The sequence below is a fragment of the Staurois parvus genome, unplaced genomic scaffold (assembly GCF_062004578.1).
Source record: "Staurois parvus isolate SC_StPar_1 unplaced genomic scaffold, SC_StPar_1.0 ptg002795l, whole genome shotgun sequence".
Lineage (NCBI taxonomy): Eukaryota > Metazoa > Chordata > Amphibia > Anura > Ranidae > Staurois > Staurois parvus.
In genome coordinates, this window is record NW_028320591.1 from 3,699 (window position 1) to 75,787 (window position 72,089).

The following is a 72,089-nucleotide window of genomic DNA, read 5'->3' on the forward strand; positions in this document are numbered from 1 at the left end:
ACTGTGAGAGCTGTGATTGGTCACAGCTTGTCACATGGTACAAGGCTGTTGTGAATAGCCCTGTACCATGTGACCTCTGTGATCATTCACAGATTTCACACGTAGTAAGCAATGATGTCAGAAGTGACATCTTGCTTACTACTCCGCATGTGATCACCGATTGGCCAATCAGTGATCACATGATCGGAACCTCGCACAGAGGTCCCGTCCAACGATCGGTGTACCACTGTGTCCGGAGGACACAGCGGGCACCGGATTGCGGTGCTGCACGCTCCCAGGGACCCTGCACTGCCACCGTCCGGCCGTTTATATACAACAGCCGGACGGGAGGTGGTTAAAGGCTGTAAAAGCAATCATTTCTCCTTCTCTCTGGCTGCATTCCTGCAGCCATTGAGAAATACTGTGTGAGCTGTGATTGGTCACAGCTTGTCACATGGTACAAGGCTGTTGTGAATAGCCCTGTACCATGTGATCTCTGTGATCATTCACAGATTTCACACGTAGTAAGCAATGATGTCAGAAGTGACATCATTGCTTACTACTCTTCATGTGATCACTGATTGACCAATCAGTGATCACATTATCGGGACCTCAAACATAGGGTCCAGTACAGCGATCGGTGTTCCAGATTGTGGTGCTCCCAGGGAGCGCGCACATGCAGGGAAGCGGGGAGGACGTTTATAAACATCCATCTGCTCCTGCACTGCTCCCGTCTGGCTGTTTATATACATGGGCCGGACAGGAAGTGGTTAAAATAAAAGCATCTGTGCGGAATGTCCACAAATCGGGACCGTTGTACCGACCTGTAACTCCCGCACTACCCGCTTGATGAGGAAGTTGCCGAGTTCCACGCCCTGCAGGCCTTGCTGGGTTGAGCTGATGGAGTAGAATATAGCAGACTTGACCTTGTTTCCATCTTCAGGTTCTGACGGGGGAGTCTCTTTCACTATCGCCTGCAAAAAAGAGGATAAAACGGCACTGAGATAAGTAAATGTGGACCAATTCCTCTACAAAGATCTCTACAAAGGAAGTCTATTCAGAAACGTTTGGCACCCTCCTTTGTGCAGTTGTTGCAAATCTGTGATTTTGTCTTTTTTTTTTTCTTTGATTCAGGAAAAAAAAACTCCTTTTTATTAAAAAGATGAAGTGTACCGACACCCCTTGGAGCATCATAGTATGCAACAATCCCCATCAATCACCCAAAGTACACCTGTGCATTTACCAAGCTGCCGGCATCGATTTGTATTCCCACAAAAGGTAAAGTTATTATATATACCGTATTTGTCGTTCCAAAAGAGCACCTAAGTTTTAGAGCAGTAAAACAAGAAAAAAAATGTTCTGAACCAATGGACTGCGGACACAGTACAGGAGATGACCAGAGACTGCGGACAGTACAGGAGATGACCAGAGACTGCAGACACAGTACAGGAGATGACCAGAGACTGCGGACAGTACAGGAGATGACCAGAGACTGCGGACACAGTACAGGAGATGACCAGAGACTGCGGACACAGTACAGGAGATGACCAGAGACTGCGGACACAGTACAGGAGATGACCAGAGACTGCGGACACAGTACAGGAGATGACCAGAGACTGCGGACACAGTACAGGGGATGACCAGAGACTGCGGATATAGTACAGGAGATGACCAGAGACTGCGGACACAGTACAGGAGATGACCAGAGACTGCGGACACAGTACAGGAGATGACCAGAGACTGCGGACACAGTACAGGAGATGACCAGAGACTGCGGACACAGTACAGGAGATGACCAGAGACTGCGGACATAGTACAGGAGATGACCAGAGACTGCGGACACAGTACAGGAGATGACCAGAGACTGCGGACACAGTACAGGAGATGACCAGAGACTGCGGACACAGTACAGGAGATGACCAGAGACTGCGGACACAGTACAGGAGATGACCAGAGACTGCGGACACAGTACAGGGGATGACCAGAGTCTGCGGACACAGTACAGGGGATGACCAGAGTCTGCGGACACAGTACAGGAGATGACCGGAGACTGCAGACATACTACAGGAGATGACCAGAGACTGCGGACACAGTACAGGAGATGACCAGAGACTGCAGACATACTACAGGAGATGACCAGAGACTGCGGACACAGTACAGGAGATGACCAGAGACTGCGGACACAGTACAGGAGATGACCGGAGACTGCAGACAGTACAGGAGATGACCAGAGACTGCAGACAGTACAGGAGATGACCAGAGACTGCAGACAGTACAGGAGATGACCAGAGACTGTGGACATCGTACAGGAGATGACCAGAGACTGCGGACACAGTACAGGAGATGACCAGAGACTGCAGACAGTACAGGAGATGACCAGAGACTGTGGACATCGTACAGGAGATGACCAGAGACTGCAGACACAGTACAGGAGATAACCAGAGACTGCAGACATAGTACAGGAGATGACCAGAGACTGCGAACCTTTGGGGAGGGAGGGGGAGTGGGTACCTGAATTTGACAGGTATCCGCTCCCACTTCCGCGGAGTTGTCCTCCCTTTAGTGTGGCACCCGGCTGACAGCCGGGTGCCCAGTGCGCATGCGCAAGAAGCGCAACTGTTTGTGAATAGCCCGGCATCTTCTGAGACCTGTCATGTGTCCCAGAAGACGCCGGACCATTAACAAAGTGCAGCGCTTCTCGCGCATGCGCAGTGGGCACCTGGCTGTCACAGCCGAGAGCCCACACTAAAGATGCCGGCGCGGGAAGACTGCAAAGCACTGGACCGAGGAACAGGTAAAGCCCCGCTGCAGAGAAGAGCTGAGCGGCCGGCCCGGTATTCTGACACGGTGGCAGAAATATTGGACCGGCCGCTCCATATGACGCACTGACATTTTCCCCCCTTTTTGGGAGGAAAAAAGTGCATCTTATGGAGCGAAAAATACTGTGTGTATATATATATAATCTATCTATTATCTATCTATTATCTATCTGTTATCTATCTATCTGTTATCTATCTATCTATCTATTATCTATCTATTATCTATCTATCTATCTATCTGTTATCTATCTATCTGTTATCTATCTATCTATCTATTATCTATCTATTATCTATCTATTATCTATCTGTTATCTATCTATCTGTTATCTATCTATCTATCTATTATCTATCTATTATCTATCTATTATCTATCTGTTATCTATCTATCTGTTATCTATCTATCTATCTATTATCTATCTATTATCTATCTATCTATCTATCTGTTATCTATCTATCTATTATCTATCTGTTATCTATCTATCTGTTATCTATCTATCTATCTATCTATTATCTATCTATCTATCTATCTATTTATCTATCTATCTATTATCTATCTATCTATTATCTATCTATCTATCTATCTATTATCTATCTATTATCTATCTATTATCTATTTATCTATCTATCTATTATCTATCTATCTATTATCTATCTATCTATCTATCTATCTATCTATCTATTATCTATCTATCTATTATCTATTTATCTATCTATCTATTATCTATCTATTATCTATCTATCTATCTATTATCTATTTATCTATCTATCTATTATCTATCTATTATCTATCTATCTATCTATTATCTATCTATTATCTATCTATCTATTATCTATCTATTATCTATCTATTATCTATCTATCTATTATCTATCTATCTATCTATTATCTATCTATTATCTATTATCTATCTATTATCTATTATCTATCTATTATCTATTATCTATCTATCTATTATCTATCTATCTATTATCTATCTATCTATTATCTATCTATCTATCTATCTATCTATCTATTATCTATCTATCCATCCATCTATCTATTATCTATCTATCATCTATCTATCTATCTATCTATTATCTATCTATTATCTATCTATTATCTATCTATTATCTATCTATTATCTATCTATTATCTATCTATTATCTATCTATCTATCTATTATCTATTATCTATCTATCTATTATCTATCTATTATCTATCTATCTATTATCTATTAATCTATTATCTAATAATCTATTATCTATCGATCTATCTATCTATTATCTATCTATTATCTATCTATTATCTATCTATTATCTATCTATCTATTATCTATTATCTATCTATCTATTATCTATCTATCTATTATCTATCTATTATCTATCTATTATCTATCTATTATCTATCTATTATCTATCTATTATCTATCTATCCATCCATCTATCTATTATCTATCTATCTATCTATCTATTATCTATCTATTATCTATCTATCTATTATCTATTAATCTATTATCTAATAATCTATTATCTATCGATCTATCTATCTATTATCTATCTATTATCTATCTATTATCTATCTATTATCTATCTATCTATTATCTATTATCTATCTATCTATTATCTATCTATCTATTATCTATCTATTATCTATCTATTATCTATCTATTATCTATCTATTATCTATCTATCCATCCATCTATCTATTATCTATCTATCTATCTATCTATCTATTATCTATCTATCTATCTATCTATCTATCTATCTATCTATCTATTATCTATCTATCTATCTATCTATCTATCTATCTATCTATCTATTATCTATCTATCTATTATCTATCTATCTATTATCTATCTATCTATCTATCTATTATCTATCTATCTATCTATCTATCTATCTATTATCTATCTATCTATCATCTATTATCTATCTATCATCTATTATCTATCTATCATCTATTATCTATCTATCTATCTATCTATCTATCTATCTATCTATCTATTATCTATCTATTATCTATCTATTATCTATCTATCTATTATCTATTATCTATCTATTTATTATCTATCTATCTATCTATCTATCTATTATCTATCTATTATCTATCTATTATCTATCTATTATCTATCTATCTATTATCTATCTATCTATTATCTATTATCTATCTATTTATTATCTATCTATCTATCTATCTATTATCTATCTATTATCTATCTATTATCTATCTATTATCTATCTATCTATTATCTATCTATCTATTATCTATTATCTATCTATCTATTATCTATCTATCTATTATCTATCTATTATCTATCTATTATCTATCTATTATCTATCTATTATCTATCTATTATCTATCTATCTATTATCTATTATCTATCTATCTATTTATTATCTATCTATCTATCTATTATCTATCTATTATCTATTATCTATCTATCTATTATCTATTATCTATCTATCTATTATCTATCTATCTATTTATCTATCTATCTACACACATTATATATATATATAGACACTGCATTTGAAAAAAGGTCACAACTTCCACTCTAATGGGACGCATGAGTCATTGGGCGGCTCGTTGGGGTCCAATCTGCACAGCGAGGGGCCGCGCAGTAACACTAGGGCTGACGTGCTCCAACTTCCAGGGTGTCGAAGGCTTTAGCTCAATGAATCAGCTGCCTTTTTCTCATTATTTCCATCGAATCCTTTATAAAATCAGAGGCTGGAGTGGCATTTGCTATCCATGGGTGTCCTGCTGCTATAATTGCTGTGTGAGCCGACGATTCATTTTTAGACAATTAAACCCCTTTTGTTAGATGAGGTAACTGTTTTTGATGGAGAAGAGGAAAAGAAAAAAAAAAAAAAAAAGCTTTGAAAGAAAAAAATCCAATCAATATTTCAGTGGAGTGAAATTAACAGATTTGTGACTTCCAGACAGTTGTGATAACAAGGATTATATGTGGAAACTATACCGAGACAGACGAGTGATCCTCATTGGATGGTGACTTGTCATTTCCTTCAATGCCACAGGCTAAAGCTGAACTCCCTTAACCACTTGACCTCTAGAAGGTTTTACCCCCGTCATGTTTTTGTTCACTATTCAGCGCTGCGCCACTTTAAGTGGCACTTGCACGGTCATGCAACATTGAACCCGAATGAAATTTATATCGTTTTTTTCACACAAATACAGCTTTCTTTTGGTGGTATTTGATCACAACTGGGTTTTTTATTTTCTATTAAATAAACAAAAAAAGGACAAACATTTTGAAAAGAAAAACAATATTTTGGGGGTAAAACCTTCAGGTGCTGGTTAAAGGAGAAGTACAGCCAAAACTCATTTGGCTGTACATCTCCTGTGGATCACAGGAATGAAGTTCATTCTGCACTCCTGTGACCCGTTTTCAGCTGACAGCGGTGCTGAAGCTCGCGGTCGGCTGAAGTCACTCAGCCGGTGCAGGCTGGGGAAAGATCCCGACTTTAAAGTCAGGATCCACCCCAGAGTCTGGAGCGGCAACTGAGCCATCTGCTCCCTTCCCTTCCACACCCCAGTCCTCCTGTTTTTTTCTTTTTTTTTTTTTTTTCAAGCATATAGAACTTTCTTTTGGTGGTATTTGATCACCACTGGGGTTTGTAAAAAATTGTATTAATTAATTAATTAATTAATTAATTAATTAATTAATTAAATAAATAAATAAATAAAACAGACAATTTTGAAAAGAAAAACATTTTTTACAAAAGCAATAAAATAAAAATTCTTTAAAAAATTAGTTCTGCTACATGTCTTTAGTTTAAAAAAAAAACACACACAATAAGTGCATATTAATTGGTTTGTTTGAAAGTTATATAGTCCACAAACTATGGGATATACACGGCTCAAAAGAAAAATGAAAGGAAGACTTTGAAAACCCATCAGATCTCAATGGGGAGGAATCTCCTGCTGGATCTCTATACTGACATGGACGGGGGATGGGTGAGGAACGTAAGGACGCCCCATTGTTTGATGGAAATGATGGACCTACAGAGGACTGAATTCAAAGACACCCCGAAAAACGAAGTGAAGGAATGATGCAGCCGGCGAGTCCATGTTGGTGAAATGTCATTGCAGCAACTCAGAATGGTCCTCAGTAGTCTGTGTGGCCCCCACGTGCTTGTATGCATGCCTGACAACGTCGGGGGAGGGTCCTAATGAGACCACGGATGGTGTCCTGGGGGATTTCCTCCCAGATCTGGACCAGGACATCACTGAGCTCCTGGACAGTCTGAGGTGTAACCTGGGGGCGTCGGATGGACCGAAACATGACATCCCAGAGGGGTTCTATTGGATTTAGGTCAGGCGAGTGTGGGGGCCATTCAACGGTATCAATTCCCTCATCCTCCAGGAACTGTCTGCATCTCCCCACATGAGGCCGGGCATTGGCATGCACCAGGAGGAACCCAGGGTCCACCGCGCCAGGAGGAACCCAAGACCCCCTGCGCCAGGAGGAACCCAGGACCCCCTGCGCCAGGAGAAACCCAGGACCCCCTGCGCCAGGAGAAACCCAGGACCCCCTGCGCCAGGAGAAACCCAGGACCCCCTGCGCCAGGAGAAACCCAGGACCCCCTGCGCAAGGAGAAACCCAGGACCCCCTGCGCAGGAGGAACCCAGGACCCCCTGCGCAAGGAGGAACCCAGGACCCCCTGCACCAGGAGGAACCCAGGACCCCCTGCACCAGGAGGAACCCAGGACCCCCTGCACCAGGAGGAACCCAGGACCCCCTGCACCAGGAGGAACCCAGGACCCACTGCACCAGGAGGAACCCAGGACCCACTGCACCAGGAGGAACCCAGGACCCACTGCACCAGGAGGAACCCAGGACCCACTGCACCAGGAGGAACCCAGGACCCACTGCACCAGGAGGAACCCAGGACCCACTGCACCAGGAGGAACCCAGGACCCACTGCACCAGGAGGAACCCAGGACCCACTGCACCAGCGTAGGGTCTGACAATGGGTCCTAGGATTTCATCCTGATACCTAATAGCAGTCAGGGTGTCATTGTCTAGCCTGTAGAGGTCTGTGTGTCCCTCCATGGAGATGCCTCCCCAGACCATCACTGATCCACCACCAGAACGGTCATACTGAACCATGTTACAGGCAGCAGAACGTTCTCCACGGCTTCTCCAGACCCTTTCATGTCTGTCACATGTGCTCAGGGGGAACCTGCTCTCATCTGTGAAAAGCAGTCGACAATGTGACTGAACGAGACTTGATAAAGCGCATGCGTGCGAAACTCGAGGTTGTGGTTAGCAGCCAAGCTTGCAACTCACTCCCAGGTCTCTAGTTCCGCCCCCGTCCCGGTTGCAGTGACGTCACTTCTGTCAGAGTAGTTTAGTGTCACCATACTAACACTCTACTACTCTGGGGGGGTGATTAGGGAATTTTTCTTTTGTTTTTCTTTTTTCTTTTTTGTTTCAAACTGTCATGATATAGGTTCATTCAAAACAGCTGTGATTACTACACCGCGTTCCGGATTATTATGCAAATTCTATTTAAGTGTCACAAAAATGAAATACTTTGATTTTCAGTGTAACTTATGGATGGCATTGTGTGTCAGGGCTCTTTTGATCACTGAAAACAATCTCGGACACCTGTGATAATTAGATTGGCCGGTGAGCCCAATTGAAGGGAAAACTACTAAAGGAGGGCGTTCCCCATTATTAACCATTAGCCGCCCGGCCAATGGCCGTTTGGCGGCTTCAGAAGTGCTGCGGCATTCCGGGTGCAGAGCCTCGCAGCGGCGCGATCTGTCACCCGCCGTGTACCTCGGACACGGCCGATGACAGATCTGAGTACCGGCCCCCGTTGCCGGTACCATGTGACCTGCTTTGACCAATCATAGCAGGTCACATGACAGTTGTATACAATGGATGGCTTCATTCATGCCATCCATTGTATACTAGTGTCTAGCTGTGAATGGTCACAGCTAATCACATGCACATGTCATGTGATTAGCTGTGACCAAATCACAGCTAAGCACAAAAAAAAAAAAACCTGAATGAATCGATGTCATTCAGGTAAATGCTTGCTTATAGCAAAGTAATTCTTTGCTATAAGCAAATTGTGTAAAAAAAAAAAAAAATACTGATCACTTCCCCAAAGTAGTACAATATGAAAAAAAACTTAAAAAAATGTAATAAAAAATTAAAAATAATAAAAAAAAAAAAAATACATATTTTTTTTTTTTTCATACTGTCACCAGTCAGTATCCCTGATCACCGCCATGCCAGTTATATGATGACGCTGTACTGCACTGGTGACAGTATGTAAAAAAAAAAACAGTGAAAATAATTTTTTTAATTTTTTTATTTTCCAAAAAATGACGACAAAAAAAATACAACTTCAAAAAACTCGCCATTCCTCTTATAAAGTACGTCGGACTGTCTACTCTGCAAAAAGGGGTCATTTGGGGGATATCTGTACTGTCCTGACATTTGGGGGATATCTGTCCTGACATTTGGGGGATATCTGTACCGTCCTGACATTTGGGGGATATCTGTACCGTCCTGACATTTGGGGGATATCTGTACCGTCCTGACATTTGGGGGATATCTGTACTGTCCTGACATTTGGGGGATATCTGTCCTGACATTTGGGGGATATCTGTCCTGACATTTGGGGGATATCTGTACTGTCCTGACATTTGGGGGAGATCTGTCCTGTCCTGACATTTGGGGGAGATCTGTCCTGTCCTGACATTTGGGGGATATCTGTACTGTTCTGACATTCTTGAACCTCAAGAAATTAGATTGGCTGTCAGTACTTCAGGATTGATCAATATTCAGATCTATACCATAGTTTGTAAACTCTATAACTTTCCTACAAACTAAATAATACATCCTAATTTGGGTTATTTTCACCAAAGACATGTAGCAGAATACATCTCGGCCTAAATTTATGAAGAACAATTATTTATTTGTAAACTTTTATAACAGAAACAAAGAAAAACTTTTTTTTTTCAAAATTTTTGGTCTTTTTTTATTAATTTAGCAAAAAATAAAAACCCCGGCGGTGATTAAATACCACCAAAAGAAAGCTCTAGTTGTGTGAAGAAAATTATAAAATTTTAGTTTGGGTACAATGTTGTATGACCGCGCAATTGTCATTCAAAGTGTGAGAGCGCTGAAACGTGAAAAATGGCCTGGGGGGGAAGGGGGTACAATTGCTCCGGTATTGAAATGGTTAAGCAGAAAACCGTTTTCAAGCAATTTGAGGAAGAAAAAGGATCTCTCTGCTGCCGAAAAGAGTGGAATAGTTCGATGCCTTGGACAAGGGATGAAAACATTCGATATTTCAGGAAAACGTAAGCGTGATCATCGCACTATGAAGAGATTTGTGGCTGATTCAGAGCACAGACGGGTTGGTGCAGATAAAGGCACATTGAGGAAGATCTCTGCCAGATCCAGGCATCGGATCAAGAGAGCAGCTGCTAAAATCCCATTACATAGCAGCAAACAGATATTTGAAGCTGCTGGTGCCTCTGGAGTCCCGCGGACATCAAGGTGTAGAGTCCTCCAGAGTCCTGCAACTGTGCAGAAACCTTCTATTCGGCCACCACTAACCAATGCTCACAAGCAGAAACGGCTGCATTGGGCAGAAAAATACATGAAGACTCATTTTCAAGCAGTCCTGTTCACTGATGAGTGCCGTGCAACCCTGGATGGAGTAGTGGATGGAGTAGTGGATGGTTGGTGGACGGCCACCCTGTTCCAACAAGGCTGCGACGTCAGCAAGGCGGTGGTGGAGTCATGTTTTGGGCCGGAATCATGGGAACAAAGCTGGTCAGCCCCTTTAGGGGCCCCGAAGGTGTAAAGATGACCTCTGCAAAGTATGTGGAGTTTATGACTGACCACTTTCTTCCCTGGTACAGAAGGAAGAACTATGCTTTCTGTAATAAAATCATCTTCATGCATGACAATGCACCATCTCATGCTGCAAAGAATACTTCTGCATCAATGGCTGCTATGGGGATAAAAGGAGAGAAAGTCACGGTGTGGCCTCCATCCTCCCCTGACCTCAATCCTATTGAGAACCTTTGGAGCATCCTCAAGCAAAAGATCTATGAGGGTGGGAGGCAGTTTACATCCAAACAGCAGCTCTGGGAGGCGATTCTGACATCTTGCAAACAAATTCCAGCAGAAACTGTCCAAAAACTCCCAAGTTTAATGGATGCCAGACTTGTGATCTGCTATCAGATAAGGGCTCCTATGTTACAATGTAACGTGACCGCTTCAAATGTTTACAAAGTTACAATGTTGGGAAAAGTTTGATTGAAAAGCTTTTGATTTCAGTAAATTTGCTGCAAACACAACAAATGACAATTTTCAGTTCTTTACAACCTAGAAAGTGTTTGGAAACTTCCTGTGCGGAATAATCCGGAACACAAATCCTGTTATCATTAGGAGGTTTGTTCAATAAAATGTGAATTGTCTTCTTCTAGTTGTCACCTGAGAATTCTGCTGACTGATATTTACATCAATTATTGAGGGAAATGAGAAAAATATCATTTGCATAATAATTTGGAACACGGTGTATGGTGTGCTGTGATTGGTCCGCAGCATCACATTAGGAATCACAGCTCTTATGAACGAACCCATTCATAACAGGTGTGTTTACATGGCGACCACGTGATATCCTGGGCCGCTCACACCGGACAGTTCCCAGGATCCGCGGTGTCCGGAGCCCAGGGAGGCTTGGCCTGTAGCTGCCGCCAGCTCACAGAATGATTACTGTTGGGGGGGCAGCAAGTGGTTAAAAATAACTGTGCAAGAGTCAAATGCGTGCTTTTGCCGAGGACTGGGGTCTCCAAACTTCCCTGACAAAGGGCCAGTTTAATGTCCTTCAGAACTTACAGGGGCCAAACTGCAGCTAGTGGGAGTAGAAATGCCCCAGTGTCAGTGGGTGTATGCACTTTATTAGATGACATACTGGGTCTCTGTACTTCTCTATTCCATGCAGACAGACCATGGTTGGGAGGGGCTATACATTCCTTCCCAAAAACAGTAGCCTGTCACTGGGTAATACTCACATGTGATGCTGAGCCTCCAATGAATGAAAGCGGAGGGCCGGAGGTCTGGCTGGGGAGGACAGGGCTATAGAATGCTGGACGTCCTCCAGCCAGGAAATGAGGCGGAGCTCTGTCTGATTGGCTGCAGCTTCTAATGCTCATTGTGAGAAGACCACAGTGTGCAGTGAATTCAGAGGAAGCCATTTCAGTCCAGGGGAGGAGCCGATACACCTGTACAAGACAGGAGGGGAGGAGCCGATACACCTGTACAAGACAGGAGGGGAGGAGCCGGTACACCTGTACAAGACAGGAGGGGAGGAGCCGGTACACCTGTACAAGTCAGGAGGGGAGGAGCCGGTACACCTGTACAAGACAGGAGGGGAGGAGCCGGTGCACCTGTACAAGACAGGAGGGGAGGAGCCGGTACACCTGTACAAGACAGGAGGGGAGGAGCCGGTACACCTGTACAAGACAGGAGGGGAGGAGCCGGTACACCTGTACAAGACAGGAGGGGAGGAGCCGGTACACCTGTACAAGACAGGAGGGGAGGAGCCGGTACACCTGTGCAAGACAGGAGGGGAGGAGCCGGTACACCTGTGCAAGACAGGAGGGGAGGAGCCGGTACACCTGTGCAAGACAGGAGGGGACGGGCCGGAACACCTGTGCAAGACAGGAGGGGACGGGCCGGAACACCTGTGCAAGACTGAAGGGGAGGGGCCGGTACACCTGTACAAGACTGAAGGGGAGGGGCCGGTACACCTGTACAAGACTGAAGGGGAGGGGCCGGTACACCTGTACAAGACTGAAGGGGAGGGGCCGGTACACCTGTACAAGACTGAAGGGGAGGAGCCGGTACACCTGAACAAGACTGAAGGGGAGGAGCCGTAACACCTGCACAAGACTGAAGGGGAGGAGCCGGTACACCTGTACAAGACTGAAGGGGAGGAGCCGGTACACCTGTACAAGACTGAAGGGGAGGGGCCGCTACACCTATACAAGACTGAAGGGGAGGGGCCGCTACACCTGTACAAGACTGAAGGGGAGGAGTCGGTACACCTGTACAAGACTGAAGGGGAGGAGCCGGTACACCTGTACAAGACTGAAGGGGAGGAGCCGGTACACCTGTACAAGACTGAAGGGGAGGATCCGGTACACCTGTACAAGACTGAAGGGGAGGAGCCGGTACACCTGTACAAGACTGAAGGGGAGGGGCCGGTACACCTGTACAAGACTGAAAGGGAGGGGCCGGTACACCTGTACAAGATGAAGGGGAGGGGCCAGTACACCTATACAAGACTGAAAAGGAGGGGCCGGTACACCTGTACAAGACTGAAAAGGAGGGGCCGGTACACCTGTACAAGACTGAAGGGGAGGGGCTGGTACACCTGTACAAGACTGAAGGGGAGGAGCCGGTGCACTTGTTCCACACTGAAGGGGAGGAGCCAGTACACCTGTGCCAGACTGAATGGAATGCTGGAGGGAGGATTTAAAGCGAAACTTCACCCCTAAAGAGAAGTTCCGCATTCCTGTCTCCCCCCTTTAATGTTTGGTGGGGGGGAGGGGGGAGGGAGTGGGTAACACGGTTTGGACAGGCACCCGCTCCCACTTCCACACAGATCGCCTAGGTGACCTGAACGGAAGCTTGCCTCGCCGCATGGACTCACCTGGATGTTACCTGTAATAAGTTGCATCAGAGCTACATGTAGCACAATGAGAGGCTCTCCAGGCATTGCACTGTGGGTAAAGGTGAAGCACCTTCTGTACGCTCCCACTCTGCGCTTCATATCCGTCCAGTTCCTGACCGGATGCACCGCCTCATACCTGCAAGGACAGTCACATGACAGGGAATTAGAGGCAACTTCCTGTTCTGTCTGAAAACTAGGAAGTGAAGAGAAATCTCCAAATTGGGGATACAGACAGCAATGAGAGGCTTACAGAGGCCCCAACCTTCCCCCATTGTATCCGAAATCCATTGCTGAAGGGTTGGGATTCGATGGATTTCCCCTCACTTCCTGTCCTGCTGACAACGCCATTGACAAGACAGGAAATGAGGGCAAATCTTCAATAAGCATCACAGACAGGAATACAAGGCCTTTTCTATTAGAGTTTTGGGCTAAATCAGATCTTTATTTCTGTGTCCTAGTTGGAGATTTTCCCTCACTTCCTGTCTGGTAAGAATTGTTTGTCAGCAGGACAGGAAGTGAGGTGAAATCTCATCAACAGAGTCCCAGATATACATTTTTTCCATTCTTTCTTCAAAAAAAACAAAAAACAAACATACACTTGAAAGCTAAATTACACCCTTACCTTCAGCCTTGCACACATTTCTGCCTTATTTTCTGGCTGGAGGACATCCAGCATCATCTAGCCTTTTCCTCCCCATCCTGACTGTTCCTGGACCCGCCCCCATCATTCATTGGATTTCAGTTCTTTCAATCACGAAGGCTCAGCAACACATGTGGGTTAAAGGATCTTTATGCCGAGCGGGGCAGGAAAGATCAGCCGATTACATGACCACTGTGATTGGCTGTTGCAGTGGTCACATGATCAGGAGCTGGTCATTAGACACCAGCGAGCATACTGTCAGCACAGAAAGCTCTGCCGCCCTTGGAAGTAATGTGCGGCGTTTGCGCGTCAAAGCCCGCCCTCTTATGCGGTATGCGGGTGACGTGTTGAAAATGTTGAGGAGGGGAGGAACCAGGCTAAAGAAACCAATCAGATTTACTTCAGCATTAACCCCTCCCCCTCCACAGGATTTCCCTCCCCCCCTTCCTGACCAGGCCATTTTTTGCACTGCGTTACTTTAACTGACAATTGCGCAGTCATGCAACGCTGCACCCAAATGACAATTACATCCCTTTTTTCCCACAAATAGAGCTTTCTTTCGGTGGTATTCGATCGCCTGCGCGGTTATTTTTTGCGCTATAAACAAAAAAAGATCAACAATTTTGAAAAAAAAAGAAAATTATATATATACATACATACATACACACACACACATATTTATTTTTTTTATTTTTTTTTTTACTTATTTGACTTTTTGCTATAAAACATGTCCAATAAAAAAATGTAAAAATCAAATTTTCTCATAAATTTAGGCCAAAATGTATTCTGCTCCGTGTCTTTGCTAAAAAAAAAAAAAAAAAAAAAAAACAAATCCCCAATCCGTGTAAATTAATCGGTGTACGTGAATGTTATAGCATCTACAAATGGCGGTATAGATACTGGGAGTTTTATTTTTTTTATACTAGTAATAGCGGCGATCAGCGACTTATAGCGGGACTGTGGCGGGCATTCTGACAATGGGGGGGGGGGGGGGACTGACCTGGTGTCACTGACATCCCCAGTGACACAATACAGTGATCAGTGCTAATAAGAAGCACTGACACTGTACTAATGGCACTGGGCAGGAAGGGGTTAACATCTGGGGCGATCAAAGGGTTACCTGTGTGCGGTGTTACTAGGGAGACATGCTGTGCAAAGATACACAGCAGCATGTCCTTGCTGGCAGGAGAGACCCGTGTTGTTTACACACTTCTCTCCCCAGTCAGTTCTACATGGTGATTGCTGGCGGGGAATCTCCGGCCCGGACCCGGTGATTGATATCCCTAGCTGCCAACAGCAGGCGCAGTTAGGACGGCACGTGCACCTCCCACCCGGAAATGTGAATCATATATATATATATATATATATATATATATATATATATATATAAATAAAATGTGATTTTGCACAGCTCTGCCGCCCTGTAGCAGTACTTCTACTATAGGGTGGCGGGCAATTGGTTAAATGAAAAAAAAACTTTTTTTTTTTTTTAAAAGAGTGTGGGGGGATAAGAACTTCTGTTTCTATTGTATAACCACGCCCCCCACAACCCCAACCCCCCCCCCCCCCTTCCCATGCCGTGTCCCGTTAGAAATGCAGCCCCCCCCCCCCCGCCGTGGTCCCCCTGTACGTAGTAACGTGGCCCCCCCCGCCTTGGTCCCACTGTATGTAGGAATGTAGCCCCCCTGCCCTGGTCCCCCTGTATGTAGGAACGAAGCCTCCCCGACTTGATCCCCCTGTATGTAGGAATGTAGCCCCCCTGCCTTGCTTCCCCTGTATGTAGGATCGTAGCCCCCCTGCCTTGGTCCCTCTGTATGTAGGATCGTAGCCCCCCTGCCTTGGTCCCTCTGTATGTAGGATCGTAGCCCCCCTAGCTTGGTCCCCCCTGTATGTAGGATCATAGCCCCCCTGTCTTGGTCCCTCTGTATGTAGGATCATAGCCCCCTTAGCTTGGTCCCCCTGTATGTAGGAACGTAGCCACTCTGCCTTGGTCCCCCTGTATGTAGGAACATAACCCCCCCGCCTTGGTCCCCCTGCATGTATAACCACGCCCCCCACAACCCCCCCCCCTTCCCCGCCGGGGAGATTTGCTCCCATACCCTGTCCCGTTGCCCAAACAGGAAGAAGGAAAATCTCTCCAATCTCTCCTGGAAATCTCTCCAATGTGATATACATGACGGACTCTGATCTTTCTTCACTATCTGCTACTAAAAAAAAAAAAAAAAAAACAAACAAAAGAAAAAAACATTATTAATGATGGGAAAGCAATTATCTGCAGGAATTGCACTTACTCGCTGATCTTCTGCAGAACCTCACAAGGGGACTGCCATGTAATTCTCTCCAGATGGAGGAATCCTACGGAGAACCACTCTGACAGCATGCTCCTCAGCACTCCGTTCATCTCCTGCAGACACAGAAAAGCTGAAATGTAAAATCTAAAAATGTCATCCCAAACAGCAAGCAAAAAAAAAAAAAAAACAGCACAAAGCCAACTTTTCACCACAAAACTACAGAATGCGTTTTACACACATTAAAGGCGACACCAAACAAAATGGTTCAATTCCATTCACTACCCATAAAAGTCCCTTCTACTGCAGTCTCAGTCTCCTCCAAGTTCCTTTGTTCTTGCTGATGTGATCTGACGTCCGAGGGTAGAGGGTGGCTACGTTTGTCCTCCATGATCCCCCTGTATGTAGGAACAGAGGCACCTGTCTTGGTCCCCTGTATGTCAGAAAGTAGCCCCCCTGCCTTGATCCAACTGTAGGAATGTTGCCACCCTGCCCTTGTCCCCCTGTATGTAGGAACGGAGCCACCTGCCTTGGTCCCCTGTATGTCAGAAAGTAGCCCCCCTGCCTTGGTCCCACTGTATGTAGGAACGTAGCCACCCTGCCTTGGTCCCACTGTATGTAGGAACGTAGCCTCCCCGCCTTGCTCCCCCTGTATGTAGGAACGTAGCCCCCCCCGCCTTGGTCCCACTGTATGTAGGAACCAGGGCTGTGGAGTCGGTAGATAAATGTTCCGACTCCTCAGTTTTTGTACTTCGGAGCATTGTTTGCCGACTCCGACTCCAGGTACCCTAAATTTCCTCCGACTCCACGACTCCGACTCCACAGCCCTGGTAGGAACGGAGCCCCCCCGCCTTGGTCCCCCTGTATGTAGGAACAGAGCCCCCTCGCCTTGGTCCCCCTGTATGTAGGAACAGAGCCCCCTCGCCTTGGTCCCCCTGTATGTAGGAACAGAGCCCCCCTGCCCTGGTCCCCCTGTACGTAGGAACGTAGCCCCCCCGCCTTGGTCCCTCTGTATGTAGGAACATAGCCCCCCCGCCTTGGTCCCCCTGCATGTAGGAATGTAGCCCCCCTGCCTTGGTCCCCCTGTATGTAGGAACGTAGCCCCCCCGCCTTGGTCCCCCTGTATGTAGGAACGTAGCCCCCCCGCCTTGGTCCCCCTGTAGGAACGTAGCCCCCTGCATGTAGGAACATAGCTCCCCTCTTGGTCCCCATTTACATAGGATCGTAGCCCCCTCGCCTTGGTCCCCTTGTATATAGGAACAAAGCCCCCCCGCCTTGGTCCCCCTGTATGTAGGAACATAGCCCCCCCTCCTTGGTCCCCCTGTATGTAGGAACATAGCCCCCCCGCCTTGGTCCCCCTGTAAGTAGGAACAGAGCCCCCCTGCCCTGGTCCCCCTGTACGTAGGAACGTAGCCCCCCCGCCTTGGTCCCCCTGTATGTAGGAACATAGCCCCCCCGCCTTGGTCCCCCTGCATGTAGGAACGTAGCCCCCATGCCTTGGTCCCACAGTATGTAGGAACATAGCCCCCCTGCCTTGGTCCCCCTGTATGTAGAAACGTAGCCCCCCTGCCTTGGTCCCCCTGTATGTAGGAACATAGCCCCCCTGCCTTGGTCCACCTGTAGGAACGTAGCCCCCTGCCTTGGTCCCCCTGTATGTAGGAACATAGCCCCCCTGCCTTGGTCCCCCTGTATGTAGGAATGTAGCCCCCCTGCCTTGGTCCCCCCGTATGTAGGAATGTAGCCCCCCTGCCTTGGTCCCCCTGTATGTAGGAATGTAGCCCCCTTCTTCACCAGCATACATGTCACACATATCAGGAGGCTACGCGGCACATGTGCAAAAAAGAAAACAAAAGCCACAGGACTGGCAGCGAACAGGTTATGTTCCCCAGGAAAAAAAACAAATCAGACAGCAAAAAGTTTGGCACAAATAATTCAAGGCCGAAAAAAAAAAAAGCGTCCAATTATTGTGAGTCGTTGTTGCTTCGCTCTCCTTTGTTCACATTTCATTCAGCCACTCGGCAGCGAGAATAACTCCCCGCGACAAGCCGGGCGCATTCACAGCAAAACAAGCTTTATGTACAAAAAAACAAACTATTTTTGGATCTTTTTTTCAGCTCAGAAAATAAAAATTCGAACAATTCCATGTTTTCTTTAAAAAAAAAAAAAGTCTTTATTCTCCTTCCCGCCGCGTTCCCTCCTCTGAATTCTGACGGACGCGCGGTTTCTCGAGAAAGTCTGAAAAATGTTTCACGTGAGATTGGGGGGCAAAAAGTTCTTAAAGGGGAACAACAGTCCTTATCGCTTTATTTTTTTATTATGCATGCGACAGCGTGCGGCTTCGTGAATGGGTCAGGTACTGCACAGCACACAGGAAGGGACTAGTAACCCCCGGCTCTGCTGATCCCCCGCTCAGAGTAACCCCCAGCTCTGCTGATCCCCCGCTCAGAGTAACCCTCGACTCTGCTGATCCCCCGCTCAGAGTAACCCTCGACTCTGCTGATCCCCCGCTCAGAGTAACCCTCGGCTCTGCTGATCCCCCGCTCAGAGTAACCCCCAGCTCTGCTGATCCCCCGCTCACTAGTAACCCCCGGCTCTGCTGACCCCCCCGCTCACTAGTAACCCCCGGCTCTGCTGATCCCCCGCTCAGAGTAACCCTCGACTCTGCTGATCCCCCGCTCACTAGTAACCCCCGGCTCTGCTGATCCCCCGCTCACTAGTAACCCCCGGCTCTGCTGACCCCCCCGCTCACTAGTAACTCCCGGCTCTGCTGACCCCCCCGCTCACTAGTAACCCCCGGCTCTGCTGATCCCCCCCGCTCACTAGTAACCCCCGGCTCTGCTGATCCCCCGCTCACTAGTAACCCCCGGCTCTGCTGACCCCCCCGCTCACTAGTAACCCCCGGCTCTGCTGACCCCCCCGCTCACTAGTAACCCCCGGCTCTGCTGATCCCCCCGCTCACTAGTAACCCCCGGCTCTGCTGATCCCCCCGCTCACTAGTAACCCCCGGCTCTGCTGATCCCCCGCTCAGTAGTAACCCCCGGCTCTGCTGATCCCCCGCTCAGTAGTAACCCCCGGCTCTGCTGATCCCCCGCTCAGAGTAACCCCCGGCTCTGCTGATCCCCCGCTCAGAGTAACCCCCGGCTCTGCTGATCCCCCGCTCAGAAGTAACCCCCAGCTCTGCTGATCCCCCGCTCTGTAGTAACCCCCAGCTCTGCTGATCCCCCGCTCTGTAGTAACCCCCAGCTCTGCTGATCCCCCGCTCTGTAGTAACCCCCAGCTCTGCTGATCCCCCGCTCTGTAGTAACCCCCAGCTCTGCTGATCCCCCGCTCTGTAGTAACCCCCAGCTCTGCTGATCCCCCGCTCTGTAGTAACCCCCAGCTCTGCTGATCCCCCGCTCTGTAGTAACCCCCAGCTCTGCTGATCCCCCGCTCTGTAGTAACCCCCAGCTCTGCTGATCCCCCACTCTGTAGTAACCCCCAGCTCTGCTGATCCCCCACTCTGTAGTAACCCCCAGCTCTGCTGATCCCCCACTCTGTAGTAACCCCCAGCTCTGCTGATCCCCCACTCTGTAGTAACCCCCAGCTCTGCTGATCCCCCACTCTGTAGTAACCCCCAGCTCTGCTGATCCCCCACTCTGTAGTAACCCCCAGCTCTGCTGATCCCCCACTCTGTAGTAACCCCCAGCTCTGCTGATCCCCCACTCTGTAGTAACCCCCAGCTCTGCTGATCCCCCACTCAGTAGTAACCCCCAGCTCTGCTGATCCCCCGCTCAGTAGTAACCCCCAGTTCTGCAGATCCCCCGCTCAGTAGTAACCCCCAGATCTGCAGATCCCCCACTCAGTAGTAACCCCCAGATCTGCAGATCCCCCACTCAGTAGTAACCCCAGCTCTGCTGACCTTCTGCTCTGTCCTCTTTCTCCGGTCCCCAATCACCTTGCAATATAGAATCCCCATGTTGCACACCACATGTACTGTCTGCTAGTTGCTCTGCTCTAGTCTGGACCCCGCTCACCTTCCTGCTGCTCCCCTCTGTACCAGACACTCACAGAATATATACACATGAACCAGAAGTGACTGCTGATGACGTCTTTCCGGTTCGCTTGTTGGTTTCCCAGTGCATCCTGGGATATCTCACACCTGCAATGTCTCCAAAGCAAAGCTAAAGCTGAATAAATGTCCCTCAAAAGCTGCAGATGCTGTTATCGAGCGTCGTCATAGACTTCTATGGAGGATCTGAAGCACCAAGAAAGGGACACGGGGTAAACACAACGTGTGAACGGGACTGTGAGGAAACAATTATATTTGGTGAGAGGAGCTGCGATTGGCACTTGGAGTGCTTTAAAAAAAAAAAAAAAAACGTATCCAATGCCACATTTTGAAGCAAGTGTAAACGAGGCCCTAAGAAGCTTCCTAGGACGGCCCTGAAGATTCGATGTCTATTAAAGAAATCTACAGCCTACAGAGCTATGATGTGCGACTCACCAAGGTGAGCATTACAACGAATTCCCCGCTGTGACCAACAGGTTAAATCGACCCTTAATGGACCATTCCCAGCCGCCGCAGCGCAATAACTGTTTAAAATGCACACGGAATATGACACAGCATGAGCGCAACGCATAGACCATTATAACGGGGCAATGAAGGCCATACAGTCAGGTCCATAAATATTGGGACATGGACACAATTCTAACATTTTTGGCTCTATACACCACAATGGATTTGAAATGAAACAAACAAGATGTGCTTTAACTAGTTGCCGAATGACGACTGCACTGCGGCCGGCCAGTTCTGGGTGGACGTCATATGACGTCTTCCCAGAACGCGCTTTCCTGCACGCCCGAGGGGGCGCGCACCCGGCGATCTCCGTGATCACTGTGTCCTACGGACACAGCTGATCACGTGATGTGGTAAAAGGCCAATCACAGCGGCCTTTTACCACGTGATCAGCCGTGTCCAATGACACGCTGATCAGAGGGAAATGCAAGTGCCGGTTCTCGGCTGCACTTTCCTCACGCTGTCAGATCGTGAGGAAAGTACTGCCGAGAACTGGCAGTTGTCAGAGCGGGGATCGGCACCGATCATCAGGGCACTGATGATCAATGCCCTGATGATCGGTGCCCAGCAGTGCCACCCACAAGTTCCGCCCACCTGTGCCCAGCAGTGCGCCCACTAGCTCCGCCCACCTGTGCCCAGCAGATCACCCACCTGTGCCCAGCAGTGCACCCACCTGTGCCACCCACCTGAGCCCACCCACCAGTGCTTCCCACCAGTGCCACCCACCAGTGCTTCCCACCAGTGCCACCCACCAGTGCAGCCCAGCAGTGCTGCCAGTCAGTGCCACCAGTCAGTGCCCAGCGGTTGTGCCAGTCAGTGCCCAGCAGTGATGCCAGTCAGTGCCGTCTATCAGTACCCATCATCAGTGTCACCTATCAGTGCCGCCTATCAGTGCCCTTTAGTGCTGCCTATCAGTGCCCATCAGTGCTGCCTATCAGTGCCCATCAGTGCTGCCTATCAGTGCCCATCAGTGCCGCCTCATCAACGCATATCAGTGAAGGAGAAAAATTACCTGTTTGAAAATTTTTATAATAGAAACAAAGAAACTTTTTTTTTTTTTTTTCAAATTTTTTGCACTTTTTTTGTTTATAGCGCAAAAAGTAAAGCGCTCAGTGGCGATTAAATACCACCAAAAGAAAGCTCTATTTGTGAGAAAAAAATGATCAAAATTTCATATGGGTACAATGTTACACGACCGCGCAATTGTCAAAGTGCGGCAGCGCTGAAAGCTGAAAATTGGCCTGGTAAATAAGGGGGTATAAGTGCCCGGTAGGCAAGTGGTTAACTGCAGACTGTCAGCTTTAATTTGAGGGTATTTACATCCAAATCAGGTGAACGGTGTAGGAATGACAACAGTTTGCATATGTGCCTCCCACTTGTTAAGGGACCAAAAGTAATGGGACAGAATAAGAATCATAAATCAAACTTTCACTTTTTAATACTTGGTTGCCAATCCTTTGCAGTCAATGACAGCCTGAAGTGTGGAACGCATAGACATCCCCAGACGCTGGGTGTCATCCTGAGATCTTACCCCAGTCAGACTGCAGAGGGGCAGCGGGAGGCCGGGCACTAGAAAGAGACTATACTGTGGGCGGAGGTATCTCTGACATTGTCTCCGCCCACAGTACAAGCCCCGCCCTGGGAAAAGAGGGCAGTGCTTGCGATAGATAAGTGAACAACAATGGCACAAAGGTTAACACTTTCACTGCCACGACCACCAACACAGAGATTCACTTTTACTTCCACGACCACCAATGCAGGAGGTTCTATCAATGCTTGTTAATAGTACTGACACCAGGAATTGTTATCACTGCTTCCACTGACACCAATGTCGGGGGTTATTATCGCGTCCAATCCCACCAATGTCGGGGGTTATCGCGTCCAATCCCACCAATGTCGGGGGTTATTACCGCGTCCAATCCAACCAATGTCGGGGGTTATTATCACGTCCAATCCCACCAACGTCAGGGTTATTATCACGTCCAATCCCACCAATGTCGGGGGTTATTATCGCATCCAATCCCACCAATGTCGGGGGTTATTATCACGTCCAATCCCACCAATGTCGGGGGTTATTATCACGTCCAATCCCACCAATGTCGGGGGTTATTATCGCATCCAATCCCACCAATGTCGGGGTTATTATCGCATCCAATCACACCAATGTCGGGGGTTATTATCGCATCCAATCACACCAATGTCGGTGGTTATTATCGCATCCAATCACACCAATGTCGGGGGTTATTACCGCGTCCAATCACACCAATGTCGGAGGTTATTATCGCGTCCAATCCCACCAATGTCGGGGGTTATTATCACGTCCAATCCCACCAATGTCGGGGGTTATTATCACGTCCAATCCCACCAATGTCGGGGGTTATTATCACGTCCAATCCCACCAATGTCGGGGGTTATTATCGCGTCCAATCCCACCAATGTCGGGGGTTATTATCGCGTCCAATCCCACCAATGTCGGGGGTTATTATCGCGTCCAATCACACCAAAGCCGGGGGTTAGTATCGCGTCCAATCACACCAAAGCCGGGGGTTAGTATCGCGTCCAATCACACCAATGTCGGGGGTTATTATCGCGTCCAATCACACCAATGTCGGGGGTTATTATCGCGTCCAATCACACCAATGTCGGGGGTTATCACATCCAATCACACCAATGTCGGGGGTTATTATCGTATCCAATCACACCAATGTCGGGGGTTATTATCGCATCCAATCACACCAATGTCGGGGGTTATCGCATCCAATCACACCAATGTCGGGGGGTTATCACGTCCAGCCACACCAATGTCGGGGTTATTATCGCATCCAATCACACCAATGTTGGGGGTTATTATCGCGTCCAATCACACCAATTTCGGGGGTTATCACACCAATGTCGGGGGTTATTATCGCGTCCAATCACACCAATGTCGGGGGTTATCGCGTCCAATCACACCAATGTCGGGGTTATTATCGCATCCAATCACACCAATGTTGGGGGTTATCGCGTCCAATCACACCAATTTCGGGGGTTATCACACCAATGTCGGGGGTTATTATCGCGTCCAATCACACCAATGTCAGGGTTATTATCGCATCCAATCACACCAATGTCGGGGTTATTATCGCATCCAATCACACCAATGTCGGGGTTATTATCGCATCCAATCACACCAATGTCGGGGTTATTATCGCATCCAATCACACCAATGTTGGGGGTTATTATCGCATCCAATCACACCAATGTCGGTGGTTATTATCGCATCCAATCACACCAATGTCGGTGGTTATTATCGCGTCCAACCACACCAATGTCGGGGGTTATCATCACACCAATGTCAGGGATTATTATCGCGTCCAACCACACCAATGTCGGGGGTTATTATCGCGTCCAACCACACCAATGCTGGGGGTTATTATCGCGTCCAATCACACCAATGCTGGGGGTTATTATCGCGTCCAATCACACCAATGCTGGGGGTTATTATCGCGTCCAATCACACCAATGCTGGGGGTTATTATCGCGTCCAATCACACCAATGCTGGGGGTTATTATCGTGTCCAATCACACCAATGCTGGGGGTTATTATCGCGTCCAATCACGCCAATGCTGGGGGTTATTATCGCGTCCAATCACGCCAATGCTGGGGGTTATCGCGTCCAATCACACCAATGCTGGGGGTTATCGCGTCCAATCACACCAATGCTGGGGGTTATCGCGTCCAATCACACCAATGCTGGGGGTTATCGCGTCCAATCACACCAATGCTGGGGGTTATCGCGTCCAATCACACCAATGTCGGGGGTTATCGCGTCCAATCACACCATCATCCGAGGTTATTATTACGTCCAATCACACCAACGTCGAAGGTTATTATCGCGTCCAATCACACCGTCGGAAGTTATCGCGTCCAATCACAAAAATTTCGGGGGTTATTATCACACCAATATCGGGGTTATCACACCAATGTGGGGGGTTATCACGTCCAAACACACCAATGTCGGGGGTTATCACGTCCAACCACACCAATGTCGGGGGTTATCACGTCCAACCACACCAATGTCGGGGGTTATCACGTCCAATCACACCAATGTCGGGGGTTATTATCACACCAATGTCAGGGGTTATTATCGCGTCCAACCACACCAATGTCGGGGGTTATTGCTGCGTCCAATCACACCAATGCTGGGGGTTATTATTGCTTCTACTGACACCAATGCTGGGAGCTATGATTGTGTCCACTGAGATGTCGGGGGGCCCCCTACAATTTTCCGGGTGACCGCTCCCGTCTTACCCGGATGTGCGGTCCGTCGACCATCTTGGATGCCATGCTCTCAATGATGTCGGCCCTCAGGTCCACCAGAAACTTGACCCCGCCCTCCACCTTGCTGATGTGACAGAAGAGCGCCCTGTAGTGGGGGATGAGGGCGTAGCGGAGGCGGTCCTCCACCTGCAGGACGGTACCCAGGTCCCTCTTCTGCTGATCCTGGACCAGCTTAGCGCTGAGCTCCACCACCTGGCCGTGGTCCACCCCGAAACCCACCGCCAACTCCCCCAGCAGGGCCGCCCTCCCCCCCGCGTCCAGGGCAACGTACTGCTGCATGAAGTGCAAGCTCTGCGGCTCAGCCGGAGGCGGGGTCTTGTCTTTGGTCTCGTAGGGTGGCAGTAGGGGCACACACCGCCTCAGGAGCTCCTCCATCATGGCTGTGGGCAGGGAGCTGGCCTGCCTGGAGCTCAGCCTTGGCATGGACTGCTCCAGCAGCCTCCCCTGGCCGCAGCAAGCTGAGCTCAGACCGCTGGCGACAGCAACTCCCACTTGCTGCAGGCGCTGAGGGAGCAACAAGTGAGACAGGCGCAGGCGCAGCATTCCAACCCGGGACAGGGAGCTGACAGCTCCCAATACACCGCTTCCGGGTTCCGACGGTTACGTCATGACGCCGGCGGCGGGGCGACCAATCACAGCCGCGGCTTCCTGCACGTCGGCGGCAGAGTGTATCCGCCATGTTGACTGTGGCACCTGCCCTTAGTTTTCCTATACAGACAGTGGAGGCGGCGTGCTTAACACACATCCGGGTTTGTTTTCCGGGAAATAAAAGGGAAAAGACGTCACTCCATCTTAGAAACGTAAAGCGTGTTGTTGCCTAGCAACTTGCCGGCATTTTTAACAAGCTTTATAAATAACTTTTTTTTTCCGCTAGAAAATGAGAGACTCCAAATATGAGATATTTGCTGAAAGCCGAGGCCCCGGAGAATAAAACGGCAGTTGGAGCCAATCTTCGATTCCTTAAATTAATTAAATTTGTTTTCAGAATTTGTTTTGTTTCATTAATTCGTTTTCGAATTCAATTCGAATTTTCGGATTTCGGTTGGAATTGATTTCTATTCGACCAAATCGCAACGTTTTTCATTCAAATGTATTCTATTCGAAATTCGAATTTAAGAAGACGGCTCTATTGTTCAAAATTCTAATTTTCAAAAGACGATTATATTCTATTTTATTCTATTCTTTTCTGTTTTATTATTTTCTGTTCTTTTCTAAATTTGAATTTCAGAAGACGGATATATCCTTTCTATTTTCTAATATTTTTTTCTTTATTTTACTCTCTTCTATTCTATTCTGTTAGAATTCAAATGTATTCTATTCAAAATTCAAATTTTTGGAAGACAATTGTATTCTATTTTATTCTATTCTTTTCTATTCTTTTATGTTCTGTTCTATTCTATTCTGTTTTGTTGTACTCTATTATTTTCTATTGTATTTGAATTTAAATTTATTCTAACCTCCTAGATTGTAAACTCAGGCCCTCCCTCTTAGAGTGTAAGCTCCCGGGATCAGCCCCTCCCTCTTAGAGTGTAAGCTCCCGGGATCAGCCCCTCCCTCTTAGATTGTAAGCTCCCAGGATCAGGCCCTCCTATCCCTCTTGTATTGATCTGTATCATTGCTGTATTGTCTCCCATTATATTGTAAAGTGCTGAGCAAAGTGTTGGCGCCATAAATCCTGTATAATAATAATATAAATCCTGTATAATAATAATAATAATAATCAAAATGTTAATTTTCGGAAGACGGTTCTATTCTAATTCATTCTGTTTTTTTATTTTCTATTCTATTCTGTTTTATTATTTTATGTTCTTTTCTAAATTTGAATTTCAGAAGACAGATATACAGTATTCTTATATTTTCTTTTTTTTTCCTATTTTACTCTCTTCTATTCTGTTAGAATTTGAATTTGTTCTATTCAAAATTAACATTTTTGGAAAACAATTGTATTCTATTTTATTCTATTCTTTTGTTTTCTATGCTATTCTTTTCTACTCTTTTCTGTTCTGTTCTATTCTGTTTTGTTGTACTCTATTCTTTTCTATTCTGTTTTATTCTTTTCTATTCTTTTTGAAATTTGAATTTCAGAGGACGGCTACAAACTATTTTATTCTATACTATTGGTTGTTGCAATTTTTTCTTATTTTTATGACTTAGAACCCCCAATATTATATATTTTCTGAAAGCAGAGGCCCCGGAGAATAAAACATTGGTGGCTGCAATTTTTTCATCCTATTTGTATCACTTAGAATCAGGGGCGGACTGACCATTTGGAAACTCGGGCACTGCCCGAGGGCCCGGGGTCAGTAGGGGGCCCCATGAGATGCCCCTGGTACCTTTTTCATAGGCTTTTTGAGTTTGGGCAAGGACACAGGGGCCCCATGATCCCCTATTGCCCGGGGGCCCCATGAGTTGTCAGTCCGCCCTTGCTTGGAACGCCCCGATATTATATATTTTCCGAAAGCAGAGGCCCTGGAGAATAAAACATTGGTGGTTGCAATTTTTTATTTTATATGTATCACTTAGAACCCCCCCAGATATTTAATATTTTATGAAAGCAGAAGCCCTGGAGAATAAAACGGCGGTTGCAGTTTTTTTGAATCTTTGTTGTATGACGCAGAACCCACAGACATTATATATTTTCTGAAAGCAGAGGCATTACAGAATAAAATGGAGGTTGTCGCAATTTGTTACGTCGTCCGATATTCACGCAGCCACTTATGAAATGCAAACTTTCAGTAAAAGCAAAACACACTGAAATTAAGTTTAGTGCATGCAAACACAAAATATTACCCAATTGTTTTGTAAAAGAGTCCTGCACAGAGTCCTGACCTCAACCCCATAGAACACCTTTGGGATGAATTAGAGCGGAGACTGCGAGCCAGGCCTCCTCCCCCGACATCAGTGCCTGACCTGACAAATGTGCTTCTGGAAGAATGGTCCAACCTTCCCATAGACACCCTCCTAAACCTTGTGGACGGCCTTCCCAGAAGAGTTGAAGCTGTTATAGCTGCAAAGGGCGGGGCCAACTCAATATTGAACCCTACGGACTAAGACTGGGGGGCCATTAAAGGTCATGTGTGTGGAAAGGGCGGGGCCAACTCAATATTGAACCCTATGGACTAAGACTGGGAGGGCATTAAAGGTCATGTGCGTAGAAAGGGCGGGGCCAACTCAATATTGAACCCTACGGACTAAGACTGGGGGGGCCATGAAAGGTAATGTGTGTGGAAAGGGCAGGGCCAACTCATTATTGAACCCTATGGACTAAGACTGGGAGGGCATTAAAGGTCATGTGCATGGAAAGGGCGGGGCCAACTCAATATTGAACCCTACGGACTAAAACAGGGAGGCCATTAAAGGTCATGTGGCTGGAAAGGGTGGGGCCAACCCAATATTGAACCCTACAGACTAAGACTGGGGGGCCATTAAAGGTCATGTGCGTGGAAAGGACGGGGCCAACTCAATATTGAACCCTACGGACTAAAACAGGGAGGCCATTAAAGGTCATGTGGCTGGAAAGGGTGGGGCCAACCCAATATTGAACCCTACAGACTAAGACTGGGGGGCCATTAAAGGTCATGTGTGTGGAAAGGGCGGGGCCAATTCAATATTGAACCCTACGGACTAAGACTGAGAGGTCATTAAAGGTCATGTGCGTGGAAAGGACGGGGCCAACTCAATATTGAACCCTACGGACTAAGACTGGGGGGCCATTAAAGGTCATGTGCATGGAAAGGGTGGGGCCAACTCAATATTGAACCCTACGGACTAAGACTGAGAGGTCATTACAGGTCATGTGCGTGGAAAGGCCGGCCGCCCAATACTTATAGTGTGTATTCTCAGTACAGGCTCCCCTATGGCCCTTTTGCGCTTTTCTTTTATTCATTTATTCAAGTGATTCAAATGCAACTCAACATTCCAGTTGTAATAATAAAACCCGCATCCCAGACACACACAGGTCCCGCGAAGTGTTAATGCAATGCAGCTCAATAAATACAAAGGCTGATTCCCAGAGAACAACAAAGGCTTTATTTACTATTTATGTTTGTTTTTTATGTGTTCATGTATTTCTTTGTTTATTTCTTTGTTTATTTGTTTCATTCATTGTTTTTATTTTTTTTTTTGCTGCTTTATTTTCACACTGCCTTTCCCATCTGTGTCTCCATGACATTTATCCTACTTGGCACTTTGCAGTAGTGGAGTAGAGGTGACAACGTGACTTTCCTCCAGCAGACACGATGACGTCGAGCTATTTTAATCCTTCAACCTCTCAGCATCAGCAAGTTAACGTGTCGAATTCTAGAGTTTAAATGTCTTTAAAGCGGAACTTCACTCTCTCCACCAACATGGACTATTCTAAATCCTAACGCTGCTAGTAATGGTAAATAGATGGGAAAGTATTTCATATTTACTTCCATGCACACTAGCTTAACCCCTCCCCCTCCAGAGGATTTCCCCCCCTTCCTGACCAGGTAATTTTTTACGTTACGGCGCTGCGTTACTTAAACTGACAATTGTGCAGTCATGCAACACTGCACCCAAATTAAATTTTTTACCCACAAATTGAGCTTTCTTTCGGCGGTATTTGATCACCTCTGCATTTTTATTTTTTGTGCTATGAAAAAAAAAGACCGACAATTTTGAGAAAAAAACGATATTTTTGACTTTTTGCTAGTAAACATGTCTAGTACAAAATTTAAAAAAAATTTCATCATAAATATAGGCCACAATGTATTCTGCTCCGTGTCTTTGCTAAAAAAAATTGCAATACGTGTAAATTAATTGGTTTACGTGAAACTTATAGCGTCTACAAATGGCGGGATAGATACTGGGGGTTTTTTTTTAAATCTTTACTAGTAATGACGGCGATCAGCAACTCATAGCAGGACTGCGGCGGTCATTCTGGCACTGGGGGGGGAATTGACTTGGTGTCACTGACACCCCCTGTGACACCAATACAGTGATCAGTGCTAATAAAAACCACTCACACTGTACTAATGGCACTGGGCAGGAAGGGGTTAACATGTGGGAAGATCAAAGGGTTAACTGTGTGCTGTTTTACATCATGTTTTGTCTTTGTGCTTCACAGTAAGCACACTGCTTTGCATGGCTGTGTTCTGCACAGCCATGCAAAGCAGTGTGCAGGAGCTGACGGGAGAGATCTGTTTTGTCTAGTAACAGATCCACAGCAATCACTGGGCGCCGGCAAGTAATCACCGTCCGGGACCTGATGATTGACAGCCGTAGCCGTGAATGGCGGTGTGGGTAGGGCACACATGCCCCCTACCCAGAAATGGAAAATCAGGTATATATATATATGTGTGTGTGATTTTGGGCACCGCTGCTGCCCTGTAGAAGTATTCTGCTATGGGGTGGCACTAAAGTGGTCCTAGCAGCAGCTTTTGAGCGTCTTTTTTTTTCTGCCTCTAGAAGCAAATAGTACACAGGGAATGACAAGGTGATATTTTTCGTCATAAGCTCCCCACTGGGCTCTATGAACCGACAACGTCTCGGCTGATTGATCATGGAAAGTGTCAATATCATTTTCTCAACAAAACCTGGCTACTAGCTGGCCATAGAGCGCCTTGGGCTTGAAGAATGCCCCTTACATTGGGGGGTCAGTGGGAAGAATGTCCCTTACATTGATGGTCAGTGGAAAGAATGTCCCTTACATTGGGGTCAGTGGGAAGAATGTCCCTTACATTGGGGGTCAGTGGGAAGAATGTCCCTTACATTGGGGGTCAGTGGGAAGAATGTCCCTTACATTGGGGGTCAGTGGGAAGAATGTCCCTTACATTGGGGGTCAGTGGGAAGAATGTCCCTTACATTGGAGGTCAGTGGGAAGAATGTCCCTTACATTGGGGGTCAGTGGGAAGAATGTCCCTTACATTGGTGGTCAGTGGGAAGAATGTCCCTTACATTGGGGGGTCAGTGGGAAGAATGTCCCTTACATTGGGGGTCAGTGGGAAGAATGTCCCTTACATTGGTGATCAGTGGGAAGAATGCCCCTTACATTGGGGGTCAGTGGGAAGAATGCTCCTTACATTGGTGGTCAGAGGGAAGAATGTCCCTTACATTCGTGGTCGGTGGGAAGAATGTCCCTTACATTGGGGGTCGGTGGGAAGAATGTCCCTTACATTGGGGGTCGGTGGGAAGAATGTCCCTTACATTGGAGGTCAGTGGGAAGAATGTCCCTTACATTGGGGGTTAGTGGGAAGAATGTCCCTTACATTGGGGGTCAGTGGGAAGAATGTCCCTTACATTGGTGATCAGTGGGAAGAATGTCCCTTACATTGGTGATCAGTGGGAAGAATGTCCCTTACATTGGGGGTCAGTGGGAAGAATGTCCCTTACATTGGGGATCAGTGGGAAGAATGCCCCTTACATTGGGGGTCAGTGGGAAGAATGCCCCTTACATTGGGGATCAGTGGGAAGAATGCCCCTTACATTGGGGGTCAGTGGGAAGAATGTCCCTTACATTGGGGGTCAGTGGGAAGAATGTCCCTTACATTGGGGGTCAGTGGAAAGAATGCCCCTTACATTGGGGATCAGTGGGAAGAATGCCCCTTACATTGGGGGTCAGTGGGAAGAATGTCCCTTACATTGGGGGTCAGTGGGAAGAATGTCCCTTACATTGGGGGTCAGTGGGAAGAATGTCGCTTACATTGGGGATCAGTGGGAAGAATGTCCCTTACATTGGGGGTCAGTGGGAAGAATGTCCCTTACATTGGGGGTCAGTGGGAAGAATGTCCCTTACATTGGGGGTCAGTGGGAAGAATGTCCCTTACATTTGTGGTCAGTGGGAAGAATGTCCCTTACATTGGGGGTCAGTGGGAAGAATGTCCCTTACATTGTGGATCAGTGGGAAGAATGTCCCTTACATTGGTGGTCAGTGGGAAGAATGTCCCTTACATTGGGGGTCAGTGGGAAGAATGTCCCTTACATTGGTGGTCATTGGGAAGAATGTCCCTTACATTGATGGTCATTGGGAAGAATGTCCCTTACATTGGAGGTCAGTGGGAAGAATGTCCCTTACATTGGGGGGTCAGTGGGAAGAATGTCCATTACATTGGGGGTCAGTGGGAAGAATGTCCCTTACAGTGGGGGTCAGTGGGAAGAATGTCCCTTACATTGGAGGTCAGTGGGAAGAATGTCCCTTACATTGGAGGTCAGTGGGAAGAATGTCCCTTACATTGGGGGTCAGTGGGAAGAATGTCCCTTACATTGGGGGTCAGTGGGAAGAATGTCCCTTACATTGGTGGTCAGTGGAAAGAATGTCCCTTACATCGGGGGTGGGAAGAATGCCAATATTTATAGTGGTGATCAGACTGCCAACCTTGCAGGCAGTAAAATGACCACTGATGTACTGTCATTGGTACTGCCACGTGGTGTTGGCCAACTTGACCATGGAACTATGTAAGCCCCCCCAAATAGAAGGTCAACCAGCCACAGCTCAAGGGTCCCCTAGAAACCTCTGGAGCAACGTTATTGTTCCATGGAACATTGGTAAAGAATGACGGCTTTAGATGAAACATCATACTGTCCATTGCACATGGAACTGGCAATTCCACGGACATAGTACCACGGCCACGTATTTACCAGAGACAAAAAATTGTCAATATACAGACTACCAGGAACTGCTCAGCTGGGTACACGAGACTGGAAGGAACATGCAAAATATTGATTTCAGGGGAATTCGAATATCTGCAGTAAATTGTTTCCCAGACGTTGGGGCAGCTGGTGATACTCTGACCTCCGGACACCGTGGTCTGCCAATGTACTGTAAGAGAATCCTGTTTACTGACCACCAGCAGAAAACAGAAATATTTATTGTGATAGAGACCAGGAGCTGCTAATAAATCAGAGAGCGTGGATCAGCATCGTACGGTCATATGACCCGAGAATCGACCTTTGTACCGATCATGAGAGCTGAGCCGATCCCGCTGCCAGCGACTTATTAATAGATATTACAATCACAGCTGGCATTCTGCTGCCGCCGATGTCCTTCGATGGCATAACTATTACTACATGCTTCTCCATCCGTGATACAGGCGTGTTCCAACATTCGCCTCCCCGGGCAGAAATGGGGACTTTTTTTGGCACTGATAATATAAATCTGACAGATCTGCCAAAAAAAGTCTAAGGATTGCGATGAAATGAAGCCATTGATGATCACATCATTGTTTGGCTCCTTTTTAAATCCTAATGGTAACAGGAATCTCCCCAAATGGCCCGGATCAATAGTCCCCCTCCCCTGGAATGTTCGACCTTGGTACAGGCACACAAGGGGACACACACCGGAGGGTACAATGGCAATTAAAAGGTTCATTTCCCACATCTGTAGCTTTTTTAAATGGCAATGAGTGTCTGTGTATAAATAGTCAATGAGGTAGTTCTCTCTCAAAGGGATGCACTGAGCAAGCTAGGTACTGAGCCATGGGGAGCAGAAAAGAACTGTCAAAAGATCTGCATAACAAGGTAATGGAAATTTATAAAGATGGAGACAAATATAAAAAGATATTCAAAGCCTTGAATATGCCAGTCATTGCTGTTCAATCACTTATTAAGACGTGGAATAATTCGAGGATCTCTCGATATCAAGCCAAGAAAGATCGCAGCCACAACCAGTAGTGTATTTAGGTTTTGTGCTGCCCTAGGCAACACAAAAATCGTCTGCCCCCCCATGGACACCAACCAACACCACCCACACTTCCCCCTCCAGCAGAGAGAGCCTGACATTGCTGACATTGACCAACAACACCCCTGCCCCCCACCAGGGAGAGCCTTCCACTACCCCCCGGTGGGAGAGAAAAAGACACTCATCTTCACAGCTCCGGACATCCCCGGGAACAAGAGTCAGGCTCTACATACACCATCAAGCAGCCACAGCTTCTCTCAGATCCCACCTGGATCCCATGGCATGCGTGCCCCTTCTTTCATCCCTTCTTCTGGGGGTGAGGTGCTGCCCACCTGAAAACTGCCACCCTAGACAAGTGCCTTGTTTGCCTTGTGGTAAATACGCCCCTGGCCATAACTGCAAAAATAATTGTCCAGGGTACAAAGAAAAACACACAGGTCACCTCAGGAGAAATCCAGGCTGCTCTGGAAAAAAGACAGTTTGGTTGTTTCAAGGAGCACAATACGACTATACTTGAACAAAAATGAGCTGCATGGTAGAGTTGCCAGAAAGAAGCCTTTTCTACAAGGAAGCCATTGATTTCAGGTATTTTTTCCAAGGGGTGTGCTACCAAATATTACATGGAGGGTGCCAATAATTTCGTCCAGTCCATTTTTAGGGTTTGGCATGGAATGTGTCAGATTTGGCATTTTGTTTCTCCACTTTTTTGTGTCATACCGATACAAACCAAAGAAATAAACATGAGAATGCCGAAACATTTGTCCTTGCAACAATTTTTTGGGTAAAACGGTGCGTTATCTGACAGAAATGCGAGGGGGCAATCATTTTGGACATGACTGTATATATATATATGTAATGGAACCGACACAGACTGCGCTTGAGTACTTCCATTAGAATACAGCTTCCCCGTCCGACAACAGACACCACAGCCGACCATACAAGACTAGACGACACCAGTCTTCAAGTAAACCAGGAAGTAGACTAGTTTATTTGAACACAGATACAAGATATATACACTCAGGGGACACCCCCCCCTGCATAATGACACTGGGCGGGGCAATCTACATATAGTAACAAAATACACACAGGTATTCAAACTTCACACCAGCAGACAGTCCCATCAGGAGGGAGGGCTCCTGGAGACACCCCCCCACTAAGCTAATACACATAAACACATACATCCCATAATAGTTTGCTCTCAAGCCAGACAAACAATAGAACACTGGGATGTAGCCACAGAACACCAAACAATCCACAACCCCCCTACCACCACCACCTATCTCCTAGACATGTGTACACAGTTTGAGACAAAGCCCCCCCGATATTAGGAGGGCAGATCATCCTGTACCCCTAACAGGCACAGGGTGACTTACACATAATAGGAATATGGGGAGCTGAGACAGGGTCTCCCCACCTCTCCAAAGTAAGCTGTGTTCCATGGGACTCCCACCCAAAGTGACTACCATCACTATATATATATATATATACAGTGAAGGAAATGCGTATTTGCTCCCCTCTGATGGTGAATGTTCGCCCCTCACACAGAAATGATCGGTCTAACAATGGAATGTTCGCCCCTCACAAAGAAATGATCGGTCTAACAATGGAATGTTCGGTGTAACACTGAGAGACAGAATACAACAACAAATTCAGCAGAAATGCGTCTAACAAATGATGACTGATCTGCATGTTCATGAGAGAAAGAAGGATTTCATCCCCTATCATTCAGCAGGATTTCTGGCTCCCAGGTGTCTCTCATACAGGTAACAAGCTGAGATTAGAAGCAGTCTCTTAAAGGGAGTGCTGCTAATCTCATGTTGTTACCTGTATAAAAGACACCTGTCCACAGGAGCCATCAAACCATCAGATTCCAAACTCTCCACCATGGCAAAGACCAAAGAGCTGTCCAAGGATGTCAGGGACAAGATGGTAGACCTACACAAGGCTGGACTGGGCTACCAAACTATGGCCAAGCAGCTTGGTGAGAAGGTGACAACAGTTGGTGCAATCATTCACAAATGGAAGAAACACAAAACAAGTGTCAGTCTCCCTAGGTCTGGTGCACCATGCAAGATCTCACCTCGTGGAGTGTCAATGATCATGAGAACAGTGAGGAATCATCCCAGAACTACACGTGAGGATCTTGTCAATGATCTCCAGGCAGCTGGGACCACAGTCACCAAGAAAACAATTGGTAACACACTACGCCGACAAGGACTGAAATCCTGCAGTGCCCGCACGGTCCCTCTGCTCCAGAAAGCACATGTCCAGGCCCGTCTGAAGTCTGCCACTGAACATCTGAATGATGCAGAGGAGGACTGGTGGGAAGTGTTGTGGTCAGATGAGACCAAAATCCAGCACTTTGGCATCAACTCAACTCTCCTTGTTTGGAGGAGGAGGAATGCTGCCTATGACCCCAAGAACACCATCCCAACTGTGAAACATGGTGGTGGAAACATTCTGCTTTGGGGGTGTTTTTCTGCTAAGGGGACAGGACAACTACACCGCATCAAAGGGACGATGGACGGGGCAATGTACCATCAAATCTTGGGTGAGAACCTTCTTTCCTCAGCCAGGGCATTGAAAATGGGTGGTGGATGGGTGTTCCAGCATGACAATGACCCAAAACACACGGCCAAGGCAACAAAGGAGCGGCTCAAGAAGAAGCACATTAAGGTCCTGGAGTGGCATAGCCAGTCTCCAGACCTTCATCCGATTGAAAATCTGTGGAGGGAGCTGAAAGTTCGAGTTGCCAAACGTCAGCCACCAAACCTGAATGACTTGGAGAGGATCTGCCAAGAGGAGTGGGCCAAAATCCCTCCTGAGATGTGTGTGAACCTGGGGGCCAACTCCAGGAAACGTCTGACCTCTGTGATGGCCAACAAGGGATTGGCCACCAAGTACTAAGTCATGTTTTGTGAAGGGGATCAAATCCTTCTTTCCCTCATGAACTGCAGATCCGTCATCATTTGTTAGACGCATTTCTGCTGAATTTGTTGTTGTATTCTGTCTCTCAGTGTTACACCGAACATTCCATTGTTAGACCGATCGTTTGTGTGTGAGGGGCGAACATTCCATTGTTAGACCGATCGTTTCTGTGTAAGGGGCGAACATTCCATTGTTAGACCGATCGTTTCTGTGTGAGGGGCCAACATTCCATTGTTAGACGATCATTTCTGTGTGAGGGGCGAACATTCCATTGTTAGACCGATCATTTCTGTGTGAGGGGCGAACATTCAGCATCAGCCGGGGAGCAAATACGCATTTCCCTCACTGTATATATATATGTACACAGTATACAGTCTAGAGTCACTCATTGCTCAGTGGCGTTCCTTCGTGGTCGAACATCTTTTTCTTGTGTTCCTGATACATCCCCCATCTTGATTATCATGACATTTCAAGAGGATCCAATAACTCAGGCAATTTCGGGAGGCATTGTTTCCCGCATGCTGTTCAAACAACCGTCATTTTCCCAAACAGTCTTATTACACGTGGCGGTGAAAAACCCGTCCGTGTTCGTGGGTCCAGCAGAAGATGAAATCTCTTGCCTTGCGCTGGATTTGTTCCTCCTTTGATTGCGTCTTCCTTTGTCCCGGAAGAACGATCGAATTGATAGCAAACACAGAAATAAGTCCACAGAGATCTTACATTGTAGAGTACTTCGCGATGAGTGGAAACTGTTGTCATTGTTCTGGGAGAGTCCAGGGAAAGGTTGTGTGAAGAAGGTGAAGAATTACCGCATCATGTAAAAATGACTTATTTTGTGCCTTTGCCTTTTCACATTTTACTTTTTTTTTACTTTTAATTCATGTTGGTCCCTGCCCCTGAGGATTCAAAAGTCTACTGTCCCTACCAATGCCACACACGGACTAATTCACATCAGAGCCCCCCCCGAGGACTCTACAGTCTGTAGTTCGTATCACAGACACACAGGCACTAGGGACAATAATTCACATCAGAGCCCGCCCCCGAGGACTCTGCAGTCTGTACTTCGTATCACAGACACACATGCACTAGGGACAATAATTCACATCAGAGCCCGCCCCTGAGGACTCTACAGTCTGTACTTCGTATCACAGACACACACGCACTAGGGACAATAATTCACATCAGACCCCGCCCCCGAGGACTCTACAGTCTGTACTTCATATCACAGACACACACTCGCTAGGGACATTAATTCACATCAGAGCCCACCCCCGAGGACTCTACAGTCTGTACTTCGTATCACAGACACACATGCACTAGGGACAATGTTTCACATCAGACTCCACCCCCGAGGACTCTACAGCCTGTAGTTCATATTACAGGCACACAGGTACTAGAGACAATAATTCACATCAGACCCCGCCCCCAAGGACTCTACAGTCTGTACTTCATATCACAGACAAACATGCACTAGGAACAATAATTCACATCAGACCCCTCCCCGGAGGACTCTACAGTCTGTACTTCGTATCAAAGACACACATGCACTAGGGACAATAATTCACATCAGACCCCGCCCCCGAGGACTCTACAGTTTTTAGTTTATATCACAGACACACGCACTAGGAACAATAATTCACATCAGACCCTGCCCCCGAGGACTCTACAGTCTGTAGTTCGTATCACAGACACACATGCACTAGGGACAATAGTTCACATCAGACCCCTCCCCGAAGGACTCTACAGTCTGTAGTTCGTATCACAGACACACACGCGCCATGGATGCTATAGTCTGCTGTCCCTATTGCGCTAACAGACACACACACTAAGGATAATCTATTAAATCATCCCCTTACTCTGAGGACATTCTGAAGTCCTTGTCATGGCCACAGGCACAGGCTAGGGACAATCAGTTACATAAATTCCAGCCCCCAAGGATGCTATAATCTGTTGTCCCTATTGCAACCATGCACACACATACACACTAAAGATAATCAGTTAAATCAGGCCCTGCCCCCAAGGACTCTACATTCTGAAGTTCTTGACATGACCACAGACACAGGCTAGGGACAATCAATTACATCCGTTCCTGCCTCTGAGGACTCTACATTCTGCTGTCCCTATTGCAGCCCCTCCAACATGCACTAAAGACATTCATTCACATCAATTTCTGCCACCAAGGACTCTACAATCTCCTATCCGTATCATAGCCACAGCCACATATATACAATAAAGATAATCATTCACATGAGTCCCTGCCCCCGAGGACTTTACAGTCTGCCATCCCTTTAACAGTCACCCACTCATATATACTAGGGATAATAAGTCACATCAGTCACTACACCCTAGGAATATACAGTATGTTGTCCCTATTGCAGCCAGATACATGTATTAAGGACAGTCATTCATATCAGTCCCAGCCCCCGAGGACTCTACTGTCTGATAGCCACACACAGGCACTACGGACAATTCACATCAGTCCCTGACCATTGGACTTTACAGTCTGCCATCCCTATTACAGACAAACGCAAGCACTCAGGATAATCAGTCATCTCCGTCCTTGCCCTCTATACAGTATGGGGTCCCTCTTGCATCCAGACACATGTACTAAGGACAGTCATTCATATCAGTCCCAGCCCCCGAGGACTCTATCTGTCTGTCTGCTATCCCCCTCATAGCCACACACACACATGCACTAGGTCAGCCACAGCAATCTTTGTCAACTAGGACTACACAATGTGCTGTCCCCAGGGGCAGACTGAAAACTCATGGGGCCCCCAGGCAATAGGGAATCATGGGGCCCCTGTGTCCTTGCTCAAACTCAAAAAAGTCTATGAAAAAGGTACCAGGGGCATCTCATGTGGCCCCCTACTGACCCCGGGCCCAAATGGTCAGTCCAAATGGTTTCCAAATGGTCAGTCCACCCCTGGCTGTCCCTATCTCAACAAAACACATATTAAGTCCACTCATTCACATCAGTCCCTGCCTCACGAGGACCCCACAGTCTGCCATCCCTACTACAGCCCAATGCGTGCACTGAGGAAAATTAGTCACATCTGACCCTGCGCCCTAGGACTAGATAGTGTGCTGTCCCTATTGCAGCCACACACATGCTGAGATAAATTCTTTGCATCACTCTCCGCCCCCGAGGTCCCCACAGTCTGCCAGCCCTATTATAGCTCAATGCGTGCACTAAGGGCAATTAGTCACATCAGTCCCCGCCCCCTAGGACTACACAGTGTGCTGTCCCTATGGCAGCCACACACACATACTGAGGACAATCATTGACATCAGCACCAGCCAGGGTAGCTGTTAGAAACCATGGGGCCCTATGCAAACCAACCTAATGTGGCCCCCAACCCACGTTCTATCGGACATTGATAGAATTGCTATATACTGCTGATGAGAAAAGGCATTTAGCAGTTTATATTTACTAAAATAATAGCATTTCCATGTTCTGTGTACTGTGGGAATGTGGGGTCCGGGGAGAGCGGATATAGGGAATGCGGGGTTCAGGGAGAGCGGCTATAGTGAATGCGGGGTCCGGGGAGAGCGGATATAGGGAATGCGGGGTCCGGGGAGAGCGGATATAGTGAATGCGGGGTCCGGGGAGAGCGGATATAGGGAATGCGGGGTTCAGGGAGAGCGGCTATAGTGACTGCGGGGTCCGGGGAGAGCGGATATAGGGAATGCGGGGTCCGGGGAGAGCGGATATAGTGAATGAGGGGTCCGGGGAGAGCGGCTATAGTGAATGCGGGGTCCGGGGAGAGCGGATATAGGGAATGCGGGGTTCAGGGAGAGCGGCTATAGTGACTGCGGGGTCCGGGGAGAGCGGATATAGTGAATGCGGGGTCCGGGGAGAGCGGATATAGTGAATGCGGGGTCCGGGGAGAGCGGATATAGTGAATGCGGGGTCCGGGGAGAGCGGATATAGTGAATGCGGGGTCCGGGGAGAGCGGATATAGTGAATGCGGGGTCCGGGGAGAGCGGATATAGTGAATGCGGGGTCCGGGGAGAGCGGATATAGTGAATGCGGGGTCCGGGGAGAGCGGATATAGGGAATGCGGGGTCCGGGGAGAGCGGATATAGTGAATGCGGGGTCCGGGGAGAGCGGATATAGGGAATGCGGGGTCCGGGGAGAGCGGATACAGTGAATGCGGGGTCCGGGGAGAGCGGATACAGTGAATGCGGGGTCCGGGGAGAGCGGATATAGTGAATGCGGGGTCCGGGGAGAGCGGATATAGTGAATGCGGGGTCTGGGGAGAGCGGATACAGTGAATGCGGGGTCCGGGGAGAGCGGATATAGTGAATGTGGGGTCCGGGGAGAGCGGATATAGTGAATGCGGGGTCTGGGGAGAGCGGATATAGTGAATGTGGGGTCCGGGGAGAGCGGATACAGTGAATGCGGGGTCTGGGGAGAGCGGATATAGTGAATGTGGGGTCCGGGGAGAGCGGATACAGTGAATGAGGGGTCCGGGGAGAGCGGATATAGTGAATGCGGGGTCCGGGGAGAGCGGATATAGTGAATGCGGCGTCCGGGGGGAGCGGATATAGTGAATGCGGGGTCCGGGGAGAGCGGATATAGTGAATGCGGGGTCCGGGGAGAGCGGATACATTGAATGCGGGGTCTGGGGAGAGCGGATACATTGAATGCGGGGTCCGGGGAGAGCGGATATAGTGAATGCGGGGTCCGGGGAGAGCGGATACAGTGAATGCGGGGTCCGGGGAGAGCGGATATAGTGAATGCGGGGTCCGGGGAGAGCGGATACAGTGAATGCGGGGTCCGGGGAGAGCGAATAGAGTGAATGCGGGGTCCGGGGAGAGCGGATAGAGTGAATGCGGGGTCCGGGGAGTGCGGATAGAGTGAATGCGGGGTCCGGGGAGAGCGGATATAGTGAATGCGGGGTCCGGGGAGAGCGGACATAGTGAATGCGGGGTCCGGGGAGAGCGGATATAGTGAATGCGGGGTCCGGGGAGAGCGGACATAGTGAATGCGGGGTCCGGGGAGAGCGGACATAGTGAATGCGGGGTCTGGGGAGAGCGGATATAGTGAATGAGGGGTCCGGGGAGAGCGGATATAGTGAATGCGGGGTCCGGGGAGAGCGGACATAGTGAATGCGGGGTCCGGGGAGAGCGGATATAGTGAATGCGGGGTCCGGGGAGAGCGGACATAGTGAATGCGGGGCCCGGGGAGAGCGGACCACCTTCCCTTTAGAACTTTTTGATAAAAAGGCCGCTTGATGCAGTTTTTTATTCAGAATATTTTTTCGCCCATCCAGGACTGTCTGTGAACCCGGTTTTTCTTTTTTCTGCTTAATCACAAATTATAACTGTTATTACAGAAGCAGGGAAGGTTTCAGCGGCGATCCATTAGCACAGCAGAGTGACTTCATTTTATTAATCTCTCTAATTTGCAGGAGATTAGACTCTCATACAATTTAAATTATAATGTGTGTTGCAATCATCCTTAACGAGAATGAAACGCAATTATATTTTACATTGCTGGGGAAAAAATAGGATCCTCGCAGATTATTACTAATTTATACCGAACTACTGTAAACTGCAAAGAAAAGTCGGTAATGTGCAGCACCGGGGCGGGGGTTGTAATTGAAAAACAAGATTTTAGTTTTCAAAATCATTAAATTGCGCTTAGTGATACAGCGCCTTGAAAAAGTCTTCACCCCCCTGAAATGTCCCCCATGTTGTCATGTTACAATGTATCCCCCCCCCATGTTGTCATGTTACAATGTATTCCCCCTCCCCCCTGAAATGTCCCCCATGTTGTCATGTTACAATGTATTCCCCCCCTCCCTCCCTGAAATGTCCCCCATGTTGTCATGTTACAATGTATCCCCCCCCCCCATGTTGTCATGTTACAATGTATTCCCCCTCCCCCCCTGAAATGTCCCCCATGTTGTCATGTTACAATGTATTCCCCCCCCTCCCCCCCTGAAATGTCCCCCATGTTGTCATGTTACAATGTATTCCCCTCCCCCCTGAAATGTCCCCCATGTTGTCATGTTACAATGTACTCCCCTCCCCCCTGAAATGTCCCCCATGTTGTCATGTTACAATGTTTCCCCCCCCATGTTGTCATGTTACAATGTAGTCCCCCCCATGTTGTCATGTTACAATGTATCCCCCCCCCATGATGTCATGTTACAATGTATCCCCCCCCCCAATGTTGCCATGACCGACACAAAGTGGCACATAATTGTGAAGTGGAAGGAAAATGAGAAATGGTTTCCAACATTTGTGACAATAAATCTGTGATCAGTGTGGCGGGATTTGTATTCGGCCCCCCAGAGTCAATATTTTGTAGGACCCCCTTTGGCTGCAGTTCCAGCTGCAAGTCTTTTTGGGGATGTCTCTTTGCACATCTAGAGAGGGACATTTCTGCCCGTTCTTCTTTGCAGAATCCCTCAAGCTGTCAGATTGGATGGAGGGTGTCTGGGAACAGCAATTTTCAGGTCTGGCCACAGATTCTCCATTGGATTTGGGTCTGGACTGTGACTGGGCCATTCTAACCCATGAAGATGCTTTGATGGGAACCATTCCATTGTAGGTCTGGCTGGATGTTTCGGGTCGTTGTCCTGCTGGAAGGGGAACCTCCGCCCCGGTCTCAAGTCTTCTGCAGACTCTAACAGGTTTTCTTCTAAGATTGCCCTGTATTTGGCTCCATCCATCTTCCCATCAACTCTGACCAGCTTCCCTTTCGCTGCTGAAGAAAAGCATCCCCACCACATGATGCTGCCACCACCATGTTTCACGGTGGGGATGGTGTGTTCAGGGGGATGGGCAGTGTTAGTTTTCCCCCACCATAGCGTTTTCCTTTTAGGCCGTAAAGTCCCATGTTGGTCTCCTCTGACCAGAGCCCCTTCTTCCACATGTTTGCTGTGCCCCCCACATGGCTTCTCACAAACTGCAAACGGGACTTCTTATGGCTTTCCTCCAACAATGGCTTCTTCTTGTTACTCTTCCATAAAGGCAGATTTGTGGAGTGATGACTAATAGTTGTCCTGAGGACAGATTCTCCCCCCTGAGCTGTGATCTCTACAGCTCCTCCTCAGTTCCCATGAGCCTCTTGGCTGCTTCTCTGATGAATGCTCTCCTTACCCGGCCGGTCAGTTTAGGTGGATGGCCATGTCAGCCAAAGATTGTGTGTAAACTCCCCCCCCCCCCCCTCCTCCTGCTGTCAGGTCCATACAAAGGGGATGGGGGGGGGATTTGTGCTCAGAGGGGAAATTTGAAGGGCCGTGGATTTGTTCTGGGAGGGGGGATTTGGAGGGATTGGTGCTGGGAGAGGGGGATTTAGAGGGGGGTGGAGGATTTGTGCTGGGAGGGGGGAATTTGGGGGGATTGGTGCTAGGAGAGTGGAATTTGGAGGGGGGTGGAGGATTTGTGCTGGGAGGGGGATATGGAGGGATTGGTGCTGGAAGAGAGTGATTTGGAGGGGGGGAGGATTTGTGCTGGGAGGAGGAATTTGGAGGGATTGGTGCTGGGAGAGGGGGGCTTGGAGGGGGGTAGAGGATTTGTGTTGGGAGGGGGGATATGGAGGGATTGGTGCTGGGAGAGGGGGATTTGGAAGGGGGTGGAGGATTTGTGCTGGGAGGGGGGATATGGAGAGATTGGTGCTGGGAGAGGGGGATTTGGAAGGGGTGGAGGATTTGTGCTGGGAGGGGGATATGGAGGGATTGGTGCTGGGAGAGGGGGATTTGGACCGGGGTGGAGGATTTGTGCTGGGAGGGGGGATTTTGGGAGGGGGAGGATTTCAGCTGGGAGGGGGAATTTATACTGGAAGAGGCGGAATTTTGGCTTGCAAATGGAATTTATGCTTAGGGGGTAAGTGTGAAGATTAATGCTTGAATTGTTTGGTGGGGGAAGGGGGGAAATTTTGCTGACACTTAATGTCTTAATGTCCATACATTTTGGGAGGGGGGTGGTACATGACCTTGCCCTGGTACTGCTCTGAGCCAATGAGGAGGGAGGGAGCCAGGAGAGCTGCTCCACCCAAACACAGTGCTGGATCAAGGTGGGGCTCAGGAGAGGTATTAAGAAGGGCTGGGGGGGGCTGTTTGTCGTTTTGTATAGAGTAGGTAAGGGTTTAGGCCCCGTCTAGTTTTTATTGCTGTCCGGGTCCCCAATGAGGAGCCTCAGCCCCTCCATTTGATTTGATGACCATTATCGACAAAAACAAAAAAAGTGATGAGAAAGTTAAAATGTTAGCGTTGTCACCAGAACAAGAGATGACGGGAAATCTTCCATCGGGGACACCAGTTCTGATGACAACTGTCACTTTCTAGAGACTTCCTCTACTGGACGCAGCTTTCCAGGAGAAATGAGATCTGTGACGTTTCCCCCAACGCAGGGGCGGACTGACCATTTGGGCACTGCCTGAGGGCCCAGGGTCAGTAGGGGGCCCCATGAGATGCCCCTAGTACCTTTCATAGGCTTTTTTGGGTGTGGTTTTAAGTGTGGGTGAGGACACAGGGGCCCTATGATCCCCTATTGCCCAGGGGCCCCATGAGATGCCTTAGTATCTTTCATAGGCTTTTTTTGGGTGTGGTTTTAAGTGTGGGTGAGGACACGGGGGCCCCATGATCCTCTATTGCCCAGGGGCCCCATGAGTTGTCAGTCCTCCCCTTCCCCAAGGATGAGGAATTCGGGAAATCTGACTGTGGAAGGAAATGGTTAACAAACCCAGATTCAGCTAAAGAGGTGATAAAAGGAATCCCTCCCTCAACCGCTCCCCTGTCTGGAGGGAGACACAGCAGGTTCCTCAGCTGGTGAGGATTGACTTTTTTTTTTTCCCTTTCTCTTTTCTTTTTTTTTTTTTCTTCTTTTTAATGGTTTTTTATTTTATTTATGAAATATTCCAGGTGGTTCAATCCTCATCAAATGGGGGGGATTAGTGAAAATTGCTGATTTCTCACATGATGAAGAAAATCCTGCCCGTGTTCCATTGTTGCATTCCTCAGGACCGGCTCTCACCAGGAACTGCAAGTCTGCTGCGTTTTTATCATTCACATTTCCGTTTTATGGGCAGTTTTATGCTGCTTTAGGCTACTTTCACACGGCTTCGTCTGCATCTCTGCCCACATTTCCAGAGCAGGGGCGGACTGACAACTCATGGGGCCCCCGGGCAATAGGGGATCATGGGGCCCCTGTGTCCTCGCCAACACTCAAACCACACCCAAAAAAGCCTATTAAAGGTATCAGGGGCATCTTGTGGGGCCCCCTACTGACCCCGGGCCCTCGGGCAGTCCTCGAATGGTCAGTCCGCCCCGTCCCAGAGGGTTTTTCACCTGACGTGACTTAAGAAATGCACCAAAAGCACAACCGTACGTACGTTTTTGATGCCTTTTTGCACACATTTTTGGCACATTTTCCATTCATTTCTATTGGGAGGTGAACTTCTGATGTGTTTTTGATGTTTGACATTCATTTCAATGGGGAGGTGCCTTTTTATTTTTGCACACATATTTGATGAGTTTTCCATTAATTTCAATTGAGAGGTGCATTTTTTTGTGTTTTTGATGTTTTCCATTCCTTTCATTGGGAAGGTGCGTTTTTTTAATGCCTTTTTACACACGTTTTTGGTGCGTTTTTCCATTCATTACAGTTGGGAGGTGCATTTTTTTTTTTTGTTTTCCATTTATTTCAATGGGGAGATGCATTTTTTATTTTTACACACATTTTTGATGAGTTTTCCATTAATTTCAATTGAAAGGTGCATTTTTTTATGTATTTTTGATGTTTTCCATTCCTTTCAATGGGAAGGTACATTTTTTTATGCCTTTTTACACACGTTTTTGGTGCGTTTTTCCATTCATTTCAGTTAGGAAGTGCATTTTTTTTATGTTTTTCATTCATTTCAATGGGGAGATGCATTTTTGCACACATTTTTGGCACATTTTCCATTCATTTCTATTGGGAGGTGCACTTCTGATGTGTTTTTGATGTTTTCCATTCCTTTCAATGGGAAGGTGCGGTTTTTTTATGCCTTTTTGCACAAATGTTTGGTGCGTTTTTCCATTCATTTCAATTGAGAGGTGCATTTTTTTTATGTTTTTCATTCATTTCAATGGGGAGATGCATTTTTGCACACATGTTTGGTGCGTTTTCCATTCATTTTAATGGGGAGGAGCGTTTTTGATGTGTTTTTTACATTAATCTCAATGGGAAGATGCATTTTTTGCTGTGCTTTTGTTGTTTTTTTTTTGTTTTTTGTTTTTTTGTACCGCATCAAACACACTCCCAAAATGCAGCAGGCAGAACAAATCTGCAACGGATCCTAAACTGACCAGCATGAAGCATTTCATAGGATTGAATGGTCGAGTTTTTCTTCAGCTTTTTTTTTCTTACAAAAAAACAGAACAAAAACTGACCAGAAAGCAGCCCGGGGCCACCTTCACACGGCTTCCTTGAAAAATTTGCATATGTGGTTTTTTTGCCATGGTTAGTTGCATTTTTTTTTTTATGGTGGGGGTTGTGTTTTGTGGATTGTGTGCTGTTTTTTGTTTTTGTGGTTTTTTTGTTTGTTTTTTTGGGGGGGGCGGTGCTTGGAGGTGGTTAGGGGGCGGAGACCCTGGCATTAGTGTCTTCTGTAGAGATCTGGGAATGGTCATTTAGCAAAAGTCACTGGGCAGGGCTGACACCACTCGGTCCACAGAAAAGCTGTGTGTTGTCAGCCCACAACAGGACTTCAGAGCGGAGTGCGAGGAGCCGGGTGTGTCCCCGGGGGGTCAATGCACGTATTTTCTGTTCTTGCTGGGTCTTTCGATGGAGAAACGATGGGGCGTGTCATAAAAATGTCTTAAAAAAAAAAAAAAGAAAAAAGAAAAAAAAGTTGGACTTTTACAATCTACGTTTTATTAATCGCAAAAAAAAGTTTGCAATACTGTTGCCATCTCTCCTCCTTCAGCCGTCTTTTGTGGACGGGGAACAATCTTCAGCCTTTTGACGCAGATCAGACATTTTCTTTTTTTTTTTTTTTTTTTGCTGTTTGTCTTCAAAGGAAAAAAGAAAAAAAAAAAGAAAAAACCTCCCAACCTTTTCAGCCAAGTATGACTTTAATAGGAAAAATAGATTTCCCGCGCCGTCTCCGGATATTACCTGTAATCAAGCCTGGGGAGCCGCGGCCTTCGGATGATTGCTGCAAAGTTCTGACATTTTTTTCCACAATGCTATTTGTATTATCGCAGAGAGATTCCGGATCATTCCGCTGAAAGGGTTTTTGTGATTGGTGCCGGTCCTTCAAGAAAAAAAAAAAACGCAATTGTATAGATAAAAAAAAAGAAACTTTACATATAAAAAGTTTTGCCGAGACTTTCTGTGCCGTCTACAGAATCCAACGATGAGCTGAAATGTCCGCTCAATACCGACGAATGACATCACAGCCGCCTATGTCACCGGTCACACCGCTGCGATTAAAAATCACGTGATTTCTGAAGACTTTATTGCGACTCGTTAAGATTTTCAACAATTCCTTGTCATTTGCATTCTGTTCTCTGTATGTGAAATCGCAACAAAACTGCAGAAAAAGTCATGAAGAACGGCTTTAGAAATCGCGCCGCAGCAAATCGCACATCTTAAGATGCCGACATTCACATTCATTAGATGCGATTTCAATTCCCAAATCGCATCTGAAATCGCTCCGGTATGACTGAGCACTAAACCCTGGACCCGGCATTCACTGTATCCGCTCTCCCCGGACCCCGCATTCACTATATCTGCTCTCCCCGGACCCCGCATTCACTATATCCGCTCTCCCCGGACCCCGCATTCACTGTATCCGCTCTCCCCGGACCCCGCATTCACTGTATCCGCTCTCCCCGGACCCCGCATTCACTGTATCCGCTCTCCCCGGACCCCGCATTCACTGTATCCGCTCTCCCCGGACCCCGCATTCACTGTATCCGCTCTCCCCGGACCCCGCATTCACTGTATCCGCTCTCCCCGGACCCCGCATTCACTGTATCCGCTCTCCCCGGACCCCGCATTCACTGTATCCGCTCTCCCCGGACCCCGCATTCACTGTATCCGCTCTCCCCGGACCCCGCATTCACTGTATCCGCTCTCCCCGGACCCCGCATTCACTGTATCCGCTCTCCCCGGACCCCGCGTTCACTGTATCCGCTCTCCCCGGACCCCGCGTTCACTGTATCCGCTCTCCCAGGACCCCGCATTCACTGTATCCGCTCTCCCCGGACCCCGCATTCACTGTATCCGCTCTCCCCGGACCCCGCATTCACTGTATCCGCTCTCCCCGGACCCCGCATTCACTGTATCCGCTCTCCCCGGACCCCGCATTCACTGTATCCGCTCTCCCCGGACCCCGCATTCACTGTATCCGCTCTCCCCGGACCCCGCATTCACTGTATCCGCTCTCCCCGGACCCCGCATTCACTGTATCCGCTCTCCCCGGACCCCGCATTCACTGTATCCGCTCTCCCCGGACCCCGCATTCACTGTATCCGCTCTCCCCGGACCCCGCATTCACTGTATCCGCTCTCCCCGGACCCCGCATTCACTGTATCCGCTCTCCCCGGACCCCGCATTCACTGTATCCGCTCTCCCCGGACCCCGCATTCACTGTATCCGCTCTCCCCGGACCCCGCATTCACTGTATCCGCTCTCCCCGGACCCCGCATTCACTGTATCCGCTCTCCCCGGACCCCGCATTCACTGTATCCGCTCTCCCCGGACCCCGCATTCACTGTATCCGCTCTCCCCGGACCCCGCATTCACTATATCCGCTCTCCCAGGACCCCGCGTTCACTATATCCGCTCTCCCCAGACCCCGCGTTCACTGTATCCGCTCTCCCAGGACCCCGCGTTCACTGTATCCGCTCTCCCCGGACCCCGCGTTCACTGTATCCGCTCTCCCCGGACCCCGCGTTCACTATATCCGCTCTCCCCGGACCCCGCATTCACTATATCCGCTCTCCCCGGACCCCGCATTCACTATATCCGCTCTCCCCGGACCCCGCACTCACTATATATGCCCCCCCCCCCCGGACCCCGCATTCACTATATCCGCTCTCCCCGGACCCCGCATTCACTGTATCCGCTCTCCCCGGACCCCGCATTCACTGTATCCGCTCTCCCCGGACCCCGCACTCACTATATATGCCCCCCCCCCCCGGACCCCGCATTCACTATATCCGCTCTCCCCGGACCCCGCATTCACTGTATCCGCTCTCCCCGGACCCCGCATTCACTGTATCCGCTCTCCCCGGACCCCGCATTCACTGTATCCGCTCTCCCCGGACCCCGCATTCACTGTATCCGCTCTCCCCGGACCCCGCATTCACTATATCCGCTCTCCCCGGACCCCGCATTCACTATATCCGCTCTCCCCGGACCCCGCATTCACTATATCCGCTCTCCCCGGACCCCGCATTCACTATATCCGCTCTCCCCGGACCCCGCATTCACTATATCCGCTCTCCCCGGACCCCTCGTTCACTGTATCCGCTCTCCCCGGACCCCGCGTTCACTGTATCCGCTCTCCCCGGACCCCGCGTTCACTGTATCCGCTCTCCCCGGACCCCGCGTTCACTGTATCCGCTCTCCCCGGACCCCGCGTTCACTGTATCCGCTCTCCCCGGACCCCGCGTTCACTGTATCCGCTGTCCCCAGGCCCCCCGCGTTCACTGTATCCGCTGTCCCCAGGCCCCCCGCGTTCACTGTATCCGCTGTCCCAGGCCCCCCGCATTCACTGTATCCGCTGTCCCCAGGCCCCCCGCATTCACTGTATCCGCTGTCCCCTGCCCCCACATTGCCACAGTACACAACATGGAAATGCAATTATTTTATGAACTATAATCTGCTAAATACCTTTTCTCATCAGCAGTCTTGTGACTTCAGTGTCCAGCAATGCACCGGTTAAAGCTTGTGGGAGGAGTTTTCATTCTGCTCTGACTGATCTATGAGGCTGCATGACCTCTGACCTTCTGTTTGGACAGTGCTGGTTGGCCCTATGCTGATCACATGCACCCTCCCAAAGGTAAAAAAAAAAATCTCTACACACTAAACTGAGCATGTGCAAAGTCTCTTATAGGGCCTCCCAGTTTCACACCAAAGTTCAGGTTTGCTCTTTGTTTATGAACAAACCATTTCAAACAGCCAGGGCACCTGTGTGAATGAGCTCTTAAGTTTTTTTTGTTTTTGTTTTTTGGGGGTTTTTTTGGGGGGGGGGGTGTTTTTTTCTATTTTTACATTTGGTGAAATATCAGGGATACAGACCGCTGATGTCTCACTTTTGAGACCCAGATTGAGATTGAGGACATAGATCCCCAGTTCTGTCTCTGCAGCCTCAGCTGCAATGCAGAGTGAATGAACAAGAATCGCAGTACAGAGGCTCCCTGATCATTCACAAACTGAAACATAGTAAACGCAATTTACTTTTTTTTTTTACATTTGGTGACATATCCGGCTTCTCGACAGACCGCTGACGTCTTTCTTTTGAGACCGACAGATTGAGGACATGGATCCCCTATCCTGTCTCTGCAGACTCAGCTGCACTTCAGAGTGAATGAACAAGAATCGATCTGTACACAGGCTCCCTGTTCATTCATAAACTCAGGCATAGTAAATGCAGTTTAGTTTGAAGTATATATTGTAAAGCCCAGTGTGTAGAGGGGCCCAGTGTGTAGAGGGGCCCAGTGTGTAGAGGGGCCCAGTGTGTAGAGGGGCCCAGTGTGTAGAGGGGCCCAGTGTGTAGAGGGGCCCAGTTTGGAGTATATTCTGTATAGCGCAGTGTATAGAGGGGCACAGTGTATAGAGGGGCACAGTGTATAGAGGGGCACAGTATGGAGTATATGTTGTAAAGCACAGTGTATAGAGGGGCACAGTATGGAGTATATATTGTAAAGCGCAGTGTATAGAGGGGCACAGTATGGAGTATATATTGTAAAGCGCAGTGTATAGAGGGGCACAGTATGGAGTATATATTGTAAAGCGCAGTGTATAGAGGGGCACAGTATGGAGTATATATTGTAAAGCGCAGTGTATAGAGGGGCACAGTATGGAGTATATATTGTAACGCAGAGTGTATAGAGGGGCACAGTGTGTAGAGGGGCCCAGTTTGGAGTATATATTGTAAAGCGCAGTGTATAGAGGGGCCCAGTGTATAGAGGGGCACAGTATGGAGTATATATTGTAACGCGCAGTGTATAGAGGGGCCCAGTGTATAGAGGGGCACAGTATGGAGTATATATTGTAAAGCACAGTGTATAGAGGGGCACAGTTTGGAGTATATATTGTAAAGCACAGTGTATAGAGGGGCACAGTTTGGAGTATATATTGTAAAGCACAGTGTATAGAGGGGCACAGTATGGAGTATATATTGTAAAGCACAGTGTATAGAGGGGCACAGTTTGGAGTATATATTGTAAAGCACAGTGTATAGAGGGGCACAGTATGGAGTATATATTGTAAAGTGCAGTGTATAGAGGGGCACAGTGTATAGAGGGGCACAGTATGGAGTATATATTGTAAAGCGCAGTGTATAGAGGGGCACAGTTTGGAGTATATATTGTAAAGCGCAGTGTATAGAGGGGCACAGTATGGAGTATATATTGTAAAGCACAGTGTATAGAGGGGCACAGTTTGGAGTATATATTGTAAAGCGCAGTGTATAGAGGGGCACAGTTTGGAGTATATATTGTAACGCACAGTGTATAGAGGGGCACAGTATGGAGTATATATTGTAAAGCACAGTGTATAGAGGGGCACAGTATGGAGTATATATTGTAACGCACAGTGTATAGAGGGGCACAGTATGGAGTATATATTGTAAAGCGCAGTGTATAGAGGGGCACAGTATGGAGTATATATTGTAAAGCACAGTGTATAGAGGGGCACAGTATGGAGTATATATTGTAACGCACAGTGTATAGAGGGGCCCAGTTTGGAGTATATATTGTAACGCACAGTGTATAGAGGGGCACAGTATGGAGTATATATTGTAAAGCACAGTGTATAGAGGGGCACAGTATGGAGTATATATTGTAACGCACAGTGTATAGAGGGGCCCAGTTTGGAGTATATATTGTAACGCACAGTGTATAGAGGGGCACAGTATGGAGTATATATTGTAAAGCACAGTGTATAGAGGGGCCCAGTTTGGAGTATATATTGTAACGCACAGTGTATAGAGGGGCACAGTTTGGAGTATATATTGTAACGCAGAGTGTATAGAGGGGCACAGTATGGAGTATATATTGTAAAGCGCAGTGTATAGAGGGGCACAGTGTATAGAGGGGCCCAGTTTGGAGTATATACTGTAAAGCGCAGTGTATAGAGGGGAACAGTTTGGAGTATATACTGTAAAGCGCAGTGTACAGAGGGGCACAGTATGGAGTATATATTGTAAAGCGCAGTGTACAGAGGGGCACAGTTTGGAGTATATATTGTAAAGCGCAGTGTACAGAGGGGCACAGTTTGGAGTATATATTGTAAAGCAACATAGTTAACTTCAAAGCATCACCATTGGCAGTCCCAAGCGTTTGTGTAACAGGAAAGCGTGCGATTTTTGCGTTCATGTGAACCTAGCCTTACAGTTTTGGTAATTCTGCTCCCAGAGTTTATGTACGAACGGCCTCGACAATCATTTCCATTAGTAACATTGTTGCCAACATTTGAATAATTTCTAAATGTAAACTTAAAAAAAACAACAAATTGGGGAATTGATTGCACAGAATATTTTCCATAGGAGGTTTTCTTCCCCGGATACATCTGTCCTTCCTCCAGTATATGAGCAAATTCTATCTGGACTGCCAACCAACGCCGCCGCCGCCGCTCTGAGCTGAAATGCGCGATAATCATATTTTATGCCTTTTCTGCAATTACCTTAAATTGGTTACGTTTTTTCTTTGTCCGCCCAACTAAATGCAAAGCAAGTGAAAGCGCTCTGTTATCTCAAGCCTTGCGATGATACCGGGATCCGTTCACAGGGACTGTTGGATTTTGAATGCTTTTATAGTATTGTTTGTCCACAAATGTATACAAAATGGATTTTCACTTTAACATCCACTTATGAGTCTAAAAAAGAGACGGAGCTTTTAGTGGAGTCCGGCTTCTATAGGTTTACGTTCAGTTCCATCTCCATTCATCTATGGTCATTGTACGCCGGACAAAGGAAGAATGGTCATGAATACAGGCAATGACCCTGCGGGCTTCCAGTCAGGAAATTCAATTTGAATACTATAAAATATATGTAAAATATAGTCTTTGAAAAAGTCCATCATTGCCAACAATGCTACAGTACTTCTAGTGCATCTATATCATCGCCCTATAGAGAAGTGGTCTCCAAACTGCGGCCCTGGGGCCAGATGTGGCCCTTTGCTTTTTTTTTTTTTTTTTTTTACCTGGCCCTTGGTGCACAAGTCAATCCACTGACACCAACAAAGGGGCATTATTCCTCCCACTGGCCCCAGGAAAGAAGCACAATTCCTCCCAATGACACCAGTGATGGGACACACTTCCTCCCAATGACACCAGTGATGGGACACACTTCCTCCCACGACACCAGTGATGGGACACACTTCCTCCCAATGACACCAGTGATGGGACACACTTCCTCCCACGACACCAGTGATGGGACACACTTCCTCCCAATGACACCAGTGATGGGACACACTTCCTCCCAATGACGCCAGTGATGGGACACACTTCCTCCCAATGACGCCAGTGATGGGACACACTTCCTCCCAATGACGCTAGTGATGGGACACACTTCCTCCCAATGACGCTAGTGATGGGACACACTTCCTCCCAACGACGCCAGCGATGGGACACACTTCCTGCCAACGACGCCAGCGATGGGACACACTTCCTCCCAATGACGCCAGTGATGGGACACACTTCCTCCCAATGACGCCAGTGATGGGACACACTTCCTCCCAATGACGCCAGTGATGGGACACACTTCCTCCCAATGACGCCAGTGATGGGACACACTTCCTCCCAATGACGCCAGTGATGGGACACACTTCCTCCCAATGACGCCAGGGATAGGACACACTTCCTCCCAATGACGCCAGGGATAGGACACACTTCCTCCCAACGACGCCAGCGATGGGACACACTTCCTGCCAACGACGCCAGCGATGGGACACACTTCCTGCCAACGACGCCAGCGATGGGACACACTTCCTGCCAACGACGCCAGCGATGGGACACACTTCCTGCCAACGACGCCAGCGATGGGACACACTTCCTGCCAACGACGCCAGCGATGGGACACACTTCCTGCCAACGACGCCAGCGATGGGACACACTTCCTGCCAACGACGCCAGCGATGGGACACACTTCCTGCCAACGACGCCAGCGATGGGACACACTTCCTGCCAACGACGCCAGCGATGGGGCACACTTCCTGCCAACGACGCCAGCGATGGGGCACACGTCCTGCCAACGACGCCAGCGATGGGGCACACGTCCTGCCAACGACGCCAGCGATGGGGCACACGTCCTGCCAACGACGCCAGCGATGGGGCACACGTCCTGCCAACGACGCCAGCGATGGGGCACACGTCCTGCCAACGACGCCAGCGATGGGGCACACGTCCTGCCAACGACGCCAGCGATGGGGCACACGTCCTGCCAACGACGCCAGCGATGGGGCACACGTCCTGCCAACGACGCCAGCGATGGGGCACACGTCCTGCCAACGACGCCAGCGATGGGGCACACGTCCTGCCAACGACGCCAGCGATGGGGCACACGTCCTGCCAACGACGCCAGCGATGGGGCACACGTCCTGCCAACGACGCCAGCGATGGGGCACACGTCCTGCCAACGACGCCAGCGATGGGGCACACGTCCTGCCAACGACGCCAGCGATGGGGCACACGTCCTGCCAACGACGCCAGCGATGGGGCACACGTCCTGCCAACGACGCCAGCGATGGGGCACACGTCCTGCCAACGACGCCAGCGATGGGGCACACGTCCTGCCAACGACGCCAGCGATGGGGCACACGTCCTGCCAACGACGCCAGCGATGGGGCACACGTCCTGCCAACGACGCCAGCGATGGGGCACACGTCCTGCCAACGACGCCAGCGATGGGGCACACGTCCTGCCAACGACGCCAGCGATGGGGCACACGTCCTGCCAACGACGCCAGCGATGGGGCACACGTCCTGCCAACGACGCCAGCGATGGGGCACACGTCCTGCCAACGACGCCAGCGATGGGGCACACGTCCTGCCAACGACGCCAGCCAAGGGGCACACGTCCTGCCAACGACGCCAGCCAAGGGGCACACGTCCTGCCAACGACGCCAGCCAAGGGGCACACGTCCTCCCAACGACGCCAGCCACGGGGCACTCTTCCTCCCATTGCCTTCCCTTGGACTGGGCCTAAATTGCTGGTATGCATGGAGCTGTGTGTGACTGGCTGCCTCTGGGTTACTGTGGGAGGACCTGGGCACATTCTCAGCAGCCCCTTCGGGGTTAGGTGCTGTGATAGGAAGGTTAGCACAATGTATTGCAACTAGTCGGGATTGTTTGTGACTACGGTCGGGGGGGCCAAGAGAAATAATGTAGCGCTACCTCGTGAGGGCCGCTGTGTTGTGGGTACCCCTAAGCTTCTCTCTGCACAGCCAGGAATCGGATATTTTTCACACACTTGCATCCAAGAGACATTAACAAGTCCGTTGGCTTGGTTTGTTTTATTGGGGGAAGTTTACTTGGATAGGGAAATAGGGATTATGGGATGCCCAGTTAGCTTGAATCGGTGAAGGGGGGACAACTTCCTTCCTATGTACAAAGACAGATCCTGGACTGTTCTTTTCTTGAAAGCAATCAATCATTGCGGATCAGTAGCAACCAGGGGCGGACTGAACATTTGGAAACTCGGGCACTGCCCGAGGGCCCGGGGTCAGTAGGGGGCCCCATGAGATGCCTCTGGGACCTTTTTCATAGGCTTTTTTGAGTTTGGGCAAGGACACAGGGGCCCCATGATCCCCTATTGCCCGGGGGCCCCATGAGTTGTCAGTCCGCCCCTGGTAGCAACTGTTCTTTATGGGTGGGGGGGGACAACTAGCAACCCCTCAAATATCAGCTTAACTTCCCGTAACTACATGCAGGGTTGTCTTCTCCCCCTGTAGTGCTGCTCCCAGCTCCAGAACTTGCAAAGCCTATCAGCCCTCTTGGCTTCTCAGGAGATCTCACAGGACAAGGATAGGATAAAGGATTGAGCCGAACGCTGTCCTTGGAAAGCTGCGCATGGCAGTCTTTCCTCTTGTAGATCCCAGAGAGTGCTGCTGTACTCATTCTGTCCTCTTTGCTCCCTGCTGCTCCAGATCTCAATCCCATTCACGCCTCACTGCTGAATGTATTCCCCTGAGCCAGCCAGAGCCCAGGCACTGACCGTCTCCTCAGCACTTCATCTTCCACCTGATTCCTGTGTCAGCCTGACTTCCCCATATTTATGGGCCAGTCTACCACTCTACCAGGGCCTCCAAACCTGGGATTGGCCAGACTCCCATAAACATACAGATTAGGTCTCCACCCCTTCCTGCTTACAGACTTCTGGAAAGCACTATGATCCTCCAGAGTCAGGAAGAGGCGATAGAGCCACAACCTTTTGAGTCTTCTAGCTGACCTGCAATAACCCGACCTCAGTCACAGATTTACACAACTACCTTGAGTCCTACACAATGATTTTGCCTACAGTATACTACACTATCCTAATAGCACACTGGAGGGTGATACAGTAAAAAGGAAAATAAATGGGGGGGGGGGGTGAAAGAGGAGACCAAGAGAGGGGAACTAAGGAGAAGGGTTGGGAAGATGGAGGGGCAGAGAAAAGTCCTCCACTCCCATACCTCCCCATGGTCTCCCACTTGATGGGAGACCATCATCAAAAAGTAAAATGTTGACGTCCGAAGACAGGTCCCAGCTGGTTACAGGGATGGCTTTTTAATGATATACTGTATATGGTGTCAGAATTGCTTGTAAAGTTACCGATTAGGTTCATTTTACCATTGTATATGGTATATTTTATATTTGCCTTTTAATTTTTGCAACTACATACTGCTTTTTTGTATACATTTTTATGGCTATCCCTGGTTCTTGATCTCAGTTTAAACCGTTTGCTTGTGGGAATTTCACCAAACTCTGGAGCAGGTGCGGACTGACAACTCATGGGGCCCCCGGCCAATAGGGGATCATGGGGCCCCTATGTCCATGCCCACACTCAAAAAAGCCTATAAAAAAGGTACCAGGGGCATCTCATGGGGCCCCCTACTGACCCCAGGCCCTCGGGCAGTGCCCAACTGCTCGAATGGTCAGTCTGCCCCTGCATTGGAGTGAAACCGTTTTCAATAACATTTTGTCAAAATTCGGATTTATCCACCAACACTGTTGGGCAAAATTAAGGTTTAAAAAAAGTTCCCCTTTAAAGCTACGAGCCACAGTTCTTCAAGAACATTGTCATTCAGCTCTAAATGAGCCGAAGCGTTGATTTTCTTCTAACCAATCATGATCAGACCCTGTACAGTGTATCTAATTTCATAATAGAAATTAAAAGTGTCTACAAAATAAACACTTCCTAAAACTTTAAAGTGGATTGTTCATCACGCAGAGCTGCTGAGACTTGAATGTCATAAATGGCAGGAAAAAAATTTGTAAAGAATGGCTGGTCTTTGATCTATGAAATGTCACCGGGACATGAACGGGGACGTAGAACTGGCATTCAGAGGAAATAATGAAAGCTTTGGCGTAAGGAGAAGATGAAAGAAAAGCCGTGTGTCAATAGAAAACCTTGCTTCTACAGTTTAAAGTTCTAATAGAAATGAGGGAGTTATGCAAATGATCTTTTAAGGTTGTATCTTACAAAACAAGTTTGTAATTGTTCTACAAAGTAGGCTGGTTTGGAGAATGTGTCGGAAGAGGGAGAGGTGGTCATTGACTGGGTGGAGGAGGTCACACATGTTTTTGATCGCCGTAATATGTCAATCTTGCCATGTAATGAGACCCGTGGGTGGCCCGGGGCCGTGTGGCTGAGGCCCGTGGGTGGCCCGGGGCCGTGTGGCTGAGGCCCGTGGGTGGCCCGGGGCCGTGTGGCTGGGACCCGGGGGTGGCCCGGGGCCGTGTGGCTGGGACCCGGGGGTGGCCCGGGGCCGTGTGGCTGGGACCCGGGGGTGGCCCGGGGCCGTGTGGCTGGGACCCGGGGGTGGCCCGGGGCCGTGTGGCTGGGACCCGGGGGTGGCCCGGGGCCGTGTGGCTGGGACCCGGGGGTGGCCCGGGGCCGTGTGGCTGGGACCCGTGGGTGGCCCGGGGCCGTGTGGCTGAGGCCCGTGGGTGGCCCGGGGCCGTGTGGCTGGGGCCCGTGGGTGGCCCGGGGCCGTGTGGCTGGGGCCCGTGGGTGGCCCGGGGCCGTGTGGCTGGGGCCCGTGGGTGGCCCGGGGCCGTGTGGCTGGGGCCCGTGGGTGGCCCGGGGCCGTGTGGCTGGGGCCCGTGGGTGGCCCGGGGCCGTGTGGCTGGGGCCCGTGGGTGGCCCGGGGCCGTGTGGCTGGGGCCCGTGGGTGGCCCGGGGCCGTGTGGCTGGGGCCCGTGGGTGGCCCGGGGCCGTGTGGCTGGGGCCCGTGGGTGGCCCGGGGCCGTGTGGCTGGGGCCCGTGGGTGGCCCGGGGCCGTGTGGCTGAGGCCCGGGGGTGACCCAAGGCCGCTTGATGGGGCCCACGCCATTCTAAGATGGACAACTCAATGGATTTGAGAGTGTTGTGTCTTGTGGACTCCAACTAAAGCTGGGGAACTACTATGGATGATACGCCATGCCCTTTTGAAGCCCTCTTGGACAAAACGAGTTAGCAGTCTGGTTGTAAGGAGCAGGTAGGCAGTGACACTCCATCCATGCTCCCCTCCTTGTTGGGCGACAAGTATAAGTCACATAGGATGAGGTGGGTTCCTCTGGGCTGCTCTAGACACCTTGAAGAGGGTCACTTGCCTTACACATGGGGTACATTTACTTGAACAGATAACTGAACTTTTAGTCCTCTTTTAATGTTGGTATACACCACCACTGTCATGGTTGCATTTAGGAGGGACATGCTGAGCCTACGCCCTCTCCACCAGTCCAGCGTATCTCTGCTACCTCTTTCCCAGTAATGTAATGGAGCCCCACTGTGCCCCTAGTGCTGACTCCATGCATGCCCCACTCAACTCTTCTTCTGTACCTGTTCACAGGCTGAGGACCTCTGTGGTGCTGAACTGCTCCTATTGCTATGGGAGATGGACCTGCTCACAGATAACTCGTCCTGCAAGAGGCAATCCCACTTGCCACCTGTACACACTTCATGACGGGCTGCTTGCTAGACCTTCATTACCCTTGGTAACCACATGTATGTACGCCACGCTGTGTTAAGTCTTACAGAGCTGTCTTCATACCAAATGTGTTTTATTGATCCAAGTTGTGGACTGTGTGCCGGTTATGTGCATTTCACCCCTTTTGTAACTTCAGACCAGGCAAAGTTTCAAACGCTTTACTTAGTGTGGTGTAACAAAAGCAACAGTCTCCCTAAACTAATCACTAAGTAGGCTTGTGGCTGCCCCAGCATACCTGCACAGAATGAGAATCCATTATGGCAGAATTCTGGTATCTGTGTCTTCAGGTGTTTTGTCATTCTGTGGTCCCGTATGCTATAGAGGTTCTTGATCCAAAAATGCTCCAGAATCGGCAGAAGGCTGTGTGGATGGACCCTGGTGACGGCAACATGTCAGCTAATATCTGCACTCATTCACTTTTATTGCTAGTGTGCGAGCTCTGAGTCGGACCACGTCCCCTTTTTTTATTCCACAGGATCAATGGGTCAGACCCAAGAAAGTCCCGGAAAACATTTTAACAGTAACCCTCCTGGCCGGGGCAGCATACAACTCTGCCTGCCTACATGGTGTCTGTTACAGCCATGACAACTCATGGGGCCCTCGGGCACTAGGGGATCATGGGGCCTCTGTGTCCTCGCCCATACTCAAACCACACTCAAAAAAGCCTATGAAAGATACCAGGGACATCTCATGGGGCCCCATACTGACCTCGGGCAGTGCCGGAATGGTCAGTCCGCCCCAGGTTATAGGGCCTGGCATGGCACATTCCCTCTAATCTTCTCAAGGATGTGTAATCTGCATTAGATGCACAAGACTGATGGCACTACAGTGTTCTGGTGAGATGCAATGGATTCCCACAAGTATGGTGGGACATTTTCCATAACCCGCCACAAGTGCAGATTTTCCTTAATTGTATACTGTACTTTTTGGGCAAAGGCCGGTTTGGCGTGGTGTCCATCTGAAGGAAAGCATTTGAAATGGTGTTTCATTTTTGGCAACTTTCCAGTCATTCTATTGTGATGGAAATTCCTATTTATAAGGAATTCCTGTGATATTGATATCAGATCAGTCTGATTCGGGCTCAGAGATGTTTACTCAGCTGAATGTATAATTCATAATAAGACATGGAACATACAGTAGACTTGGATACTCAGCCTGCGCATGCGCATTACACGACTGATACCTGATCCTTCTACATTGGAAGAATCAACTGCCCTCGTGATTACCATGTTAACCCCGTATTACAAGCGGGGTCTGGTATGATTGTGGGCCTTAATTGGATTTATTAAGATCCCAATTTATTATGTGTGTACCTGGACTAACTAGTATTGTGAGTCATAGCCAATCTGTGTGCCGAAATCTGGGATTCACTCTAAGAGGGAGTTACAGGAGTGTGCCTGATTCAGTATAATATATGGATGTTTTAGAATTGAGTAGGAGGCTGTAGATGGAAACATGGGGAGGGGGGGCTGTAGAAGGCAACACGGGGAGGGAGGCTGTAGAAGGCAACACGGGGAGGGGGACTGTAGAAGGCAACACGGGGAGGGAGGCTGTAGAAGGCAACACGGGGAGGGGGGCTGTAGAAGGCAACACGGCGAGGGGGGCTGTAGAAGGCAACACGGCGAGGGGGGCTGTAGAAGGCAACACGGCGAGGGGGGCTGTAGAAGGCAACACGGCGAGGGGGGCTGTAGAGGGCAACACGGCGAGGGGGGCTGTAGAGGGCAACACGGCGAGGGGGGCTGTAGAGGGCAACACGGCGAGGGGGGCTGTAGAGGGCAACACGGGGAGGGGGGCTGTAGAGGGCAACACGGGGAGGGGGGCTGTAGAGGGCAACACGGGGAGGGGGGCTGTAGAGGGCAACACGGGGAGGGGGGCTGTGGAAGGCAACACGGGGAGGGGGGCTGTGGAAGGCAACACGGGGAGGGGGGCTGTGGAAGGCAACACGGGGAGGGGGGCTGTGGAAGGCAACACGGGGAGGGGGACTGTAGAGGGCAACACGGGGAGGGGGGCTGTGGAAGGCAACACGGGGAGGGGGACTGTAGAGGGCAACACGGGGAGGGGGGATGTGGAAGGCAGGCAAAATGGGGGGGGCTGTGGAAGGCAAGACGGGGAGGGGCTGTGAAAGGCAGGCAAGACGGGGAGGGGCTGTGGAAGGCAGGCAAGACGGGGAGGGGCTGTGGAAGGCAGGCAAGACGGGGAGGGGCTGTGGAAGGCAGGCAAGACGGGGAGGGGCTGTGGAAGGCAGGCAAGACGGGGAGGGGCTGTGGAAGGCAGGCAAGACGGGGAGGGGCTGTGGAAGGCAGGCAAGACGGGGAGGGGCTGTGGAAGGCAGGCAAGACGGGGAGGGGCTGTGGAAGGCAAGACGGGGAGGGGCTGTGGAAGGCAAGACGGGGAGGGGCTGTGGAAGGCAAGACGGGGAGGGGCTGTGGAAGGCAGGCAAGACGGGGAGGGGCTGTGGAAGGCAGGCAAGACGGGGAGGGGCTGTGGAAGGCAGGCAAGACGGGGAGGGGCTGTGGAAGGCAGGCAAGACGGGGAGGGGCTGTGGAAGGCAGGCAAGACGGGGAGGGGCTGTGGAAGGCAGGCAAGACGGGGAGGGGCTGTGGAAGGCAGGCAAGACGGGGAGGGGCTGTGGAAGGCAGGCAAGACGGGGAGGGGCTGTGGAAGGCAGGCAAGACGGGGAGGGGCTGTGGAAGGCAGGCAAGACGGGGAGGGGCTGTGGAAGGCAGGCAAGACGGGGAGGGGCTGTGGAAGGCAGGCAAGACGGGGAGGGGCTGTGGAAGGCAGGCAAGACGGGGAGGGGGACTGTAGAAGGCAATATGGGGAGGGGGACTGTAGAAGGCATCACGGGGAGGGGGACTGTAGAAGGCATCACGGGGAGGGGGACTGTAGAAGGCATCACGGGGAGGGGCTGTGGAAGGCAATATGGGGAGGTTGAACTGTGGAAGGCAGGCAACACGGGGAGGGGCTGTGAAAGGCAATATGGGGAGGGGGACTGTAGAAGGCAACACGGGGAGGGGCTGTGGAAGGCAATATGGGGAGGTTGAACTGTGGAAGGCAGGCAACACGGGGAGGGGCTGTGGAAGGCAACACAAGGAGGTTGTATTGTGGGGAAGGTAGCACAGAAAGGGGTTGTGGAAGGCAACGTGGGGAGGGCTGTAGGGTATAATATATATGGAGGTTGTAGAGTGGGTGCAGGGCCATGTCAGCGCTTTAATGGGTTTTTAATATAATTTTTTTTCCACATGAAGCTTATAATCTCTTTTCATACAAACATACGTTAGGCTGTGATGGTATTCATTGAGCAAATTCTCTTGCGAGATGTGATGGTATATTAACCACCATTGTTTCCCTAGTAATGATATGCACCCACATGGAAAGTATTACAGGTGAATGACCAGAGTGGCTGACTGCCAATGGAGGTCTCTAATGATTTAACTGTTTTATTGTCCAATCAGGACTGTGGGAGGTTCATCTTGACAAACCTGTACTACAGTGTAGAAATGTGAGCCCAATGAGCTGGCTTTGCAGTGTGGTAGGGGATCACATAGGTGGTCACAGGAATGACAAATACCATGGCATGTAAAACCATTCCTATAGATGTGTTTCAGTATTGGCGGTGTCCCCGAATTTCATCCCAGATAGGAAAATCTCAGTAATTTTTAGTTCTTTAGACTTTGTAGGGAGGCTGAATAATGCATCCCAGGTCATACATTTTAAAAGGATTAAAGAGTTAAGTTAATATTCAACAAGATGAAAAGCGGCTTTAGCAGCCTTCCCTGGCATCGTCCCGGCGGGCTATTTATGCATATCCATCGCTGTCTCCCCTCGGGGAGAGGATTCATTTTACTTAATCTAACAGATTATAATTGCATTCAGGACCCCTATTGGTGCACCGTGGGTAATTGGGCCAGACAAGTTTCCTAATAGTATTGTGTGTTTGGAGCATTTAATTAAAGGGGGGGAAGGGAGAAATTTACTTTATCTTTTGATTGTTAAGGTGTATGGCTACGTAATTAGGAGTTAATAGCGGTCTTTAAAGTGAACTTGGGTTGATTGCTATCGGTGGTCCAGTAAACCTAAATTATAGTAATGTGGTTGTAGGTAAAACGAGCGCCTGTGCACCCAGTGAGAATTCGTATTTCTGCTATAAGTGCTTTGTATAAAGTGGTATATCTGGGCAACTAAACCCAAAAAATTCTGTACATCTCTGCCATACATTCACAATTTCTCGTGAACAATGAACAGTCTATTCCTTCAGAGCTGAAGGCCATGAGGCAAGTCTCTTGGGCATCTGGTTACCTTGCGCCAATGCACAGCTGCTGGTACTCGGCACGATCTCTGACTTTGACCGTCACAAGGGGTCTTTACTCACAAGTCCCCAGGACAGCTTCCACCCTACAGCTTCCTCCGGACACAATTGAGTAAGACAGACCCTCTCTAGACCAGTTGCCTTTGGAGAAGCCCTGAATTCCCACATCACTTCCATGTCCAAGCTCTGTCACTTCTGAGACCTCAGAAAACAACAGCACAGTCCTTAGACTTCCTCAGGGGCAATGGCCCCTGAGGCTGGGAACTCTCCTTGCTGGGGAAAGATCTGCTATTTATCAGCTTCCCAGCCGCCATCTGAGCACACCACAGGGATTAGCTAGGCCCTGATCGATATTTAGGCTAGCTATTTGAATTCTCCCTCCCTAAGCTTTAGAAGCTTCTTCTAGAGCAGCAATGGGCAAACTACGGCCCGGCGGACCTTTTAATCCAGCCCGCGGAGCGTGATACTGTCAGGATGTGTGTAGGCGGGGCAGCGTGACGAACGTGAGGGGAGCTAGGCTCCTCTCACAGTCCGCCCTGAAGACCGGAACGGCGCGGGAACACGGCGAGAGGAACGTGCGGAGCAAAGGTAAGTGATTTGACACAGGGAGGACTTGGGGACTTAATATGGGGAATGAATTACTATAGGGGGGATGAATTACTATATGGGGGATGAATTACTATGGGGGATGAATTACTATATGGGGGATGAATTACTATATGGGGGATGAATTACTATATGGGGGATGAATTACTATGGGGGATGAATTACTATGGGGGATGAATTACTATGGGGGATGAATTACTATGGGGGATGAATTACTATATGGGGGATGAATTACTATATGGGGGATGAATTACTATATGGGGGATGAATTACTATATGGGGGATGAATTACTATATGGGGGATGAATTACTATGGGGGATGAATTACTATGGGGGATGAATTACTATATGGGGGATGAATTACTATGCTTACTATGGGGGAATATTACTATACTTACTATGGATGACACATACACATCATTCATCTACTCTTGGTCCGGCCCCCGGGTCCAATATATGAACCCATTGCGGCCCTCAAGTCAAAAAGTTTGCCCACCCCTGTTCTAGAGGCAGGGGGAAGCAATCAAACTCCCAGCCTGCGAAAGCTCGAACAGACCAGAACAAACCATTTCTGCTCCCTTGATTACTGGAGAAGCCAACAACTAAATTTACCTAACAACCAAACAATTGGGTGCTACACTTGAGCACCCCCCCCCCCACTGCAAGTGTAAACAAGCCCTAAGAGTGGGGGGACCTGCCTTCTGCCCCTCCACACTTTGCTTTTTAAAGGCAGTTGAAGGTGTAAATATGCTATAGCTTACAAAATCCTGGGGTTTTTACATACCCTGGGACTTGTAGGTGGCATGCCCAACCAGCCATAGAAGGGAATGTGGCCATACTCGGGTAAAAGCCAATGCTTCAGGGGATCTGCGTTTACATGTGTAAGCAGAAATAATATATTTCCCAAATGTAAACCTTCCACATTCAGGAAGCCTCATGCAGGCATGCATGTATAAATACCTGTAGCACCCTCCAAGTGTAGAATGCTGGGCAAATTTTAGTCTTTGGCTCCTTCTGTAGTCAAAGGAGAAATTATTGTTCTGGTCTGTTCAGGGTTTCACAGGCTTGGGAGTATGATTTCTTCCTCCTGACTCTGGAAGGAGCTTCCAGAACATAGGAAGAGAGATTCAAATGATCAGCCTGAATTTTTTTTCATGCTCCAGAAAATCCCTAGAGAGGAGTGTCCAGAAGGTGGCTGAGGAGGTGATGTAGTTGGGACCCTGGAGAGACTGTACGACAGGAAAGGTTCCAAAGCCTTGGGAGCTGCTGCCCTAGGAGGCAGCCTGTGGACTGTGAAGCTGTTCTTTGAGGTCTGAGCTGTGGAAGAGGTAGGGCCTTGCAGTGATCTTCTAAGGAGCTGGCTCTAGGACTTCACCATAATGGGATCTGGTCTGGAGAACGATGGTCTCCCTTACTGGAAGGTGGCTGTCCTGGGGACTTGTGAGTAATGACTCTAAATTGATTCCTGGTGATTACATACTTTTTGGATAGAAGTACCAGAGGTCGCTATGGACTGAAATGTCGTTTAGGGTCTTGGAGTACTGGCCATTTGTTTTGCTTCATCTTTTTGAGACTTTGTGGTAGAGGTAAGGAAGCATAAAAACCTCTATAGTGTAATAATATGCAAAGCTTCACATACAACTGCAGGAAAAACAATTCCCAGCATACAAAGTGTCACAAAATATGCACACAGCATACACATGCCCAAACACTCTGTCCTTCCCAACAAATCGGCACGGACCATTTATGCAAAAAGTATACTAAACCGCTACTTAGCTTGGGTTTTCCTAGTGATGGAGTCTTACTGCTCAGTCATCCAACACTACCTGTTCCTTTGTCTTCTCAGCACAGGGCTGTACAAAGTCCTCTTTTTTTCCTTCCCCTCATTTCCTGTCCTGAGTTTCATGAACCAGTCCAACAGGTTTGTTGGCATGTGACTAGGGGAGACAAAGAAACACAGCGCCTCGAAGTGTGTACTGTGAAGGTATTTAATAAAGATAAGTAGTAACTCACATCTTAGAATATAAAAACAGGCTCATGGGTAAGAGGGTGAGAGAGACGTCTGTAGCCAGATGTAGTTGTGTGTCTGATCCAGAGAGGAGATCGATTGAGTCCGTCAGCAGGTGGTGCTCTGCATGTGCAACATGGATGGTAAACCTGGTGGAATCTCCAAGGTGTCTGCCAGCAGATGGTGCTGTGCATATGCAGCACGGATTGTGGAGCCTGGCAGAGTCTCCAAGATTTCCGGGATCAGCACATGTGGTGTCTGGCGTCATCAAAATGCGACGCGTTTGAGCATGTGCAGGACGAGAGGAGTCCAGGTGCGCTCTTTCATCAGGCAGGCTACTGATGAAAAAGCGCACCTGGACCCTTTGTGTTTCTTTGTTTCCCTTCTGCAGAGTCATGCTTCGCTCCTACGCAGCTTACCCTTAGTGCCTACTGGACTACCTTCACCGCTGCCCATTTGGAACATCAAACATATATGGACTGCCACACCCTGCGCCTGTTATCCCTTTTGTATTGACTAGGGGAGGCCTAGCTTCCAAAAAACACACGTAACTAAAACGTTGTTCCACATATCTATGCTCTAACAATCACCGAAATCGTAATCACAACACACCATTCCCCCGTCCTCAGCAGGATCCTGGAGCGGGAGCCTAGAGAAGTGTCGTCCTATTACTGGAGTAACAGGACGACACATATTTGGAGTATCCCATGCCCTAGCCCCTCTCCTCTTCAAATGATAAATATCAAAAAGACATCCCATAGACTAAGTTATTGGAGCCAGTGTGCATGGACTGGTTCTTGTGGTGGGCAGCCTCTGTACTACTAGCTTTTACCGGTGGCCCCTATGGGGGTTGCGCTACACACTAAAAGCAACATTGACTCGAGTGTAGCACTACCCCCTTAGGAGTTGCTAGAGATCTGGGTTCCCCTATAGTCCTGCACAGCCAGGCAAAACGCATTTCCTTCCAGACTTGCAGTCCAGAGACAGTAAACAGTCCTTGAACGTGGTTTCTTGGATTTTATTAGGGGATGATCACTTGGATGGGGATGAGGCGTACATGGATGCCCAAGGAACTGCAAACTGAGGACAACGTCCTGGAACTATGTACAACAGTGGTTTCCAAACTGCGGTCTTTGCTTGCTGTTATCTGGCCCTTTTGGACACGATTTCATCTACTGATACCAACAATTGGGTATAATTCCCCCCCCACTTACATCAATAAAGGGGGCACAACTCCTTCATTTGACACCAACGATAGAGCACAATTCCTCCCAGTGACAGAAATGATAGGGTCCAATGACATCAATGATGGGGCACAATTCCTTCCAGTGACACAAATGATGGGGTTCAATGACATCGATGGGGCAGAATTTCTCCCACTGACACCAAACAATGGGGCATTATTTTTCCCACTGACGTCAGGACCTTTTCTACTCCCACTGGCTGCAGTCTAGTCCTCGTAAAGTCTGAAGGGCAAAAAACTGGCCCTTTAGAAAGTTTGGAGACCTCTGATGTTCTAGTAGTCAGAAGGGTTTTTCTCTTCTCTTCTTGGAGAGCTAGCCAGCCTTTCCTTGTGTACCTCCTCAGATCCCAGATAAAATCTCCTTCACCCAGCTGCCTGAGGAAATCCTTGACCAAGAGGTCCCAGAAGCTGCCACCTTAAATGAAAGCAGTCCCAGATGGCGGCTAGTCTGGTTTCCCACCCGAATGCCCTTTCCCCTTATCCGGCCCAGGAGGGTGTGGGGTTACTCGGTCTCTACTGCAAGCTTGTGGGTTAGTGGCTGCCTTCAGGCCTTACGCTGGGCTGACTGCTTCCCAGGCTGTCCTCTCTTGGGACGGGGAGGCTGAGAGATCCTCCCTTCAAGCTCCACTTCCTGTAGGTAGGCCCGTCTAATGGACCACCTCCCAGGCTCCACACACCATTCTGCTCAGTCCATCTTTCCACCTGAACTCTCCTGCTGCTGAGCAGGCTTGGTCACTCTTAAGGGCTGTCCTGACCCTATGCCAAGCCTCCTGCTTGGGGATTGGCCAGGATCCCTGGAGAGTGCAGACCAGCCACTCCTCACCCCTCCCCACTGTATTCTAGAGACTTCTCCGCGTCTCTAGATCGGGGACGTTCTACAGTGGTGGTCTGCAGAGACTCTCAGCCCTGACCAAAGTTTGACCCCCACTGACTATACCACCAAGCTGCTACTCGGCCTCTAAAAAAAAAAAAAAAAACTTTAGCTACCTCAGAGGGTGCTACATGAGTATAGCTACAATACAGCCATGCATTACTTTGACCAACTGTATGCACCACCTGCAGCTTCTTGGGTGCTGAGAAAGCCAAGATTCTTAGGTTCCAGTAGAGTGTGCCTCCAACCATCAATGTGCTCGAGCCCCAATGTAAACTCAAAACCAATTTTTCTTAAAGCATTTTTTTCCTCACTAGAGGATAGAGAAAAACAAAAATGTCAGGCCTTTACCACCCCCCATTCCCTCCTGGCATTGTGCCCAGGCTTCTTTCTAGAAGTTAAAATTCCATGTTCAGCCTGTCCCTAACTCTTCAATCTCTTGGCTAAAATGGAAGTCCAATATATTGGTTCCAGACGTAATGCATCTCTTTTGACTCTTCCATTCAATTCTATTCCCAGAACGATGACGCAAGAGACAGCGACAGCAGATCAAGACGTCTTCTGGGACACTTCTGAGAACGTCAAAAAGGAGAAGAAGCCTTCAAGAAAGTCAGAGGGGAAGGCAGCCAAAGAGAAGAAGAATGAGGAGAAATGGGAACATAAAAACAGAAAAGAAAAAGCCAAGAAAGGAGACAATGAGAAAAAAGGAGAAACAGACAACAAAGAGGAGCCGAAGAAAAAAAAGGAAAAGAAGAACAAGCAGAACAAGGTGAATGGGTTTGTTTGGCGCGGCTACAAAAATACCATCTCGGGGGACCGGATCTCTAGCCGTGTTTTGTGTTTCAAAAGTCTCTCAAGTTGTCAAAAGAAATAAAACTTTTCCTGTTCGTTATAATGGTCCGTATTTTCCCGTATAAAATGCCAAATGTACAGCCAGTCCTTGGCTCCATCACACGGCTCTGTCCCGAGGACGGTGTTCCCGATTTCTGAGCCTGCAAATACTTCCCGGTCCTTCCCACAACCTCCGGCCAATGGCTGCCAAGGTTGTCCTAATCTCCAGAAATTTCACAATTAGGATTTTTTTTGGGGGGAAACATCTCCATTTTGGCAAAATTCATTTTGAAGTATTAAACCAAAAAAATACAAATTTGATAAATTGAAACTTACCAATGTGGTGGTTGTGGGTTGTTGTTTTTGGAGGGGGGGTTGTTTTTTTCATTTGTTTTGTGTGGTTTTTGACCCACGCCCGGCAACAACAGATCCTCAGCAGCAGCAATAATAGACCTCCCCATCAGCAATAGACACCTCCACAAAAATAGATCCCCTCCAGCAACAATAGTTCCACCTGAAGCCAGCAGCCAACAATAGACCCTCCCTCTGCAGTAGATCCCTCCTGGAAACAATTGCCCCCCCCCCCAGAAAAATAAAATCCACCCCCAGCAACAATAAATCCACAGCAGCAACACACCCCCTCAAAAATAGATCCCCTCCAGCAACAGTAGCTCCTCCTGAATCCAGCATCAATAGACCCGGCAGCAGCCAGCAACAATAGATCCCTCCCTCAGCAATAGATCCTTCTCAGCAACAACTGACTCTCTTAGAAAAATAAGACCCACCCCCAGCATCAATATATCCACAGCAGCATCAATAGTCCTCCCCAGCAGCAACAGACACCCCCACAAAAATAGATCTCCTCCAGCAACAATAGCTCCCCCTAAAGCCAGCATAAATAGACCCTCCAGCAGCCAACAAAAATAGACCTCTCCCTCAGCAATAGAGCCTTGTCAGCAACAACTGACCCTCCTAGAAGAATAACCCCCCCCCCCCCAGTATCAAATATCCCCAACAGTAACAATAGTCCTCCCAGCAGCAACAGACACCCCCGCAAAACTAGATCCCCTCCAGCAACAATAGAACCCCCTGAAGCCAGCATAAATAGACCCTGCAACAGCCAGCACCAAGACCCCAAGGCACCAGAAAAAAAAGACCCCCCCCCCAGCAACAATAAATCCCCAGCAGCAACAATAGACCTCCCAAGCAACAATAAACCCCTCCGCAAAAATAGATCCCCCTGAAGCCAGCATCAATAGACCCTCCAGCAGCCAATAACAATAGACCCCTCCCTCAGCAGTAGATCCCTCAGCAACAATTTACCCCCCCCAGAAAAACAAGACCCACTCCCGTCAGCAACAGACACCCCCCCGCAAAAACAGATCCCCTTAAGCAACAATACATCCCCCTGAAGCTATCAACAGGCCCTCCAGCACCCCTCACCATTACACACAGTGCAGGAAATGTGTATTTGACCTGATGGTGAATGTTCACCCCTCACACAGAAATGATCGGTCTAACAATGGAATGTTCACCCCTCACACAGAAATGATCGGTCTAACAATGGAATGTTCGGTGTAACACTGAGAGACAGAATACAACAACAAATTCAGCAGAAATGCGTCTAACAAATGATGACTGATCTGCATGTTCATGAGGGAAAGAAGGATTGGATCCCCTTCACAAAACATGACTTAGTACTTGGTGGCCAATCCCTTGTTGGCCATCACAGAGGTCAGACGTTTCCTGGAGTTGGCCCCCAGGTTCGCACACATCTCAGGAGGGATTTTGGCCCACTCCTCTTGGCAGATCCTTTCCAAGTCATTAAGGTTTGGTGGCTGACGTTTGACAACTCGAACTTTCAGCTCCTCCACAGATTTTCAATCGGATGAAGGTCTGGAGACTGGCTAGGCCACTCCAGGACCTTAATGTGCTTCTTCTTGAGCCGCTCCTTTGTTGCCTTGGCCGTGTGTTTTGGGTCATTGTCATGCTGGAAC

At 48.7% G+C, this 72,089-nt stretch overlaps 1 protein-coding gene across 1 annotated transcript; it reads right to left on the bottom strand.

Annotated features, from left to right (window-relative positions):
• Positions 1–628: 628 nt before the first annotated feature.
• On the bottom strand, positions 629–25,909 carry LOC149429112 (malonyl-CoA decarboxylase, mitochondrial-like). Its single transcript, XM_089666715.1, has 4 exons — positions 25,288–25,909; positions 16,445–16,557; positions 13,493–13,649; positions 629–953 (listed from the first exon to the last, which is right to left on the bottom strand). Exons 1-4 carry the CDS (start codon positions 25,858–25,860, stop codon positions 750–752), a joined length of 1,047 nt encoding a protein of 348 aa, XP_089522841.1. The 5' UTR covers positions 25,861–25,909; the 3' UTR covers positions 629–749.
• Between the last annotated feature and the right edge of the window lie 46,180 nt (positions 25,910–72,089).

What these genes read in the sequence shown, in the direction of transcription:
- LOC149429112 (XM_089666715.1), bottom strand. Translation starts at nt 25,860, where the DNA reads ATGCTGCGCCTGCGCCTGTCTCACTTGTTGCTCCCTCAGCGCCTGCAG. An exon ending in GTTCTGCAGAAGATCAGCGA is followed by an intron (nt 13,650 to 16,444) that starts GTAAGTGCAATT and finishes CTGTCCTTGCAG; the next exon opens with GTATGAGGCGGTGCATCCGG. An exon ending in TTATTACAGGTAACATCCAG is followed by an intron (nt 954 to 13,492) that starts GTGAGTCCATGC and finishes TCTTTTTTGCAG; the next exon opens with GCGATAGTGAAAGAGACTCC.